The sequence below is a fragment of the Rhinolophus sinicus genome, linkage group LG01 (assembly GCF_036562045.2).
Source record: "Rhinolophus sinicus isolate RSC01 linkage group LG01, ASM3656204v1, whole genome shotgun sequence".
NCBI classification, from domain to species: Eukaryota; Metazoa; Chordata; class Mammalia; order Chiroptera; family Rhinolophidae; genus Rhinolophus; species Rhinolophus sinicus.
Genome location: NC_133751.1, coordinates 45,256,201 through 45,328,289, shown reverse-complemented (window position 1 = coordinate 45,328,289; position 72,089 = coordinate 45,256,201). Strand labels below are relative to the sequence as shown.

Below are 72,089 nucleotides of genomic sequence, written 5' to 3'. Positions count from 1 at the left end.
CTGGGAATTAGAAATTGTGGGTCTTAATTACATCTTGGTCACAGATTGGTTGTTTTCTTGGAAACACACAACCTCAAGAAATTCAAGTGCCTGTGAAATGAACATGAGAATCTTTGCCTTTTTCAACATTGGACTTTTATGTGGTTTAATGAAATATTACCTGTAAACACCTTTGAATTCCTAGGATTACTTTCCTGAGCCCTTAAATAAAGTGGTTATTTAGCATCATGAACAAATAAGTAAATCAAGGTCTTTGGTCCAGTGGAATGCAAAGTCTAGTTGTGTATAAAGGAGGCACAGAAATAGGGAAGGGAAGAAAGCCTAATACTCACCAATTGGATGTTGGGCCAGGCTCTTTATGTTTAATCCTTAGAAAATTTTTATGAGATAGACAGAACACATTTTATCCATAATGAAACTGAACCTCAGATACCTTAAGCAATTTTCTTCAAGGTCACACAAACAACAGCTGGATGATGGTCTGTGTGCTGGTCTTTGTAGAATTATGATGTAAAAAGACTATGCTTTTGGTTCTGGTAAACTAAGCCATTTACTTAAAACATTTAATAAAAACGAGGCACCATTTTGGTTATCTTTTCAAAAGTAGTGCTATATGTTTTCTTTTTATTAACTATTGTCAGCAATAGGGGAAACTTTCAACTTCAGAGTGTTTTTGCTCTATCAGAGTGGCTCATAAATTTAAATAGTTAGCCCTTGAGTTTGTCTCTAGATGTGACTACAGGAAATCTGTGGGAAGTCATTCTCAAACTACAGATTAGGCATCAGATTCACTTGTGAAGTTTGTTGAAAAAGTCAACCCTAGAACTATTTCATGTAGACTCTGAATCTGAAGGACGTGTGTGTGTGTGTGTGATTGTGTGGGGGGGTGTTTACACTCTCTTCTCTGAGATAGGAAGATAATGATCCAAGAATGACAGGTTTCCCTGGGAGAAGACTAAAGCCAGTCCTGTGGAGGTGCATGATTGTGAGAAACCCTATGAAATCTAGGTTCTCTTCAAGGCAACCGAAGTCCCTAAACTCACTCTACCATTGCACACATTTCTAAACTGGCTTCAGAATTGACCTGCTCTTTATGTAATCCATTTGGCAGAGACATCCCCTGGTCCTGATAAATTCTCGTCTCTCATCCTGAAGTAGGTTCGAGTCAAAACAGCTAACAGAGGTGAAGAGACAGCCCAGCCTCTGGGTGAATATGTGAAACAGCTAAAAGGAAAATCTTTTGGCAACAAGCCAAAAACCTTACCATTAAAGGAGGCTGCACCCCTTTCAACCACCAGATAAGACAGGATAATGCCTTCATGTCTCACTCTGCCAGTTCATAATGTGGCACTGGAAAGACAGCAGGTCTGTCAAGCTTGTATCTGCATTATCTGATTTTCCCCACACTGCCCTTGCTGTCCCCATTGTGTCAGAAGTGCATTCCTTGTTGGAGCAGTGAGGCTCAACCAACGTGCAGAGTGGGGTTGAGAGGATTATGGTGAAGAGCAGTGAGGCTCAACTAATGTGAGGAATCCAGGGAGAGGCAGGGAGACAAACAACAACACAAGCTCTGCTTTGACTCACATGACCAAATCTACTTGAAAAGCCAGTTCAGATTTTGGTTTAACAGCTCTATTGGCAAAAGACAGCAAGAGTTTTCCCAAAACTGTTTCTTTTGAATTCAGAGGAGACAGTGTTAGAAGGATGTGAATACCATTCTCATAACTGCTTTTCTTGGAAAAGATTTAAGCGTGTGTGTGTATGCACATGTGTGTGCAATCATTTATTGCTCCCTATACTGCTATGGAAACATGGAAGAAGCCTCTCTTGGAAAGAGTCATAGAGTGCTATGGGATAAAGTGATTTCACTGATATTTTTCTTGTCCATTATACACAGAATTTGACCTGATATTTCTTTCCCAAGGAAACCAGTAGTAGTTAAACAATATAGCATGGGTGTCATATGTGGATGAGGGTGTATGAAGGTCCATATCTTGATTTGAAACTGCAGCTGTATGCAAAAGCAAATAGTTTATGGCATAGTCAAACAATCAGTATACAGAGTGACTGTGGATTCTAGTTATGGATAATAGTTCATAAAATTATTATTAATTAGTATAGGTATAGTAATCACAATGATTATGAAAACTGGCCTTAGAAAACCACAGAAATCATTTAAAATATTAATACAGTTTAACCAGTTTAAATAGAGCTGATCCTAGGTGATGCCCTGCTTTTTCTCATCTTCCTATGAAAGAAAATTTTAAATTCCTCAGGTGAGAATACCACTTAGGAAGTATACGGCAACTTTTACTAGTGAACCTCAAATGTACTTTTAAAATGAATATTAAATTAATAAATAGTAATCATAAAAACAGCTGCCATTTACTGAGTAACTACTACATATCTGACACAGTGGTGTTTTACACACATTATTTAGAACAATTCTTTCAAAAGTACTGTATACTTAGTGCTATTAATATCCCCATTTTACTGATGAGGGAAATGACGCTTAGAGATTTCCAGGTCACACAGCTAGAATAAGGAAATGCAATTTATAGAGTCCTGATCTCTGGGATTTGGCTCTATCCTGGAATAACAAACACCTACAACATAACACAGAGATGTAGCAAAAGGAGTTAAAGTCTTTTCATATTGATGGATCTAGGGCAAGGTTTTCCAAATGCATAAATTGGGGATTGTTCACTAGAACATATAAAATCTTCATTAAGGCAAATTAAATTATCCTCCTTTTTTGCTAGCCTGATCTCAGTAAAGTATGAACCAGGGAGACCAGATTTCCAGTTAAAATTCGTACCAAGTAGAAACTTATGAAATGTAAACACTACCCACTGTCAAAAAGACCCCAGAGACACTCTATTACAATCTCTTTATGTTTCTTTTAAATCAATAATTTCTATTTACTAAAGAAATATAGCTTCATTTAAAAAAAGAAAGAAAAATAGAGATATATTCAAGAAAAAAAAAAAGTGAAGCTTAACATGATCAAGTAACTTTCCGAAAATAACATCACTACTGGGTAATGGAGCCAGATAAGGTGACCTTGACCATGCTAAACTTTACTTTCCTTTTCTGTAAAAGGGGAATGACAATAAATATCTACTTCACAGGATTGCTGTGAAGCTGAAATGATAGCAATAGAGTGCTTAGCTTAAGGCCTAGCATTGAAAAACAGATCAATAAATGCTAACTGTTAGTCTGTTTGTAGTCCCTTCATTTTAAAGATAAAAAAATTAGGTGCACAAAGTACAGCATACATGGCTGAAGCATTGAGGTTATAAGTCAAAATGACACAGGAAGTTCAGTAAGAAAAAGGAAATGTCTAGTCTTAGGTGATGCATTTTTTGTGCCTGGCTGATCAATATGGGTATCTTTTAAAAATATTTCCAGGTACCTTCCTGTGGCTAGTGCTCAGCATATATTAATTAATGACATGAACAGTGGGATAGGAAGTATGCTCATTAAATCTGCCAGTGCGAGGGAGGAAGTGAGTGCACTTCATCTTGAAAGAAAGAACCAAGAATATACAATTCTCAAGGAAAAGGGATAGTTGTCTATTTAAAGAGAAAAATCAGTTGCCCAAGTACCAGGTAGGGAATGAGTGATTATGTTCAAATCAGGCAGCAAAAGTTGTACCGTGTTTCCTTGAAAATAAGACCTAGCTGGATCATCAGCTCTAATGTGTCTTTTGGAGCAAAAAGTAATATAAGATTCGGTATTATATTACATTACATTATATTATATTATACTATTTTATATAAGACCCAGTCTTACATTATAGTAAAATAAGACCGGGTGTTATATTAATTTTTGCTCCAGAAGACACATTAGCGCTGATGGTCCGGTGAGGTCTTATTTTCGGGGAAACACAGTATTAGCCAATTTGTGCAAAAAAACTTACTATGACTGTAATTCTGCAGATTAAATTAACCTAGGAGACTTGAGTAGACTGAAAACTGGATGGTGTCCTGCTCTTTTGGGGACACCAATGGTCAGCTTTCTAGATAAATAACAAGGCAGGACTGGCTTCCTAATTGCCTTGCAGAATATAGGATGTCATCAGAGGAGACCTGCAATACCAATGGCTGGAAGGATTAGCAGCATTCACTTTGAGGAGTTTAAGTCAGACCGTTTTGTTATGTTTTTATTTTTTTAAGTATGGGTAAGACTCTTTTGAGAAGAAAGTGTACAATCATTTATTTCCACTGAGAATACAACTATAGGAAGTGAATTTCAAACTACAGCATGAAAGATTTAAGTTAGAATGATTGGAAAAACAAAACAAAACTATTACCAGTGTGAACTGTAAAACAGTACAAATAATTACCAAGGAAAGCTATGTGATCTCTCTTCAGAATTATTTAAAACAGGACTTTTTTGGATTGGTTCCAAATTATTTTAGTGGGTCTTAACTAAAGGCAGGAGAATAGGCTGGGTAGACTCTCAAGATTCCTTTCTATGATTTGATGATAAAAAAGACTTGATCCTATAAAGATTGCTTCTGGCTTCTTTTCTATTGCAGCTACCTAAGGAACAGCTGTTGCCTTGACAACAAGGGACATTCTTAGATTCCTCATATGCTAATAAGAAAACGGCCAATTTTCTTGTTCATAAAAGAAAACTGTTGGTTAATGCGTGTATCTCCCCCCCCCCACTACCACCATTATGGGCCACCCTTACAATAACCTCAGTGACAGAGTTAAAAGAAGATAAGAAAGCGAGTAGAATAGTTTTTGTTTTTGGAAATCCTCACTGAAATTTAAGAAACTCATTCATAAAGGAGTTTGGAGTAAGATACTGATATGGGAATAATAAGAAATTAGCATTCAACGTATAGAGAAGAAAAGCAATGCATAGCATAAAATTCTTAGTTCACAGTAGAATATGAACAGATACAGTGGACAGGCTCCAAAAGGAAAAACTCAACATACCTTCATGGATGTCTCAGCATGGATGACATCTGTCAGTTTTTCAAACAACCACTTCTAGCTATCCAGGTACTTGCATACATACACCATCCACTTTTGACTAAACTGAGTAGACTGTACGTATATAGATCTAGCTTTATACAGGAGTTACGTGAATAACACTACAGAACATAGCGGAACAACAATTACTTCCACACACAATTCACTAAAGTAATAGGCAACAATTAGCCCCCCACCCCGCAGCCAGGGCAAAAACCATGCAATAATCCCTGCTTTCTCCTTTGCTACCTGAAATGTAGCCAAATGCAGACTAAGAAACAGATTGACAGCTGATAAAGTGCTTTGAGTAAACTTACCCATGTATTAGGTAGAGAGCTGTAGCTCATAGAATAAAAGCAGGCCACCTCTCTGCAGTGTCTCTTAAAGTCCTAATTGTAAAAAAAAAAAGGCCACATTTCTTAACCTAGTGGAGTGGTGCTTTTTCCATTCAGTAGCATGGACTGTTCAAGCTGTAGCCCCATACTAGGCATGGTTTTTATGCTGGGCTCATATGGATGGTGTGTACAGTATCATGACAAACACGTTTTCTCGTATCTTTACCCTACATTTTTTAATATAATAGTTATTTGGTGGCTATGGTTTTGTTTTTACTGCTTCCCATTCGCCGCCACTGATTTGTTTGGGGGTATTATTATTCTTAAAAGATACTTTTCTTCAGATTATAAAAATAATTCATGAAGAATATGGAAAAAAGTTCAGAAAAGGAAAAAGAAGGAAATGAAAGAAACTTTGTATTATTTTAAAGAGCAATACTGAAAGCAAAGAAGGCCATTACCAATCTTTCTAACTGCTAGGACAACATAAAATAGGATACATATTTCCTGCCTGTTTTCTTCTCTTTCTGTGTTTACCAAAGACCCTGGAGCATAAGAATACTATGGCAGATACAAACATTCAGGTACTCGTAGGTGTTAATACATACTCTGATGACTTAAAGAGTGAGCATATGGGAAAATAAATAAGGTTTGAAAAGCTAGGTAAAAACACACTTACACTTTGACAAGATAATCTTAAGGAGGTTTTAAAAATTTTGCTATTTGTGGCACGATATTGCTAGCAGATTTTGGAGCTAGCTTTTTTCATCCCAAGGCCACACTGATCCCTGATACTTCCCACAGCATAAGAAGACCGTTCTCTTGGTTGGCCCCACTTCTAAACAGTCACAAATCTTATCTTCTGCCTCTTTTCTCTTTTCCTATTTCAAATCCTTATTACTAATCTCTTTTGCATTCACCTACCCCATTTAAACTTATCCAATGTATCCCTATTGTTACAAGAAAATATTTGTAACCTGGTACTTCTCAACTCTCCCTGCCTTATCTCACGTTACTCTCCTAGGCAAATGCTACACTACAAAAGTCACCCCATTGCCCATTCAGTGGTGTTGAATCATGGAATTCTCCACTTCCCTCCACATCTTAGGCTCAACATTTTCTATATTATTGCCTTTTGATTGTTGTTTCCTCTTCCTGGAATGCACTTGTGCCTCAACTTTTCACCAGACGCCTTTGTATCCTCATCTTTGAAGTTTCAGGTAAGACCCTATTTTAATGGGGTGACTCCTCTGCTCCTTATTCCCTCCCACCTGGAACAGACGTGCTTTCCCTGATGATTTCCGATATCTTTGCCATACTGTGTGCACTGGCTCTGCTTTAGTTAATTTAACAACAGTGCTAGAGGGCCGTATCCTAGTCTGTTTTGTTCACTGATACATGTCCCTATCACTTACTGTAGAGAGCATGTCACACATTAAGTGCTCAACAATTGTGGAATGAATGAATGAATGAATGAATGAATGTCTACTGTGTACCCAGTGCTGGGGAGCTAGTGTCACATAAGCTAGACACCGGCTGATGTTGCTTACGGTGTAATAGGGGACTCAGAGAAGTAAAATGTGTAAAAGCCACGACAGTAAACATATGATGCTAGGGGTAGCACATATGGGTCAGGGAAGGTTGACACTAGCTTGGGAAATATGGCAGAAGTACCCAAGCAGAGGGAACAGATGTCCTAAGGCTTGAAGTGAGAGAGAACTTGAGGAAAAGAAAAATTCATTTGGGCTAGAATTCCCGGTTCAAGGTGAAGGACAGAGAGATGACACAGCAGCAGGGCCAGTCCATGAAGCGTTAGGTATAAACCACGCGAGGGAGGCCTCCAGGAGCTGGAACGAGGTTTTTAATGGGAAGAGATAATGTGGTGGTTGAGATTTGTGGCTTAGAAAAATCATTTTGGCTGCAGTGTGGAGATGATATTAGAGAGGCCAATTATGGAGGCAGTTATCAGTTAGGAGGCAGCTTCTGCACTCAGTTGCTCCACTTGACAGTAAACTTCTTGAGGGAAAGGATAATCACTTTTTAAATTTTGTAACTTAAGGGCTTAGGTGGATGTTTTATCAAATGCAACGTTGAACGAAGAGTAGTTCTACATGTCAATTATCTTAGTCAAACAACAAATAAAAAAGCCACTTCCTTTAAGGAGTTGAATACCTTGTGGCTTATCTAGTCCATGGATCAAGTGTTATGGCCTCCAGGTTAGCTACTTACATAAAGGAGATTGGGCAGCACCCTGACCTTGATCGCCAACAGATAAGTAAATGATTTATATTACCTTACCTTGCCAGTATTACAACTGACCATTTGAATTGTATATATATATATGTCCTTTTCATCACGATGCCATTCCTGATTTAAGATGATGGCTTTTCCATGTTGTGTAACCTACTTAGGAACAACCAGTTCAATTCTGCCTCCTAGAGTTTGTTCAAGGACTGGTGAGTTAATGAAGATACAAATGAAGAAAAGCATAAATGACAAAACAGTTTTCTGAAAGGTTACTTCTGACTTCCTGTTTTTGTACTAGAACCTAGTTCTTAAAGTGATATAATTCACTGAATAAAGCCATTTTATTAAGTCTTTGGTCAGCAGATTATTAATACCTATATTATGTAGAGAACTCATCTAAAATTAGTGACTACAGCTCTCATTTTTCTTTTGATACAGTAAAAAGAGTAAAAGAATTTTCAAAGAATGTGAAAGGACTTTATGAAATTGCATCAAAATTTAAATCAAAATTTGACACAATGAACTAGTACAGTAATAAAAATGTTCTGATTTTTATATTATTAATACTAGTTGATGTCCCTTTATCTTTGATTTATAATACAATGACACTTTCCAAGCATTTTGAATTTGTGAGCTAATAACATATCACAAATCTGCAAGATAAAAGGAGACAAAAAATAGGTAACTTCTGATTCAGATTATATGTCAAGTTTAGTTGTGTAAATAATAAATAAGTAACATAAATTAATTGTTTGTAAACTGCTGGGTGATACGGATTATTTATGCTGATACCTAAATAGAGTTCCTACTTTTCTAAAGCTTTCAGTCCTTGATGATTCACAAATATACATTCATTTGTATGGCTATCTTAATCACTGATTCAACAACAAACTTGGTTAATAAAATTTCACGTACCTAAGATTTTTAGCATATGTTATCTTCTTAAATGGTTGATTTATATGTTGATCTATCCATTGCAATCCTAAATTTAAACTTTATTGTTAATTATTATCATTGTTATGGTTGAAACACAATAATAGCAACTAACAGTGCTTAGAAGAATAAGAGGGACTATGATTTTGCATCTGGATGTTTTTAATGGACTGACACAGAGTTCTGTGCGACACCAAAGATTTTGTCATTTTAGAGTGAGAATGGGCTGAGGAAAAAAAATAACTGTTAATAGATTGTTAGGTTGATATTTGGTCCACAATTATTTCTGGGGGGTTTTCTCCTTAAGTACATCTTTAATGCTGCACCCAGAGATTTGGCTCAGATATCGGAAATAATGAGCTTCATTATAATAGTAGACCTTGATGAGAGTTCTGGCTAAAAAAGAAAGAAAAGATTAAAAAAAAAAAAAAAAAAAGGCATTGTGGTACTTTACATATACAGACATGTAGCACCATCTACTGGATTAGAATAAACTAATAAAATCTGCAAACTAACTATATGTGTCCACTTTCCAAAGTATGAAAATAGGAATATCAAATCTTATAGTATTCATTTAGCTAAATATTTTGATTTTGACGTTTGTTCTACTGATAGATGAGAATACTTTGATATAAAGAATCTTCTTGTTCTTGTTGTCCTTGCATCTAGGAAATAAGTCACAGAAAATTGTTAGCTGTTTGTTAAAGTTGCCCGTCTACTGTAATTGATTTTATACACACATACAGACACACAAACACACAAACACACACACACACACACACACCACACACACACGCACATTCCACTGTACCCAATTCAATTATGTAATATTTTTTACAAGGTAGTGGTTGCCATGGGCAAATAAATTTTGTGAATGTGTATTTCCCAGAAGGATATTAGAAAGTCTATAATTATGGAGGTCTTTACTGTTTCTCTGCAGTAGAAAATGTTTTCTTTAAATATAGTTATGGTCCCCTGTTATCAGGAGAAATAAATCCTTAGGAATAATCCATTCATTAGTCCAGCAAGTATTAATCAAGGGATTACTATGTTTCAGCAACAATGATAAAAACATTAAAGAAAAGGAACTGTGATTTCAGATATATCGCACAATATTTGATTGTGAAGTACATGTTCCTTTGTAAAGACATATCCATTTCTTTCACTAACAGGGCCCAACAGAGCAACCAAATATCTGATATAGCCTTGTGAAAGTTTGCAAAATGTTATAGATACTAGTCAAGATATTCACCACTAAAAACATGTTTTGTATAGGTAAGAAAATTGTACAACAGGACAGTTATGAGACCCCTTTGACAGTCTTCCAAAAAGAATGCTGTATCATTATCTAAGTTATTATCTATTTGTAATAAAATGCATTTCCTCAGGAGGGAATGGATACACAAGCAGTAGAAGTGTAAAATCATTGCATGTTGCTGAAGTTCATGTTACAGCCAGGGGCAATCTTGGGAGTTTCTTCTAATTCTGAGGTTATATAAATGCTCTGAATCTAGTCATAAGCAACCTTATCAAGAACGAATTGCATAAAAGAAAATCTGATAAAATGGAGACTTTTACCATATTGCTGGGTCAAAAGACAATACAATACAAAGTTTCAGTTCTTCTTAAATTATTATGTATATTCAAGGAAATTTCAATAAAAATCTTTAACACCCTGGTTTTTTTTGTTTGTTTTGTTTTTTGGTTTTTTTTTGAACTTGACAACTTGATTTCAAGGAAGTGTTTGAGAATAGACAAGAATGGTTGTGATGGTGATGATAGATAGTATGTTTGAACATAAAATATTAAGTAGCTATGCTACTCAAAACAGAATGGTACTTTTGTAGAGATGGATAAATAAGTCAATGAAATACGAGATATACAGAAATATATGTTTGTGTATATGAGAATTTAGTACAAAAAGGACAGATTTCAAATCAAAGTAGCAAGATAGACTACCTAATAAGTGGTGCTGGAAAATTACTATTTGATTTGAAAAAGAACTGAGTCTACTTTCTCTCACACACATAAATTTTATGTACATTAAAATTTTAATGTAGAATATAAAATTATAAAAGTGCTAGAAAAATATTGAAGAGCATTTTAATAGTCTTCTGGGAAAGGCTTGCCCTAGTGTGGTGCGAAACAAAGTTATCAAGGAAAAGACTAACAGGTTTAACTACATAAAAAATTTAAACTCCTCTTTTCATTTGTATATATTATTCTCTCAGCAGATTTTTTCTTAACACTACCATGTACAGGTATTGTTCTAGTTTCTGAATATAGGGTGAACAAAATGCATATAGTTTCTACTGTCATGCATATTATAGTCTAGTGGCAAAGAGAAAATAAATAAATAAATAAGCCAACAAAAATGTAAGTACTAATTGTGGTGAGTTAAACCATCCTCATTGGATTCTTTTCTCTTTTTTTTCTGTTCTGATTTGGTGTTTTCTGTTACCTTATCTTCCAAAATGTTGATTGGTTTCTCTGCTTCCTCCAATCTGCTGTTGATGCCCTCTAACGTATTCGTATTCTTTATTTCAGTTATTGTAGTCTTTATGTCTGATTGGTTTTTTTTTAAGTTTTTTTTTTTAATCTCCATTTTTATGTTTCCTATCTCTTTGTTAAAGTTCTCACTGAGATCATTGAGCATACTTATAACCAGTGTTTTGAACTCTGCATTTGGTAGATTGCTTATTTCTATTTGGTTTAGATTTTTTTCTGGAGCTTTGTTCTGTTCTTTCATTTGGGATATGTTTCTTTGTCTCTTCATTTTGGCTGCCTCCCTGTGTTTGTTTTTATATATTAGAAGCTGCTATGTTGCCAGGTCTTCGTAGAATGGCATTATGTAGTAGGTGTCCTCTGGAGCCCAGTGGCACAGGCTCTCTGGTTACTTGAGCTGGGTGCTTCAGGTGTGTCCCTTGTGCGGGTGTGTGTGCCCTGTTGTAGTTGAGACTTCATTGCTGTTGGCACATCAATGGGAGGGACTAACCTGCAGGCTGATTGGTTGTGAGGACTGGCCGTGACTACAGTGAAGGAGCTGTTGTGCAGGAGCTGACCATACCAAATAGGATTTGCGTTAGTGGGTCTCTCATGCATGCCAAGACTACACTTTGGGTGTGTCATTTGTGAAGGTGGTTGCATGGTCCTCTGGTGTGATCTGATGCTGGCCACTGGGTGTGTTGGTTCTGGGGCCTCTTGGGGTGCTCTGGCGCAGGGCAAGGTCAACCTCTGCCTGTGCTCTTCCTGAGACCACTTGCTATGGTCTACAAAGTGATCTGCAGAGGGTTTCCACTTGTGCTGGGCTTGGAGATACCTGGGAGAGGCTAAGCTGAGAACTGAGGCCAGCTGCTGCTAATGCTGGGCTTGGGGCTGCTTAGCAATAGGTATGGGGCATGCCACAATCAGATGCTGCTTGTTTGGGGTTTGTGAACCTTTGAGAGATTTCAGGAAAGTCTGCAGCATTAGCCAAGACAGGCTGTTTGTATGGAAAAGCCACTAGAAGTGGTTTGGGTGGACCTGAAAGTTGGGTAGGGCAAATCTTAGGGAACCAGCAGGGTGGGGTGAATGGTGTTAACTAGGTTGATGGAGATTCAGATCTGGTGTCCACCTGCATGTAAAGGCTTGGTGGTGGGAGATCTCAACAAGGGAACAATAGCACCTTCCATCACTTCTGTCTGCGAGAAAGCTGCTCCTTCAGCCCTCATCCTGAAGCCAGACAATTCACTTCCTCCCTGTATGTCGCTGTTGCCTTTTGAGGTAAGTCCATGGGTGGGCCCTTTCAGAGGAATGCCTGGGACTCTGACTGCCCTCTGTCTCACTCAGCCACTCTTTCCACTGATTTTCACAGCTAGAAGTTATGGGGACTTCTCTCCCTGGCACTGGGACCTGGGTCTGGGGAGCCTGGGGTGGGCCTTGGACCCTTTGCTCCTCAGTGGGAAACTCCACAGCCAAGACATCCCTCCCAATTTTTAATGGCCACATTTGTGTGTGGGACCAGCATGTTCTGCGTCTCTGCCCCTCCTACCAGTTTTGAGGTGGCTTTTTTCGGTATATCCTTAGTTATAGGACTTCTGTTCAGCTAGACTTTAGGTGATTCTCAATGAGTCTGTAGTTTAGTTGTAATTTTGAGGGGATTGTGGGAGGAGGTGAGGACAGCATTTACCTATTCTGCCATCTTGACTGGAAGCTCCCAGGATTTAATTTTGTATTGCTGGATAGTAGTTCTACTGTGGTTGAGCAGACTTAGAAAGAGATTTGGAATATGCGTGGGATGAAATCAAGAATTCTGTCTTGAACCTGTGTATCAAATTTGAGCTCTTTAGGAGACATCTAAATGGAACTCTGAGGTGGGCAGTTGGGTATGTTTAGAGTGCCTAAGAGAGATTGGGCTAGAGAAATATTAATGGGAGTCCTTAAAAAAATACCAGCCACAGTATTTAAAGCCATGAAAATGGATATGTTCACCTAGGAAGTAAGTGTAACAAAAGTAGACGGACCAGCTTTGGGTGTTCAGCAATACCAATATTAAGAGGCCAAACAGGACAAGCTAAAGCAGCAAAGGAGATTTAGAATGTTAAAAGGAAACTGTCATGTGGGGTACTCTGCTTGCTATATTCTCACTGGCGGCATCCGCCTATCTGCAATCCGCGCTTGCCAGCTCAGCCACCATCTTCTTGCTAGCACCCCATTTTTTTTGTTAGTGTAGCCACAGCAGTTATATTAGTGGCCAATGGCTTGTTGGTTACAGCTGACGGCCAACTAGCCACAGCTGATGGCCATCCAATCACAGTTGATGGCCATTTACTACCTGAGCCAGCACCTTTCCACGAGAGGCCGAGGGCCTGGAAACTGCACTCCTGGCTCTATCCCCACAGAAACTGACAGAAAAAGAGTCATAAAAGGCAAGAGAAGAAAATATTTTAATAGGGAAGCAATAGCTGAGCTGAATGCAGCCCATAGACTGGATAAGTTGATGATGAATGTATCCATCGGAATATGGAGCATACTAATATCAGCAAACACAGTTCCTGAAGTGTGTATGGCAAAATGTACTACAAACAAAATAAAAAAAACCCAGATTTTGGAGAAAAGTATTACACACACACACACACACACACACAGAGACACACACATGCGCACTAAGAATACTATCTGTATCATACCAAGCACTATAATTAAATAAGAAAAGATGACCTAATAGGAAAATATTGCCAAAGGATATGATGAAGAAATTCTTAGCAGAAGAAATGTGATGCTCAGCCTCACTCATAATTGTTATTGTTAATAAACAAAAATAAGATACCATATTTTGGTTTTTAGGTTGTAAAATATTTAATACTTCATAATGTCCGGAGTATGCAAGGACAATGTCATACTCTGCTGGTATATAAAAATGTTTTAAAAGATAATTTAGTGTAATCTATAAAAATAAATTTGCTTATACCTGTTTTCCATTAATTTTACTTCTAAGCATGTCTTGCAGAAACAGAAAGGTGTGCAAGATGATATCTTATTCACCAGTTCCAAGACACCACTGATTGAAAAATGAATCCCAATTTCAGAGATAATAAAATGTGAAAATAGGTATACCCTAGAAATGATAGAATACAGTATTATAAAGATGTTCATTGTATCATTGTTTAAAAAGTTAAAATTGATTGCTAATAGTGAATTTTAAGCTGCCATTAAAAGACCAGAGATCTAATGTACTGATATGGAAACATGGCCATAATTGTTAAGTGAAAAATGAATTTGCAAAATAGTATTTTTAATATGATCTTACTTCTATAGGAAAAAAAGTATATTTACAGCTTCATTTAAAAAAATGCTGGTAGGATAAACTTCAAACAGTGGCAATCCCTTGGGAATAAGATTGGCCTGGGGGTAAAGGATATGTTTTCCTTTTGTATTACACATATGTGTATTTTTCTATTTTATTGCAAAGATGATGTTGTTTTTCTTTGAACAGAAAAACAGAACAAAAAAATCTCTTTACATTGGAGCCTGAACAACCTGCTTTGGATAAATTTGTCTACTTGTGATAGTAGTATATGAGTAATGAGATAGTATAAAGGTAATATCTACCTTAGCATCTTGGGATTAAATTGAATATCTCATGGTCAGCAACAAGACTTGTAAAACTTTGGGTTTTCTTTCCAAATCTATCTGAATGAATTGAAATAAAGTTATGATCCAGAAGTTGTAGAATTATAAAAATGGGAACTAGATGATATGGAATACTGTGGTGATGAGGTGGAGACGCAGGAATATTGTTTTAAGGCAGAAATGTAGAATTTGGAAATGTATGGACATTTTGCCCAAAATTCAACATTGTATAATTGTTATCCTGAAATTCAGGAACTAGAATCCTTGATATATGGGAAATGTGACTCTTTGTAGATATTTGGCTGCCAGATTTCTTATGTCCTTGGGATCTAGGGAAGTACTCAAAAAAGACAGCTGCTGTCATGCATTTGGCAGCTACAGCTGATACTGAGAGGGGTGGATCAACAGACTGGCACAGGCCAAGGTAGCTGCCTCAATATCCACATTAGGAACTGGGATGAGAAATTAGAAAGGGCATGTTTAAGACACATGGATAGTAACAACTCTAATAATTTTAAAAAGCAGCATTGCTATAACAAATCTCAAATATAAATAACTACTTGCCATCTTAATAGATGCTGGGTACTGACATTTTCTTTTTTTAATTTTATTAAAATTTATCGGGGTGACAATGGATAGTAAAATTACATAGGTTTGAAGTGTACAGTTCTGTAATACATCATCTATATATCACATTGTGTTCACCACCCAGAGTCAGTTCTTACATCACCATATATTTGACCCCTTTTACCCTCTTCTACTATCCCCCCTCCCTCCTTACCCTCTGGTAAAGTAACATTTTCATTAGTAGGAATGACTAAACTATTATAAAATAAAAGATGATCTATGCAGTTATTGAAGCTCTAAAATTCCATTATTCTATATATGTCAAAATTTCCTCTATGAACCAAGTCTTTCTCCCTTTCTCACCTTGGGAATTTAGGCATTGTAGAAGTGGGGAATAAAATGCCTTACTAACTCTAGTCTTTGAAGACACTATTTCTAAGTCCAGAAGATTAAACAGATAGAAAACCACATAAACACAGAGACAAAGCTACTACAAGAATAGTAACAAACCAATGGTAAAAAGACATTTTCAGGAAATGAAGGATATATAAATATGGTTATTAGATGATACTGAAGAGTTTTGATACTGTTAATTTTGTTAGGTATGATAATGATATTGTGTTTATGTTAAAAAAATTAAATGTTAAACATTAGTGATGTATGCCCAAGTAGTTAGGGTGAGATTTCATGATATCTGTGATTAAAACGCTTCAGCAAAAGATACAGATAAAGCTAATGTGGCAAAATATGAATGTTAAATCAAGGTGATGAGTATATGGTGGTTCATTATACACTGTTTTTTATTCTTATATGTAAACATTTCATTATAAAAAGTTTAACCCGGTACAGGTAAAATAAAATTAAAGAGAAGCAAAAAAACTACAGATATTTTATTGGATAAGCAAAATTGATTCACACGATAAAGTAGTAGAAGGTATTCCAGCCAAGAACACCCCTCATTGCAGAGAGCATAGTTGGGATTTGGAGACCTGTACTGTATCCTAATTTAGGTCCTGCCTGCTCTAATCTCTTCACCTTAGTTTATTTAGAAAATGAAAGGATTATGTTAGTTGATTGTTTTGTCTTTTCAGTTCTGAGATACTATACAACAGAATGTGGGCTCAGTGTTTCCTACGCTTTTTCGAAGTTAGAAAGAAATACAGATCTTTACGTGAAATTAAAGATTTGTAAATGTTAAATGAAAATGTAAACAAAGGTGAAGGAGTGGCGCGGGAGGGACCACCCCACTGCGCTGCGAGTTTGCCATCTCTGCGCAGTCCGCGTCTGCAGCTAGGACTCTACAAAGGGGGCCACGAACATTGCGAGGAAGATCGGAAGATTAAAACCGACCACGACCAAAACAGCCAGCAGTGATTCTAGGGAGTGAATTCTGCTTCAAAATACAAGTCTACTTCAGCCTAAGACAGTTCATCTACGGATGAAACTCAAACATCACTTGCAAAGAAAGCTCGAGTTATTATTTTCGTTAGCTCTCATCTTCCGCAGGCGACCCCGTGGCAGTAGCGTAGGGCAAAGCCATTCCCGTACCCTGTGGTGGTCCCTGGCGATGCAGGCGCCAACGATTTTACACTTTCCCGGGGCGCCTGGGGGACGACCCGAGCCGCACTTTGAGGGACAATCCTGCCGGGGCCTGACCAGCGAACCTCTGGAGGAGTAAGTTGCTTCGCTCCCCGGGGCGCTCACGAGGAAAAAGTTTGCTCCGAATCCTGGGAGCCAGTTCCCAACCGGAAGTTTCGCCTCTTGGCCTGAACTCTTCCTGTTTGGTAACTAAGGGCGCGGGGCGGTTACTAGGGCTCCAGAGGAAACTACCCTGGACTTTGGAAGTGCCCCGGGTTGCCTCGGATGCTGCTCATGAGCTAGACCGAAAGGCACCTATTTTCTCTGATCTCTGAGGTCCCGTTTGCCATCATGAGTAGCCAATTTCTGGCGGAGCTGCATTGGGAAAATGGGTTCGCCATTCCGGTGGCAAACGAGGAGAACAAGATACTGGAAGATCAGGTGAGGGTCAGGTGAAAAAGGCGGGGGAAGAAGGGGGTCGGTGAAGGCACTTTTTGTGGTTCGCAGGAATACTCCAATACTTTTATTTCTCCCTTTCCTTCCCTAATCCCATCTGTTGTCTAACGCTCCTCCGCACCATCTCATTTCTCCCTTACCTGCCCGCCCTTTTCGGTATTTGCTAAGCATTAAAATATAATAAAATAAAATAAAAATATGTATAGATATATAGAAGTGATCATTGATATTTAGGTCTATAAACCCGGAATCTTTACTCCCTGCGCCCCTCCCACTCTATGTACTGATACCCAGACTCCTGGGCGGGAGTGGAAAGGTTGGTTTCCGTGCCCAGTTTTTCCTTCCTCAGAATTACGCGTAAGTGCGTTTTGCAAAGGGGCTTCTGAGGTTTGTGTAACAACAGTTATTTGCTGATGTTTATAAACAAAAGAGGTTTTGGTTGACATTTTTCTTTGAGTTTTGCCTATGATATTCAAAGTTGAAAGTGACTCGAAGAAATGTTTTCAAGAGGGACATTCTAGTAAGAATGAGAAGTGTGCAATTTACAGCTTTTCAAAGCCAGGATTAAGTTGTCACAGAATATTATAAAATATTTTACCTTATAAGGGATATTTTACACTAGCTTGCAACCAAAGCATAGTAGTTGTTAAAAATAAAATTGCAACCAGCTGAGGAAGCTGTAAAAAACCTTTAGCAGTCTAAAGTTCCATCACATGGCAATGTGGTGTGTGGAAGAGGGCCCAAAAAGAACAGATGATGTTTACACTACTTTATAGAATGGAAGAGAAGGTTTTCCTCTGAAAATGAAAATCCTTTACTCTTTTTTGTTTTTGAAAATATTTTTTTCCCCAAAATATTCTGACCTATTTACTCATTCCTAATTTAGATGGCTGCAGTTTTTGTTTTCAATGAAGGGCAACATTACAGAATATAAGAAATCTAGCACTAAGTACTGAGGAATAATAAGAGGTATCCAGCCCTGAATTCAGATCCTACTTACCTGCAGCACTGAGCCTCTTTCTTCTGTAAACTGGAGATTATGATAAAAATGATCTCACAGGGTTGTTATACATCTCTAAGGACATTAATATAGGTTAAAGTTCCCTTCAAATGTTAGTTTGTGCCATAATATTTCTCTTATAGGATGTTATATACATATTACTTACATTAGCTATTTTAAAAATATTACAGAGCAATTAAAAGAAGAATGATGAGGACCATAATCACTTCACCTGAATAAACTCTGACATTAAAAAAGCATCTCTTGTAAATTTAAGATATTCAAACAGAAAAGAAGGGTGTAAAATAAGAAATATAAGATTCCCTCCCACAAGTACCCACTGTTGACCATAGAAGTGACTATCATGGCATAAACAAATATTCCAGACATCACAGTCTACAGATACATAGATAGAAAAGACCAACAGAAGTATTATAAAAATGGAATCCTACTATATGTGCTGTTTTTAACATAAAAATTTAAATTTAATTTTACTTGTATTTAAGAGAAGAAAAAGAAAGGAATTATTGAATTTCAGGTACGTATTACTTGATTACAAGAGATAGTGATTGCTAAAAACTTCCTTTAACATTAAGAAAAATGACGTAAGAAAAAAAGAAATGGTTAAATTATTGCTTTTTTAAAAAATCTTTGTTTTAATTGTAGACAGTATGAGTTGACTCCCTGCTTTTTCATCTTTTAAATGAAGAAATTAGCTGTTTTACTCTTCTTTCCACATTCTTTTATCCCATTTAAATAGTGGTTTTATTATTTTTCTATTATCAAGTTTTATTTATTCAATGCCCTTAATTTACTACAAGTGTTTAGTCTTAGTTTCATACTTGAAATGATTTAATGGTCCTTAATATAGTCACTTATACTCAAGGTATCTTTTCTTGAATTTTTCATTTGGATTCATCTTTTGACTGGTTGGGTTCTACCCTCAAAAGAGGGTAGACCCATCGTGCTGTGCTTTTAATTCCTTGCATCCTAAGTTGCCAGTGTGATTCCTTGCATTGTCTGCTTTAAGTTTATATTTCTTAAATCATAGTATCAGATTTTCAAGATACTTTCTCCTCCACTCCTTCCTTTTGGAGTTCTGTTTTCCAATATGGACATTTTTCCATATGCCTATTTCCTAAGTGTTAACTTTTTTTTTTGCTTAATGGGTTCTCTATTTTCTAGATCACATATTTTCTTTTTTCTTGGATTATTACCACCCCCCCGCCCTTTTGTTTTTTGATGTAATACTTTCTGAGTTTCTCTAAGGGTATATGGGATGTAAACATTCTGAATCAGAAAATGTTTTAATTTGCTCTCACATTTGATTGTAATTTGACTGGTTAGAACATTCTAGGTTAAAAATAATTTATCCACAGAATTTGGAAAATATCACCCTGTTATCTTACAGCACTGTTTTTGGTGTGTAAGCTAATATTAGAATGATTTCTATTTCTTTGTAGGTTACTGTTTTAATCTCTGGAAGCTTTTAGGGTTTCATTTCATCTTTACATTTTTATTTGGCAAATATATCAATCATATTTTTAATTTTCAGGTTATTTTCTTGTTGCTTTTTTTGTAGCACATGATCTTGTTTTAGGAGTAAAATATAATTTCCAATCTCTCTGAGTGTGTGTGTGTGTGTGTGTGTTTAATTCTTATCTTTTATGTCCTGAATTATCTCTTTCCTCTGGTATCTTTTTGTTTGTTTATCTTGATATCCCTCACATTATGTAAGTTTTCGATAAATAGCTGGTGGTCCTTGCATGTACTTTTATATTTAAGAAAGAGGTAATCGAACTCTACGGGGAAGGAATTACCGTCTTATGGAGAGTTAATTATTATGCTTTCATTTAAAAACAGATACTTTTATTTTGGGTTCATTATGCAAAGATTAAAGTCATAATTGATGAAGAAAATAAAAGCCATTAACCTGTATACACCAAACAACATGACAGCAAAGTACATCAAAGTAAAAGCTGTTATAAACTCAAGTAGACCTTGACAAAAATACAGTTATGGTAAGATACTTCAATATTGACCTCAGAATTAGGTAATTCTAATAGACAAAAACAAGGATATAAAGGATATAAATACTACAAGAAAAAATAAGAACAGAGAGAGCATATCCCTTAAATAGAGAATATATACATTAAAAAATGTGTCCATAAAATATTTACAAAGACAGTTCATGTGCTAGACCAAAAGGAAGATCTTAATGCATTAAAAGTGAACGGTAAACCTTAAAGACAGTATGCTAAGCTAAATAAACTAGACACAAAAGGATAACTAGTGTATCATTCCATTTATATGAGATACTTAGAATTATCAAATTCATAGAGACGCAAAATAGAATGGTGAATTCCAGGGGCTGGAAGGCAGGGGAATGGGGAGTTCCTGTTTAATAGTATGGACTTTCAGCTTGGGAAAATGAAAATTTTCTGGGGATGGATGGTGGTCATGGTTGCACAACAATGTGAATGTATTTAATGCCACTACTTAATGTTCTTCGAAAAATGGTTAAACTGGTGTATTTTATATTATGTATATTTTACCACAATTAAAACAATGAATGATAGACATTTTATAGGTCACATCTCTGATCATAAGCCAATAGAATTTACAATAATTTAAAAAATTACCCTCCATTGTTACAGACTGAATATTTGTGTCCTTCCCAGCTCTCATTTATGTTAAAGCACTAAATTTCAATATGATGGTATTTGCAGGCAGTGCCTTTGGGAGGTAATTAGGTTTAGATAAGGTCATGAGATTGGGGCCCATGATGGGATTAGTGTCTAGGAAGAGAGAACAACTCTCTCCTGGGTGTGAGTACAGACAGAGAAGGTGGCTGTCTGCAAGTTAGGAAGAGAGGTTTCACTAGAACCGGAGTGGCTGGCCCCTCGATCTTGGATTTCCCAGTCTCCAGAACTGTGAGAAATAAATTTCTGTTGTTTAAGCCAATGAGTCTCTGGTAGTTTGCTTTGGCAGCCTGAGCTAAGGAATCCATCTTAAATACTTAGGCAAGTTTCTCAGAAATATATTCCTGGGTTGCTCTTATAGCAGAGAGAAACTGAAAGGGAAAAGTCACTATTAGAAAACAATAAAATGAGACTGCTTTATACCCACATCCATGGGAAACAGCAAAAATCTTACTTAGTGAAAACTTTTAGCCTTAAATGCCTTCATTTTTAAATCAGTGTCTTAGTCAGCTCGGGTTGCTATAACAAAATACCATAGACTGAGTGATTTAAAAACATATTTATTTCTCTCAGTTCTGAAGGCTGCAAGTCGAGATCAGGGTGTCAGCATGGTTGGGTTCTGGTGAGAGTTCTCTTCGTGGCCTGTAGATTGCTACCTTCTTGCTGTGTTCTCATGTGGCAGAGAGAGAGCGTGCTCTGGTTTCTCTTCTTATTATAAGGACCCTAATCTCATCGTGAGGGTCCTACCCTCATGTCCTAATTTAAACCTTAACTCCCAAAGGCCCCACTTCCATTTACCATCACATTGGGGATTAATTAGGGCTTCAACATATGAATTTGGGGTGACACAGACATTCAGTCCATAACTATCAGACAAAAAGTAAAGAAACTAAGAACTTTTCATAAATTACAAAAAACAACAATAAAGTAAACAAAAGAGGGAATTAAAAACTGAAATTAATGAAATAAGCAAGAAATACATATTTACTGTTAGTAAGTTTAATAAAATGTAGGACATAACAAATGAGTAAATGAGTATTTTTTTTCTTTCTTCCATAGTTCACAATTCAAATATTTTCTTCTGTACCTCAGTGAATTGTGTTGTGCACCTCCTGGGTTGTAGCCCAACTTTGGGAACTGCAGCTCAAGACTAAAAGGAAGCATATTTTTGTTTTGTTGAACTTTTATATTGCTTTAAGGGATTTCTAATGATTTTGAGACTCTATCTTGTAATTTCCTAAATGTATTTCCTAAAAGTTTTGTTGTTATTGTTGTATATTTGTTATGCATTTATATTGTTTGGTTTTGTTCTAATTCAAAGACATGAAATGCGTTAAGAAACAGGTTCTAAGGATGTGAGAGTGAGTTCTGTTCTGTTAACCTTAGCCTAAATCTGTTGGTTTTGAATAGGAATTAAGGGGGAAGCTATTATGCCAGCTACTTTTCAAATTTATGGTTCATGATCTATGTATTTGTTAGGCCTTGTTACTATACTCTTGTTTGTTTTAGCGATCTTGTCATTTAATTATGGAATAGAATCTCCATTTTTCCCTTTAAAATGTATTTTAGCTGTGGACCCTGCCAATGCTGCAAATCTGAGAGAGATTTCTGTTCTATTTCCCCACAATAATCTCTAAATCGCAACAGTATTTTATAATATTTGAAAGGACAGTAGATTTTAAAAGTTCAAATGGATATTTAAAGAAGCAAAGTAAATGAAGATTTAATTTTCTTTTGATTTTACATCTTTTAATATGGTAAAAACTAAGGACTAATCATAGTACTTATTTACAGTTGTCAAAGCTGCAGAATGAAAGGTCAAGCTTGCAAGATCAGCTACGTGACTATGAAGGTCGAATTAATGCTATGACTTCTCACTTCAAAAATGTTAAACAAGAACTCTTATTTACACAGGTATATAATGTTGAAATTCAATTGATTATATCATGTGTAGTCATGGAAGATTTCGTGAAAAGTATAATACACTTTAGAAATATTACTACAAATAATAAAAATTAAAACCTATGGTGATTAATTAAATAAAAATCTGTTTTATGGGCAATCTATTCATGTGTAAAACCTCATTCCCTGATGATGCCCAGCAAAGCAGACATCTCAGCCAATCAGTGTTGGAGAGTTTATTAACTTCCACTCCACACTATTTTTTTTAAAAATTTATTTATCTTTCTTTGAAAAGTATATAATTCTTAAAAATGAAGAAAGTCATATTTTTAAAACCAATTTATAATTAATATAGATAAATAACTATTTCATGGTTTGACAAGTCTTATTAGAAAGTTAAAAATTTAATGAACTTTTAAAGACAATACTCAAGATTTTTTGAGTATTTATTGTTGAGTAATTAATAAACTGTTTGGAACAACAACTTTTCCTCAAGTTATTAAACTTGAGGAAGTCCCCACTGAGTTGGGGATTTGAGAGAGACTCTCTGTGGGTATATTTAATTATAGTCAAACCTCAACTAAGTAAGATAATAGAGACAAAAGGCAGTAAACTTCCTACAATACTAACAGCTTTAATAGTGTAAAAATAATACTGATGGTGATAACTTTAAAGCACTATAAGAGTAGTAGTCAGCAAATACTATTTTATTAGTAAAGCATAACACAAAGGCATGATTATATATTAATATATTCTAGGAAATATTTATAACCATCAGCGTTTACGTAAGTATTTTAAAATTATCTCAGTTAATTAGAATATGTGATCAATACATATAACTCATTTCCTAAGTATTTTTTAGCCAATTTTATTTCTTATTTTTAGGTAAGTAATATCTTTTTAAGTCTCACCATATAAACTTTGGTTTTCTTCAATTTCCCTAGACCAACATAATATCTGAAAACTGCTGACAACAATATTTTCTCCTAGCACATTCCATGAACTGACTTTCTTACAATTAGTAAGCAATACCGACTACACTGAATCACAAAGTCTAATGTGTTGTAAATTTAAGAGAAGTGGAATTAATAATACTTAATCTAAGCGTTTTGTGGGAATTTTGTTATGTTTTGTCTAACAGATTATTATACATACTTTTTAATATTAAATTCAAAAAGTCCTTCTATCTTGTATATTATTCTCTAGTCTCTTTGCAAAGCCAGGGAGCATGAGATTGAAAGCGAAGAACATTTTAAGATTATTGCTGAAAGAGAGCTGGCACGAGTGAAGGATGAAATCCAACGACTGGAAAATGAGATGGCTTCAATACGGGAAAAGAAAAGTGAAAAGGAAGTATGTGTTGAAATGTTATTTAAAATTTTGTGCTATTGTTCCTTCTTCCCTCACCAAACAAATAATGATATTTTTTCTGTATGGGAAAGGTGCTCATTAGTTTCATAACATGTACTTAGATTTTTTTTGGACAATGAAAGGCACATGGAACTGTGATTTGAATGAAACAATGGTACAATGTTACATTTATTTTCCCAATATTCATTTACCAAATACTCATTGACCCTTACTGTGTGCAAAGTACCATGCTAGTTGCCTATTATATGACACTGGGAATAATTTATTCATAAGTGCTACATTTTTAAAAGCCACATTAAAAGAAACACTTTTAATTTTGAATTTCATTTTATATTCAAAATTTTTGCCTTTTGTATTAATTTATCAGCTTGTGACTAATATTAAAACTACTGTACTCATTTTGCTTTTTTCCTTAGTTTTTAGTCACATGATGTGGGAGCTCTTTCCAAATTTGATTCTTCTTTTCACATATGCATATACAGATAGAAATGTACATGTATGTATGTGTACACATACATACATGTACATAGTTTATTATATTTGTATTTATATATTCATCTGTTTTCTTTTATGACTCTAGATTTGTTAAATGAAATGTTTTTAACTCCTTAACTGCTACCTTTATTTCAATTAGAAGTGCTTCCATAATTTCTTTATAAGAAGCCTCTTAGAGGCAGCAACCTGATTGGCAGTGGCGCTGACGGGGACTTGTCTTGGGTTTGACTTAGCATATCAAACACATCATATTCACCAAGATTGCACATTTACTTGGGTTGGTTTTGGTGGAGTGACTAATGAGATTGCTCTGGGGCAACTACCCTAAATCCTTTTTAAGCAACGTTTGGTTCAACTACTGTTCTCAACTTTGTATAATTATTTCCCCTCTATTTTACAACTAAAGATTTAAAATACAAGTATGATAGTCATATAATTAAATATGGTATGTTATACACAATCTGGAGGTCAGGGACAGGATTTCTTTTTTCCTTTTTAATATGTTCTGTAGTATGTAATGTTACGTTTTACTTTAGTTGGTATAGTAGATAATGTTTTATAATCTCTCCCTGTCCTCTGTCTTTGGATACTAGAATAGCATATTTAAATTTACTCAAAAACTGGATGGTCTGAAATGTCAAATGAACTGGGACCAGCAAGCATTGGAGGCCTGGTTAGAAGAATCAGCTCATAAAGACAGTGATGCCTTCACTCTTCAGAAGTATGCACAGCAAGATGATAATAAAATTAGGGTGAGAAATTAGAAATTGTAATGTTAGTATTTTTCTGAATCTGTAGTGTGTCAACCTTTTTCTCTCAATTGGCCTTAGAATTTTAAAGCAGCAGTTTTGGGTCAGAGCTTACCTTGAGAATCTAATAAAGCCAAGTATTCTCACTCTAGAAACATGACTATACTCAAATACCCACAAAATTTTGCTGAAAATTTTACAGATCCTCTGAAGCCCTTTGACCATTTAGGGATTCTTAGACTTCAAGTTAAGAATCCTGAATGAGAAGGGTTCTCAACAGTATTTCAGAAAAGTTTTGTACTAGAACTATATGTACGTATTTTAACTTCTTTTGTCTAAATAATAATTTGAATGTTACATATAGTTTTTGCTGATTTGAGAGTATAGTGCTATTGATTATTTAATATATTATTATAACCATTACTTAAAATCTACTTGTAATGAAATCTGGTGGTACTTTAGTATTATGAAACATGATATTTTATAATAGGCTTAATACCAAATGCATTATTTAAATGGAAAATTGTTTAATCTTTTTTCTAACATACTTTATTTTTTTCACTCTAAAATTATTTTGTTGTTGATGTTTTTTAAATTAAATTTATTGAGGTGACATTGGTTAGATTATCAGAGGGTAAGGGGGAGGTAGAAGAGGGTAAAGGGGGTCAAATATATGGTGACAGAAAATCTGAGTTTGGGTGGTGAACACACAATACAATATACAGATGATGTATTATAGAATTGTACACTTGAAATCAAACATACTTTAAAAAGTATTAAAGTCTTTTAAAAAACAATTGAATTTTCATTGCAGCCCTTTGGGGTTAAAATATGTATCTTTATTCTTTTGTAGTTATTTTAGATATCAAATAAATGTACATTTATAACAATAATACTTAATGTGAAATATGCTAACAGCTTTTAAGTTAATAAAATGATAATCATGAATATTTTTGTGTGTTAATACTTCATAGGCGCTGACCCTGCAATTAGAAAAACTGACTTTGGAATGTAATCGGAGAAGAAAGGTACTTGACAATGAACTTATGGAGACTCTAAGTGCGCAGGTTCGTTTAGTGAAGATTTTTATTTGTTCATTGTCAGTGATGTTTGCAAAAGCACTTAAATTCACAGAAATGTTATTTTCTCTCTATCTGACAGTTAGAATTGGATAAAGCGGCACAAGATTTTCGTAAGATTCATAATGAAAGACAAGAACTCATTAAACAGTGGGAGAATACAATAGAACAGATGCAGAAGAGAGATCGAGACATTGATAACTGTGCCTTGGTAAAGTAGTTGTTCCCTCCTTGCAATGTTCAGCTATACTTATCTCTTCAGTATTTAACTCATTCATTTCAAATATAAATCACATTGTTATTTGAAAGTCACTTCTGTAGGAGATTCAATCGTTTTGTTAAATGTTTTTCAGAGCTGACTGTATATCAACTTAGAAAAGTGATTTTATGAAAATTATTTATTTATGGTATTATTTGGAAGACTGGATCCTGCCATCTCTGACATGTAGAATAAGAGAAAGTCAACAGATAATGTTATTGAAGTGAAAGTCAACAGATAATGTTATTGAAGTGAACCTAATGCCTACTTACACATGATTGTTCAGGGTGTCTTGGATTTAACATGTGTGCTATCTGTCCACATAGTAATCACAGGTGTAGGGAAATAACCCTCGTGGACAGCCAAGAGACAGGAATGAGATTCAGGAAAGAAACTTAGATTGCAATAAAGTTTTACTTTCAAAGCTGAGGCACCAATAATGGGGTAGAAGTTCAGAAGGGGAGGAACACCAGGCCTACTGTTATCTATTACTACTTTCTGAGGTAATTTAGAAGAATTTTTTTTTTTAAAATCATTAAGGGGTACAATAGTGGTGAGTAAAAATGGGAAGATAGGGAATATTGGGAAGGAGAAGGAATTAAGGAGATAAGAAGACACATGAGAAGATACAACTTCCGTTCTGAATCTACTCCACGGAAAGGCATTGGGCAAGCAGCTCAGGTCACTGGGAGTTTGGAATTCTGATATCTGGATGTGGTTTACTTGTTATATGCAAATATGTTATTCTTTTATTTTAAATTTCTGTACGTGACCAACATTTTATCAACAAAATGGCCTATTCCTCCCTAGGTGGGACAGAGAGAACCCATCTTAACTATGAGTTCCTCTTAATTCTTAATGCTGATGTTGGTTTCTCTTTCTTGACTTCCTTACTGCTTTCCAACATCAATTCCTAACTGCTTCCTCTGTGTAAATCAAATGTGCCCAGTACAAGATTGCAGATCAACAATTGCATTCTTATGCAAGCCCATAGCTGAATTGACTCAGCCTGCTGATTTGGCAGAATACACAACTTGTAGCTCCTTGGTCATATTCACAGTGGTTCCTTATTTATAGGTTGACATCTCCTGGCTCTCTGTATTGTAAGAGACTAGGAACGGTGCTAAGAAGTGGCTCCCTAGGTAGAGGTATTCTTCTAAGTGTTCAACAACTGACTCCCAATTTGTAGCAATTCTGATTTCTGTGATGAAACTACTTCCATACTAACAGGACTCCATGGAACACAGAATTGAGAAGAAATGTGTGAGTTCTGGTGAGCCAATTCACATCACTAGAAAATGAAATCTGAGATTGGACCCTGTTGTTCCTTCTCAGTGTCTTCTTGACAGGAATCTGACCATATGATCGTGTAATTGACTTCTTTAAAGAAACGTATACATTATTTAGAAGAGAAAAAATGTTTTTCTATTATGCTTTTATTCCAGTGTAAAAATTTTGGGACATTACTTATAAGCATCATCTATATGAAAACTTAACTGAATAGATAGCTCTGTTAAAAAATGTGAACATTGAAGTAGATATTAAAGTATCTGATTAAGTGGTAGAAAAATCAATATAAGGCAGGAAATTCTAGAATGATCATTTGACATATAAACCTACGAAGTTTTGTCCTTTGGTTGAATGAACACAGTAAATATATAGAATGCTACAATTATAGAATGTTAATTGTTATAGAGAACATATAGGAATACTAGATTAAGCAAATTAAAAATGTTTTTTTAAATGCAGTGCATCTCAGATATATATTTAATATGCTCATATGTACAATATTACATGCAACATTTCTAAAACTTACTGATATCAGAACACATACCTCCCCCAACCATTTCCTGGCATTAGTTGTTTGTGGGACCCTATTTTGGAAAACTTGAAAGAAATGTATTTTAGGGTAATTTTTTTTCTCCCTCCAACCCAACATTTTACCATAACAATCATTTGTAAAAACCATCTAACATATTATCACAACATTCACTTTCAAAGCTAGGATCTTTTTATTCCCTAGCTCTAAAATCTTTTTTGTTCCACATTGCTTAAAAGTTGACTCTCTTTAAGGAGACAATTGAAAAATTGAATTTCTTCACAGTTCAACCCTAACCTCTACCTTTCCAGCCTTATTTCTTTCATCTGTACCTACCCCTTCTTAATCTATCCCCATTCCATCCCTGCCTTCCCACCCTGCACCTTGACCATGGAAATTTTATGCATTGCCATGTATCTTTTTAGATACATGGAATTTTTATGCATCGCCATGTATCTTTTTAGCCCTGTTTCAAATGAAGCCTCTTAGGTAAAGCCTTTTAATGATTCCTCTTGGGTAGGCTTCATCATCTCTTTGTTTCTATAGTACTTTGTATATTCTATTAATTTGTATCTCCATGACCAGCAAAAAGCTTGAGTGAAGGCATTCCTATTGAAGCAAATAACTAAAATTCTATTTCTCAAAAAATGAAAAAAAAAAAAAAAAAAAAAAAACCCAAAAACTGGTCCTGTGAAATATTTGGAAAATTTTATTGCAATCCAACTTTCTATGTGAATAATATTTAACACTGTTATATTTTTTAGATGTCATCTTTCATTTATAAAAGATTGACATTTTCCTCATCTCTTTAGCAAAGTACCAAGTAGATGAAAGAAAATACAGAGACCTTTAAAAATATAAGATTATTTTTGGTGTGTAGCATATTAATAATTTGTTTTATTCATATAAAAATATCTCTTAAAACATTCTGTTAGGAACTTTTGATAACGTAAATACTGAATATAATAATGGAAAAATAGACACCACAGAAATACAAAAAATTTTAAGAAAATACAACATGCAATTATATGCCAACAAATTGGACAATCTGGAAGAAATGAATAAATTACTAGACGCACACAATCTTCCAAGGCTGGATCAGGAAGAAACAGAAAATCTGAACTGACTGATTACTACTAATGAAATCGAATCAGTAATCAACAAGCTCTCAACCAACAAAAGTCCTGAACCAGATGGCTTCACAGGTGAATTCTACCAAATGTTCAAAAAAGAATTAACACCTATTCTTCACAAGCTGTTCCAAAAAATTCAAGAGGAGGGGTGGCTCCCAAGCTCATTCTGTGAGGCCAGCATTACACTAATTCCAAAACCAGACAAAAACATTACAAAAAAAGAAAATTACAGGCTGATATCTCTGATGAACATAGATGCAAAAATCCTCAATAAAATATTAGCAAACTGAATTTCAGCCATGAATTAAAAAAAAGCATACACCACGATCAAGTGGGATTTATTCCTGGTGTGCAAAGTTGGTTCAGTATCTGCAAATCAATTAACATGATACACCACATAAACAAAATAAAAAATAAAAATTATATGATCATATCAATTAGTGCAGAAAAAACTTGACAAAATCTAGCATCCATTTATGATTAAACACCTCAGCAGAGTGGGAATAGAGGGAACACTTCAATATAATAAAGACCGTATGTGACAAACCCACAGCTAACATCATACTCAATAGAGAAAAGCTGAAATCATTCCCACTTAACAACAGAAATAAGACAAGGATGCCCACTTTCACCACTTTCATTCAACATAGTGGAAGTCCTAGCCACAGCTATCAGGCAAGGAAAAGAAAAAAGCCATCCAAATTGGAAAAGTAAAACTGTTATTATTTGCAGATGACATGATGCTATATATATAGACAATCCCATTTACAATTGTATCAAAAAAAACCCCAAAAACCTAGGAATAAATTTAACCAAGGAAGTAAAAGACCTGTACTCAAAAAATTATAAGACATGGAAAGAAATTAAAGAAGATACATTAAATGGAAGCATATACTATGCTTATTGATAGGAAGAATTAATATAGTTAAAATGTCCATACTACCCAAAGCAATCTATAGATTCAGTGCAATCCCTATCAAAATACCAAACACATTTTACACAGAACTAGAACAAAGAATCTTAAACATAAAAAACCCTGAATACCATGGCAATATTGGAAGTATCATGCCACCTCATATCAAATTATACTACAAGCTATAGTAATCAAAACAGCATGGTATTAGCATAAAAACATACATAGATCAATGGAACAGGCTAGAGAGCCCAAAAATAAAGCCATGCCTATATGGTCACTTAATCTATGACAAAGGAAACAAGAATATATATTGGGGTAAAGACAATTTATTCAATAAATGGTTCTGGGAAAACTGGACAGATACATGCAAAAAAATGAAACTGGACCATCTTCTTACTCCATATACAAGAATAAACTCAAAATAGATTAATGACTTAAATGTAAGATAAAAAACCATGACACTCCTATAAGAAAACATAGGCAGTAAACCTTCAGACATTACCTTAGTAATATTTTTACTGATATATCTCCTTGGGCAAGAGAAACAAAAGAAAAAATAAATGGGATGACATCAAACAAAAAAGTTTTGCACATCAAATGAAACCAACAACAAAATGAAAAGACATCCTGTTGAATGGGAGAAGATATTTGCTAGTGATGCATCTGAGAAGGGGTTAATATGCAAAATTTATAATACAGCATAACACCAAGAAAAAACAAACAATCCAATTAAAAAATGGGCAGGGAACCTGAATAGACATTTTTCCAAAGAGGATATACAGATGACCAATAGACATACGAGAAAATGCTCAGCATCACTAATGATCAGGGAAATGCAAATTAAAACCACAATGAGATATTACCTCACACCTGTCAGAATGGCCATCATCAATAAATCAACAAACAACAAGTGTTGGCGAGGATGTGGAGAAAAGGGAACGCTCATGCTTTGTTGGTGGGACTGCAAATTGGTGCAGCCACTGTGGAAAACAGTATAGAGGTTCCTCAAAAAATAAAAAAAGTAGAGCTACCTTATGACCCAGTAATTCCACTTCTGGATATATATTCAAATAATTCGAAAACACTAATTCGAAAAAATATGTACAACCCTACGTTCACTGCAGTGCTATTTACGATAGCCAAGATGTGCAAACAACTGAAATGTCCATCAATAGAAAATTGGACAAAGAAATTGTGGTACATTTATACAATGGATATTGCTCTGCCATAAAAAAAGAATGAAATATTACCATTTGCGACAACATGGATGGACCTAGAGGGTATTATGTTAAGTGAAATAAGTCTGATTTCGGTTATATGTGGAATCTAAAGAACAAAATGGATGAGCAGACAGAACAGAAACAGACACTTAGATACAGAGACAAAGTGATGGTTGCTGGAGGGGAGGAGGGTTGTAGGCTGGGTGAGAAGGTGAAGGGATTAAGAAGTACAAATTGATAGTTGCGGGAGAGTCACGGGGCTGTGGAGTGCAGTATGGGGAGTGTAATCAGTGGTATAGTAGGAGCTGTGTGTGGTGTCAGATATGTGGTGGACTTATTGAGGGGATCACCTCATAAATTGTGTAGATGTCTGGCTACTATGCTGTACACCTGAAACTAATATAAAATAATATTGAATGTCAATTATAATTAAAAACACTAGTCCCAGGGATGTGTAGTGCAACATGAGGAATATAGTCAGTAATGTTCTAATAACTATGTACAGTGTCGGGTGGGTCATGGACTTGTTGGGGTCATCACTCTGAGTTATGTAAATGTCTAATCACTATGCTGTTCTGTATGCCTGAAACTAATAAAATATAATCAAAAAAGAAAACCAATTCTTTTTAGTTTTAGTTTTGTCCATTATATTAAACATATATTTAACATTTTCTTTCTTTTTTTTTTTTTTTAATCCTAGGCATTAGCAAGGACAAAGCAGGAAATGAGAGAAAAAGAAAGTTTGGTTAAGGAGAAGATCAAGTTTTTGGAAAGTGAGATTGGAAATAATGCAGAGTATGAGAAAAGAATTTCAGTTGCTGATCGTAAAGTTTTAAAATGTAGAACAGAATATCAGCAACATGAAACTAATAGGAATCAGCTGAAGGATGAGGTACGTCAACTAAAAAGACTGGTTTGTGTGTTTATGACAGATTACTATAAAAATAAGCATGTCTTTCAGAAATTGCCTTCTGGTTCTTTTTGTTTTGTCTCTCCTTGTTACGGAACTTTTAGGATTCTTTGATTGAGCCTCTGATTGGTGAAGGTAGCAAGGTGTGTGTGTGTGGGGTGCCATGCACATCACAGATGATTTGAAGGGCCTCTCATGGAGTTACACGGTGCCCAAGTTGCCTGTCATGCTTGGTATTTTGTAAGTGACCCAAGGCAAAAGGCTTTGAAGGGTCTAGACTGGAAATTATAACCTGCAAATGGGCAAATGTGAAGGTGAATACTGACATTAGTATTAACTAAGAGCATCTTTCTGGTGTTACATGTGTATGGTAGTTTTAACTCTCAAATTCTAGGTGGAACTACCTGTTTAAGTTCAGTTTCTCACCTTGTTAAAGGACAAATTTCAGTCTGGTAGTGGGACAAAGTATTGGTAAAATCCCTTGAAACAGACTGAGAGGACAAAACTTCTGCTTTGTTCTTTTCTGCTTTTGCAGGAATACACGCCCACTAGATTATTCCAGAGAGAGGAAGTGATCCCCTTAGTTAGCAGTAAAAGGATCTTTAAGAAATTTGTGCCTTGAGACCATATTATCTGAAATTACCACTGTTTAGTTGGGAAATTGGAATAATGTAGAACTTTTTATTCTATAAGTTATAATTTTTATTTCTGATAAAAAAGGAAAGATTTTTTTTCTGCCCAAAGAGAATAAATACAAAGATCCTGAAAAAGTAAAATAAATGAATTTCTTGCCTAAGTTAAATGTCACTGCTTAATAGCTCATTCTTAAATATTTTACAGTTTAAATCAATTGCAGAAAAGAATGCAGGAATTTATTTATTCATTCATAAATTGTTTATTGAGATATAATTCACATGCCATAATTCACTCTTTTAAAGTGTATAATTCAATGGTTTACAGAATTGTGCAACCATCACCACTATCTAACTGAATATTTTTGTCATTTTAAAAAGAAACTCCATACCTATTAGCAATCACTTTCCTTTACCTCCTTCCCCCCAGTCCCTATCTTAACCATTTTTAAGTGTACATACACTTCAGTGGTATTAAAGTTCAGTGGTATTAAATACATAATGATGTTTAACCATCACCACAGTCCATTTCCATAACTCTTTTCTTGTAAAACTGAAATTCCTTACTCATTAAACAATAGCTCCTCATTCCTCCCTCTTCCAAGCCCTTGGCAACTACCATTCTACTTTGTCTCTATGATTCTGACTACTCTAAGTACCTCATATAAGTAGAATCATATGGCATTTGTCTTTTTGTATGTGGCTTATTCACTTAGTATAATGTCCTCAAGGTGTATGCATGTTGTAGCATTTGTCAGAAATTCCTTCCTTTATAGGGGTGAATACTACTCTCTTGTATGTATGTACCGTGTTTCCCTGAAAATAAGACCTAGCTGGACAATCAGCTATAATGCATCTTTTGGAGCAAAAATTAATATAAGACGAGGTTTTATATTATAGTAAAATAAGACTGGGTCTTATATTAATTTTTGCTCCAAAAGACTCATTAGAGATGATTACCTTGGCTAGATCTTATTTTCAGGGAAACACAGTACCACATTTTGCTAATCCAGTCATCTGTTGATGGATACTTGGGTTGCTTCCATGTTCTAAGCTATCGTGAATAATACTGCTATGAATATTGGTATATAATCTCAAGAATTGCTAGATCATATGGTAATTCTATTTATAATATTTTGAGGAACTGCCATACTGTTTTGCACAGTGGCTGTACCATTTCACATTCCCACTAACAGTACACAAGAGTTCAAGTTTTTCCATATCCTTGTCAAGACTTTTATTTTATATATATGTATATATTTTTTCCCCCCTGATGGTAGCCATCCTAATGGGTGTAAGGTGGTATTTTATTGTAGTTTTGATTTGCATTTTCCTAATGATTAACGATGTTAGTATCTTTCCATGTGCTTATTGGCCATTTGTATATTTTCTTTGGAGAAATGTCTGTTCAAGTCTTTTGCCCATTGAAAAAAAAATTTTTGTTAAGTTTTATAAATTCTCTACATATATTGTGGATATTAATCCCTTAATAACATATATGATTTGCAGATATTTTCTCCTATTCTGTGGGTTGCCCTTTTACTCTGTTGATACTGTCTTTTGATATGCAAAAGCTTTTAATTTTGTTGAAGTCTAATTTGCCTATGTTTTCTTTTGTTCCCTGTGCCTTTGGTGTCATATCCAAGAACTCATTGCCAAATGCAATGTTCTGAAGCTTTGCTCTAATGTACTTTTAACACATATATGTAGGTCTTTATTATTTGCCAGTATTAATAGTACAAGTCATTAAAATTTAATGTCTGTTCAAGTCTTTTGGCCCATTGAAAAAGAAAACTGTTAATATGTATTACAGCAACATGGTTACTGTGTTTATGGGTGTGATGTAGGTTAGAGATTAAAGTGTTCAGAATAAAACTTCTTAGAAATGAAATTAATTTATAAAATATACAGTAAATATATAATTTCTGTTTGTTACTTAATAAATAGTTGGACTCTTTAAAAGCCACCGTGAATAGAAGTTCCAGTGATTTAGAAGCTCTGAGGAAAAATATTTCCAAAATAAAGAAGGATATTCATGCAGAAACAACAAGGTAAGAAAAAAGATACTTAAATATTTTTATAATTTTTTACTACTTATAGAAAAATTAATTTTTTTGATAAATAACTATAAAATATAGCTACTATATTATTAAATTAAAAGAAACTTTCCTGGGATTTTCATCACAAAGGCTCAGGAGCAATATTTTTATGGCTTAGTAAATATGAGGCCTGACAATTAAGTTTGCGAACTCATCCCAGAAAAAGTGCTACATCCCTCATTGCTGAATATCACTATGGTCATCTTCAAAGTACTCCCCTTGGGAGCCTATGCACCCACACCAGTGCCTAGTCCACCCTTCAAAGAAATGTTGGAACTCTTTTCCTGGAATGGCCATCAGAGCTGTCATCCATTGTATTACCCTGATGTCCTGAATGTCATCAAAATGTCTTCCTTTCAATATTTCCTTTATCTTCAGGTAAAGAAAGAAGTCATTGGGGGCCAGATCAGGTGAGTAGGCAGGGTGTTCCAATATAGTTATTTGTTTACTGGCTAAAAACTCCTTCACAGAAGGTGCCTTGTGAGCTGTTGCATTGTCGTGATGCAAGAGCCATGAATTGTTGGCGAAAAGTTCAGGTCGTTTAACTTTTTCATGCATTTCCAAATAGTAAACTTGGTTAACTGTCCAGTTGGTACAAATTCATAATGAATCATTCCTCTGATATCAAAAAAAGGTTAGCAACATCGTTGCAACAAGTTCACAAACTTAATTGTCAGACCTTGTGTATATTGGTAAGAAAAAGGTTTATGACGAAAAAACCTTCAAGACATATAAAGAAATCTTAGGATAAATTATTCCTTGTTTGTTGCATTAAATAATTTTTAGACATGTTTTCTGTTGTTTCCTCATAAACTCTCTCTAGGTTAGACAAAATTAAAAATCATAATCAGATTGCAAGAACAAAATTAAAGCAGGTTACTGAGAAAACCATGTCTGTTGAAGAGAAAGCTACCAATTTGGAAGATATGCTACGGGAGGAGGAAAGGGGTGTAAAGGTAAAGATTAGTTTCAATTAAAAAAAAAATCGCAACAAATTTAGCAATAATGCATTAATTAAACTTTTGAGATTGGAGGAGCAGACGGTCTTTTAAGAGGCTCTGCTTTCCAGTATGATCACATTTGTAATTAGAGTTGTTGGGCCTTTTTTTTATTGCCTCTGAGGATGTTTGTGACCTGCTGTCTTCTTAAGCTCTTATTCTGCATTTGCTCCACTTCTAGCATTGAACTCATTTAACTTTGATGTCTCCTTTTAAAGGGGAAATCTTCTACCTTAGATCCCATGCCTTACCAATTCCTACTGTGTCCATGTACTAGCTTGTCATCAATATATATGTTCTTATATTACAAAGGTACCTTGAAAAGTGCCCTTGTTTTACAACTGATTTCCACATGATTATCATCCTTTTTGTTTGTTTGTGATCCAATTCCCCCCAGTGGTCTACATTCATTACCTGTATTTCTTCATACTACTGCTATTTCTTTAATCTCTTATAGTCTGGCATCATCTATTGGTAAACGACAGGCACTTGAATGGTATTATTTTACTAACTCTACTGGCATCCACACTTCTTTCTTAATCTGTTTGGTATGTGGGTAGCATTAAAGCCAATTTTTGAGGAACTGGAAAAGGCTGGTTCACCATTTCCTATTTGAAAACTTCAAAGTGACTTGTGTGACCTGACACTGTAGGCACTACTTCTTGCTTTTAACTTTTTGAGGGGGGAAGAACAAGGGCAACTGAAGATGGTGGCAAAAACCCCTCATTTGCTGAGGCTTCTATGAAGTATGTTTCATTTATATTTGCTTCCCTGGTGTGCTGTTGTATGTTTAAAATTCTTGAGTAATGAAGTTATGCAGTAATCTTGACTTGAGTGGCATTTAAGTCCAAATCGTACAACATTATTTTCTTTGAAAGTTACTTTTTTCCCTTAAGAGCATGATTCCGTAGCACATGAGACGGGATAGTATTTGACGTTATCAGAAATCTGTAAAAACTGTGAAATTCATGTGAAATAGAACTTTTGGTGACAGAATGAAAAACTCGTGACATTTTTGAAGAAATTAGCTGAGTTAGAAAAAAAATAAGATTGTAGCATGTGTGGTGATTGTGCTTGAGCAGGGTTGTGTTCGTAATCTTGGTTTTTGTAGCGGTTCGATTTTGTTTGTTTGTTTGGAAATATCCCTGTATGTTTTGGAGGTATACTATGTTATTTAACGCCAAACACTGACTTTAGAACTCTGCTAGGCAATCTTTGAGAATGTATTAAACCCAATGAAAATTGTCTATTATATGAAAAATAATGCATTTTATATGTTTATATCAGATTATATTTCTTGATTTGTGAAAATTTAAATTTAAATTACAGAAAATTTAAATTACAGACATCTTTGGTTTTATATTGAAGTTCATTGGTTGCCAAAGGGAAATATGCTCATCTGGATATAAGGACACAGAGGGAAATTATTTCAACATTTTAAAATGATGACTTTCAATAGCTCTTGGCATGGTAGATCTGTTTGAAGCCTAGAATACATTGGGCGTGAAGCTTTGAGGTCAAGACAGATCTGCCTCCTGAGAAAGGAGCAGTGGGAGTGGGGGATTGTTTTTTATTTCCTAGGGGGCTGCATATATAGGGAGGCCAACTGGAAACAAAGTGTGAGTAAGGGATAGTGCCATTAGTGTGATGGGGCCAGCCCTACCAGCTCACAGGAGCTGTCAGTTAAATTTCCCAGAATTTTGAAAGTTGGCTGCTAAACATAGCTACTATTAAAATTAAATTAATAGACTTACAATTAAATAAATAATATTAAAAACAAATGTAACAAATACTCATCACTTCCAAATGATTTTACTGTTATCTGTGCTTTTAAGGTTACTTAAGATCGCTTCCATCTATTATATCTGTATATTGGAAATACTGCATAATGGTCTACTACTGTGTATCTCTTCCCAACTCTGCATTTAGTGCAATCATGTTAGTAGCTTGTAATTGACCATAGTGGGAGTATTTACACCATGGAAGTCAGCCACTTCTCCCTAACCTCTTGTCCACTGGAAAGCTGGTGGTTAAATATTTGGGGCACTGATTAATGCCCCAAAGAAGATGTGGGAATGTGTGATGTGATTTCTTTCCTGTAACATCCTCAAGACTTTAGTAAACTTTATGAACTTAGAAGCTGTATATTTTATTTTATAAGGAAACTAGTAGAATGGTCAAGTTCTACAGCCAGGGTGGGAAGGATAGAAGATGACATATTGAGACATATGATACAGGAATAGAAAACTACTATTCTAGTTTACTAGAATAGACTACAAGAAATGCTGGGGATTTGTTGAAATTGTGGGAAGGGCTTTATATTCTCAAGGGCTAAAATGTTAGCGTGGTCATTTATGAGTCCCTAAATTATAACATTCATATAATAATAATACATCTTAAGATATTATAATTTCATTAATCACTATTATTATTATCATCATCATCAGGAAGTGGAAGTTCAATTGAACATAGTGAAAGATGTGCTATTTAAGAAAGTTCAGGAATTACAGACTGAGACAATGAAAGAAAAAGCTATTATATCAGAAATTGAAGGAACTCGTTCCTCTCTAAAGCACCTCAACCATCAATTACACAAACTGGATTTTGAAACCTTGAAACAGCAAGAAATTATGTACAATCAGGTAAATATTACTCTTATGAATATCTGCCACATTGATTTATTATAGTTGTGATGGTCAAGATACCAAAGTGTTCTAAGAAAACAAAGCACAGATACTGAAGATAGGATACCATGTTGGGTCACTATTTTTTCCTGATATGAAGTAAACAGGTAAATGGATAGACAACTCTAGTGAGAGAGAACCATACTTTAAAGGAACCTGGGCAATTGGACCTGGAGTAAAACAAAACAAGGAGTTGGATATCTGCAATCTAGAAAAACCATGTTAATTCTTAGTTATGCAGACATAGGCTTTCCCACCCCAACCCATAGACCAATCAGTTAAAAGTATTTTTTCAGTTTTTCCTTATTTGTTCTACTTACATATTCTGTCGTCATGTTAATTTCTTAATGTCCTCCCTCTCTACATCTTAATTTCCCCATCTAATATATTCTTAGTTTCTCAAAATTACAAATGCTGGAGTATCATTTTAAAAAATAATTCATTAGAAGTTTTGAGCCTTTCATGGCTAACAGTTTATGACTGTATCAAATTTTGGCGTCCCTTAGAAAATGTACTCTTGAAAATTCATGTCTGTGTAGATCCAGTGGATTTACTCAGGTTCCGTCATGGTACTATGATAAATATCTCCCTATATGACTTTGTTATATTTTCAGAAGTTTACTTCTGTATCACTATCATGTTCCCTGGTTGTTGAAGGATAGGTTGCTGTTTCTCCCCTTAGGGTAAAAAAGATTTTATCCTATCAATTACTGAAGGGTTAAAGTGACTCCAGTAGATGATGACACCCAGCCCAACTCATAAGAATGTTGTCACTGTGTCTTTAAATTTATAGAAATGATTTTAACTGTTTGTTTCTCCTTACTAACTTATTTTTAAAAACTGTAACAGGATTTTTGCATTCAACAAATGGAACGCCGAATGTCACGGTTAAAGGGAGAAATTAATTCAGAAGAAAGACAAGCTCTTGAAGCAAAAGTTGTTGAACTTAAAAAGACATTGGAAGAGAAAAAATCTACACTTGTCATTTTGGAAACAGAGATCAAGAAGCTTAATGTAACTTATCCAAAATATATTTTATGCTTCAGATATTCTAGTCATTGGTCATTCTGTTTTAAGTCAACATGTTCCTAAGACTTGATTTTAGGCAGATGGCCCAGCTACCAACATATATAACAAATAAATGTATGAACTGATGCTCATGTTTCTATACTATGAAAATGTAACATTACCATTATGTATTTACTGTATGCTAAATACATTACCTGCCTCTAGTAATTTATTTCAATTAATCCTTATAAAGGTCTTGTGAGGAAGATATTACTTGTTTTACAGATTAAGTAACTTGTCCACAATTGTACAGCTAGTACATGGAAAGCTAGGATTTGATCCCTCATCCATGTGACTGCAAAATACTCTTAAATAGTACATGATTTAAAACATTGATAAATTCCAGTTTTATCTTTTGTATGTGCCATAATAACTTGATTGCCCTTCATGTATGAACTAACCTCTAAAAGAAGGTACTCTTTTATGGGTCATCTATTGTTGTTATTCAATTATTTACTTAGTTGTAATATTTCAAATAACTCAGTTTTGTTAAGATGAAAATGTTCTTAAGCATTAGGTATTTTAATATATTTATGATAATATGAAATCTATGTTAGGGGAAACTGTGTAATATAAAATCTGTGTTAAGCTTTAATTGGAGTGTGAGAGTGAAGGAGAGCTGGAAAGGCCGAGTGCTGAGTGTCCTCCAGTGGTTGTAAGAAGAATTGCTCTGAATTCCTCTAAGGCTACAAAGGAGAAAGGGAGCGATTAACTTTTTAAAATTAATATATACAGAAGGTGCCAAAAAAAGTATACACATTTTAAGAAAGGAAAAAACTGCGTTAAAATTACGCTATGATAACCACTTTGAGCACCTCTTGTATTTGCAGAAGTCAAATGTGACTTATATTCATCCTTTGTTATGGATATATATTATTACAATTTTAATACAGTTTTTTGCTTTCTTAAAATGTGTATACATTTTTTTTTGGCATCTTGTGTGTGTGTGTGTGTGTGTGTGTGTATTTTACGATAAAATTTTGGTTTGGAGTAGTTCGTAGCCTGATGAAATGGAAGACAGTACATGTTTTGGAATCAGAAAGAACTGGTTTTGAACGTCAAGGTTATACCACTATTGCTATTTTAACTTTTTTGAACTCTAGTTTACTCATCTATGAAATGGAAAAAAAATTAATATTAATTTAGGGCATTTGGAAGAATTAGAAACAACGCATATCTTAACACAGTGCTTTTAGTAGGTACTTACCGTGTTTCCCCCAAAATAAGACTTACCTGGACCATCAGCTCTAACGCGTCTTTTGGAGCAAAAATTAATGTAAGACCGGTCTTATTTTACTATAATATAAGACTGGGTCTTATCTAACATAATATAATATAGTCCGGCTAGGTCTTATATTTGGGGAAACTCAGTAATAAATGGTATTGTTTTAATTATATATAATATGAGAATGTTAATGCTACAGAAAAATAGGAAGGTGACCTGTGTATCTGAACATGTTTCTTGACTGTGGCCTGAATTGTCTGTTTTGCTGTAGAAGGATGATTCTAGTGTTCCTTTTTGAAACTACTCTGGGGCTCTGCCCGTTATGCAGTTGGCTAGTACTTATGCCTATCCTGACTCTGGTTTTAACAGAGAGATAAATACATTTATAGAAATGCAAGTGAATTTTTAAAGATATTAAAATTAAATAACCTCCTTATGAAGGTTTATTCTCTCTCAATAGTAGCATCAGTTTGTAAAGTCATTCTGCGTTCCCTCTCCCATCTCTGATTTTGCATAATAGAAACTAATTTCTCCTGATTAAAAATAGCCTTAAATTTTATCTTTTCATTCTAAAAGTTAATTTTATGAAATCACAGCTTTATGCAAAAAAAAAAAAATCTCTTCTTATTATCTTGCTGCAATCTTAGGTCCTGATACTTCAGAGAAATACAGGCAATGAGAAAGGCAGAAGAAGGAGGGAGGTGTGTAGAGAGAAGGAGAGAGAGAAAAGGACATGGAGAGAGGAAGACAGATAGATCTTGGAACTAGAATGTTTTTGCTTTAGGTACATACCCCGAGGGGACTAAGAGCACAGACCTTGTTCTGGGTTCAGGGTGCAAGGAGGGATACAAACTGGTATAAAGCTGGAAAACTGGTATCTGTGTATGCACAACCCGTTAATGCATCCGATGGAGTTAGATCTTATCTAGCATTTTTCTCTCTAGTGATAATTGATTATATATGTAATAATAAGAATAACAACAACCATAATAACAGACACATCTATGTATTAAACACTGTCGTACATACTCTTTGCCAGTAACATCTTTAATCCTCACAGCAATCCAGGGAGGTAGGTATTGTTATTATCTCCCTTTTAGAAATGAGGAAACTCAGGAAGAGTTGGTTGCCTACCAGGGTCAGATGACTAATATGTAATTACAACCATTTATTTCCAGAGCTTGTACTGTTAGCCAAGCCCCTATGCTTTCTCACACTGTTAATGTTTTCACCTTCTGGGACTTGGGTTGAATCAAATAATGAACTCCAGAAGGTAAACTATGTATTGAATCAAAGCTAGGGCTCCCTCCTTCCATTTCTTCCCCTAAATGGTGATCACTTAATAATTCAGGTTGGATTGTAACCATACATACTGAAACTAGACCCAAAACATCAATAGATGAGAAAAATGAAAAATGTTTAATGTGAATACCCACATATATTGTACTAGAGATGTCAGAGAATGAAGAGTAAGATTTTTAAAAATCTGAATATTATAAATATTTCATGGAGTGCATAATTTAATGTAAGATATGTTTAATAGTATGTATTTAATATTGTTATTTAACAGTATATTTATGTACCTTTTTTTCCTTTTTACAGAATGATCTTTACTTTATCAAGAAGTCAAACAGGAAAAACTGTGATGAAAAACAGTCCCTCATGACCAAAATAAATGAACTAAACCTTTTCACTGACAGAGCAGAGAAAGAACTTAATAAAGTTAAAGCTTTTAAACAGGTACATAAAATCATATGTGTATATAATATTAAAACTCACGTTTTCATGCTAGTTATAGAAAATTTAAATATAGCAAATTATAAAGAAGACAATAAGTCATTATAATCACTGTACATAAGATGAACAGTGTTAAAGTATATTATTAGGTTGGTGGAAAAGTAATTGTGGTTTTTGCAGTTACTTTTAACCTTTTAAACCACAATTACTTTTGCACCAACCTAATATTTCCTCCTAGTCTTTTGAAGAAAATTAGCTGTATATACTGTATTTAAATTTTTAAAATATATTGTACATGTTGCAAAAACATTAAATATTCTTTAAAAAATATTTTAAAAGTCTTCCTACGTCCATTGCATGAAGTTACCATATCCTATTTTTTGGTTTTTGTTTTTTTTCCCAATGTTGGGCTATTCTAAATAGTATTATGTTCTTTGCAGATATATCGTTGTACAATTGTTGTACAATGTACAACAAGATAGTTCCTTAGGATAAATTTCTAACTGTGTAATGAAGATTCAAAAAGAATGAATATTTTTGGTGTCTTGCAACTATTTTTAAGCAAAATTACTATCTAGAGGGTTCAGTTAATACTCCCAGCAGCAGTGTGGAAGCATTCTGTTTTACTCACCACCATCAAAACTGTATATAGGTTATAAAATTGTTGTCAATTTGATGGGTAAACATGGTACTTCATTGTTTTTAGCCTGCATCTTTTAAATTGGTGACACTTGAAATGTTTTATGTTTAACCATAAAATTTAAAATATTTATGTTTAAATAAAAATGTTTAAAACATTTATAATATATCCTCTAATTTTTCTTTTTGGATTCCTACTTTATTTTCTTGGCTCATATTTCCAGTTTTTTAATTGCTTTGCAAAAGATCTTCATATGTAAAAATATTGACTCTGTCATAAATATTGCTAATATTTTTCCCATTTGTCTTTACATGTTTATTCAGTTTTTGACATAAAAACTTTTTTTAACATCATATATTTAAGTATTTTTCCCTGTATAATTTTCATGCTTAGAAATGTCTTTGTCACACTAAAAATCAAATAAATGTTTACTATTTCCAGTAGCTGGATTATAGTAGTGTTATCTCTTACATTCTTTTATTCATCTGGAATTTGTTTTGGTACAAAGGAGATGTAGGGATCTAATCTTTTCTCCAACTGAAAAGCTGTATTTTGAAATCTTGTTTCAAAATCTTATGTTTTGAAGTGTTTGTTTCTGGGCTTTCTATTTTGAAAATTGATCTATTTGTGTACTCTTGTACAGTACTCTACTCATGACTGAATTGTTTTAAAATAAAAATTTATTTACACATTATTTTGTGAGATTTAGATTAGAATACAAAAATGCTCATCCATAGGACTTTATATATTTTCTGGCTATTCTAACTTTCAATTTTAGGAATAACTTTTTTATAGTAAAATTTTAAATTTAAAATTGAATTGAAAAGATTTGGAATAGCCATAAACTGTTTTCTTAAAAAAAGAAAAGAAAAACCAGTCATGATTCGGAGATACCTAAATTTAACCCTAGATAATATCTTGGTCAATGGTCAAAATAGAAAACATCATATTTTCAAGTTTGACTTTTGTAGCAATAAGAAAGAAAAATATTTTGGTTTTGGTATAAAAATAATTACTTCAACAGTAGATAATTTTGTTATGTTGATAGGATTTGATGATAGAAGACAATCTTTTAAAACTTGAAGTTAAACGTACTCGAGACATGCTTCACAGCAAAGCAGAAGAAGTTCTTTCTCTGGAAAAAAGAAAACAGCAGTTACACACAGCTATGGAAGAACGAACTGAAGAAATTAAGGTTCACAAAACAATGCTTGCATCACAAATAAGATATGTTGATCAAGAACGGCAAAACATAAGGTAACAATTAGTTTTAAAATGCTGCTAAAGAATTTTGAAAACATAAAGGTGATGTCAGAAGAACTGACTGCTCCTTCTATCATCCTAGATGCCCATCTCTTTCTTGTTCGTTTGAAAAGCCTTTTAATATAATATATGGGACATATTTTAGCCATAAATCTATGTTTTCCTCTCTCTTTCCTTTGGCTTACTCATCATTCTTTAGATTCTCCCTTTTACATTAAGATTGTCGATTCCCTTGGAATTGATTTTTGTATGGTTTGTGTAAGGATTCATTAACATGTTTTCCCTTATGGATATCTAATAACTGCATTTATTGAAGCAATTTTCCCCTAGAGATTTTGCATATCTTTTATAAGATTTATTCCTGGCTACATGTTATTTTTTTAAATGTTACTTTCAATGTTAGTTCCTTTTAAAACGTTTAATTCCTAGTTTGTTGCTGGTATATAGAAATAGTTGATTTCTGTATATTAAGTATTCAGCAACCTTGCTTAGTAATTAATTTTCAGCTTTCAGGGCTATATCCCACACAATTTTCTATAAGGCCAGATACTAAATATTATGCGTTTTGCAGGCCATATTTTATTTATTTTATTTAACATGTGACAGAATTAAGGTTCATTCATGTAGCATGTGACAGAATTTCCTTTTTAAGGACGAATAATGTTCCATTTGTGTATATATAACATTTTGTTTATCCATTCATCTGTCCATAGACTTTGGATTGCTTCCACCTGTTGTAAATAATGCTGCTATGAACATTGGTATTCAGATATCTCTTTGAGAATCTGCTTTCAATTCTTTTGACTTTATACCCAGAAGTGCAATTGCTGGCTCATATCCTAGTTCTATTTTTAATTTTTTGAGAAAGCCATATTGTTTTCTGTAGCAATTGCACCATTTTGCAGTCCCACCAGCATTGCATAGGTGTTCCAATTTCTCCACATCCTTGCCAATACTTTTTTTGGTTTTTTTTATAGTAGCCATCGTAATAGATTGAGGGGATATCTCATTGTGGTTTTGACTAACATTAGACTATCTTTTAAAAGATGTTTGGATAGTGAACAGCCTCAGAAAGCTAGAGGTGGTATCTCCCTCTGGAGCAAAGGTTAGGCATGTTTGCTTATTTCCTATTATAAAATATTTAGATTAAGCTTGAGGTTCTTCATCTGTGATGTAAACCTACTGTGTGCAGCATTCATTTGAGCCCTCCTCACCCACATCGTACTTCAGGAGCAAGGGGACCCCAGTGCAAACAGGAAGCTCATGCCATAAGTGATAAAGTGCTTTTTCTATAACTCAGGAATCTTGTGTCTTCTGTGGCAGGCTAACTAGTCACCTATCAAATAGGGTGAAATTTGAGAACCTTCACAGTGAATTATAAAATTGAAAAGTAAGAACATATTTAATCTGTTTGAGTTCAGTAGTAACAAATATACAAATGTCTTCTATAAGTACACTATAGTTCTTTTAAAAACTATTTGTTTTTCAGTGTTTTTCTTTTTCTTTCCTTATTAGTGCTGAGCTTCATGAGCGGCTAAGTAAAATCGATAAGCTGAAGAACAGATATGAAATTCTTACTGTTGTTATGATGCCTCCTGAAGGAGAAGAGGAGAAAACACAGACCTATTATGTAATAAAGGTAATCTTAATCGATATACAGTTGTTATAGGATGAAATATCCTTTCTTTGTTAGCTCTTTAACAGCCAAAATGGCCAAATAGCAAATTTTTTTTTTTTTTTGCTGTGAAACTTGAAATTTCACAGCACTCTAGGTAACTATTGCACTTAATTAGGGCCATAAAACATGAGTTGCTAATGGAGGTTCTGAAGCTCTGTTAGTTTTACACACCTCCAGTCCTGAGGACAAAGAGAGGTCTGGACTACTCTTTGACATTTTCTTTTTTTTGCCATCTTTGTGTCATGTCATTTTCCCTCATGTATTCAAGATTTATAATCTCTTTTACCCTAAGACCTACTGTCACTCTGGATGCCTTTAGTATGCCTGTGACAACCTGTACAACACCTCAGGCTCAAAGCTTTACTTCACCACAGCCACTCACGCATATGGCCAGCCCCCTCGACCTTATCACCAGCTGCTATACTGCTTCTGAAACCTTACAGTCCAACTTACCACGGTAGTCCCTGTAGGGCAGCTATCCAGAGGAAGACAGCTGTCCCTTTGCCTTCGTATTAGATGGGAGACAAACTGATCAGGTGAATCTGCTCTGTTCTTTCTGATGTTTCAGAGTTGTCTGCCATCATGGTTATCTTTACAATGGAAAATCCAGAAACGCTCAGGAACTGGATGTAATTCCCTTCCTGAGCACTACTATATTCCACTTCCCCATGTAGAAAATACCCTGAACAGGTGTGATTTCTTTTACAGAGAGGTCTAGGAAGTTCCTCAAAGAACCAAAAGAAGGAATGGAAATTGTAACTTTAACTCATTTTTCCTGTATCATACACGGATAGGAGTGGGAAGGAGATCTCCCAAGTCACACCGTTAGAGAATGGCCCCGTGGATGCTCCCTCCCCTAGACTTCTCCTTAATCTTCCAAGTTTTCTGCTGTAGTCCTTTGAGGTTGCCCCTCACACATACACTAGTGTGATATGCCTACCACTTTGTCTCAGGAAAAGTCTACCCAATCTATATGAGAAACGAGTTTTGGCTCTCAAAACCTTTTTAATAACGCCTCAGGCTTCTTCTGCGCAATATTAATGGGACTTTCCTCCTCTCAGGTTTTGAAGGTTTCCAAGGGGTGAGAGGTGGATTCTAGTCTGTTAAGTGCTGGAAGAAGGTAGATGTTGCAATTGTAGTTAAGTTTCTGTAGCAACAAGGGCTGTGATGATTTACCTAAAAGCACTGGTGTTAGCATCCCTTTGACCATATCTTGGTTCTATCACTGACTAGGTAAGTGACCTCGAATGTTAGGTAACCGCTTGGGGCCTTAGTTTCCTCACTTGCAAAGCGAGGATAATACTATTACTTTTGTTGTGAGAAGTGAGAAAATGTATGTAAAGCCCTAAGACAGTGCCTGGAACAAAATGAGCCCTCTATAAATGTTAGCTATCGTCATTGCTCTTATAATAAAATAGTATCATCATCATCCACTTCTCAGGAAAACGGCAAATTTTATGAGGAAAAGTAAGAGTATTCCTTCTATTCACAGTGAGGGTGCTGAATAAATGCCAATATGTGTTAAATGAATCAAGGCTATCTTATTTTCTCAATTTCCTGATGCCATAGTTCATTTTTCACCTTCTCCAGGGTCTACAGCTTACCAGTTAATATTCCCATGTTTTGTTGTGTGGCATAAACATTTTACTCATAACACTTCACGTGCCAGATGTGCAAAAATGACACTTTATTTCTTTAAAACTAAACTCATTGTGTCTTATGTTGTGAACAACTATCCAGTGCCTAAAAATGGGCAAAAGCAATCAGTGGGTGTGCAATGATGCCACTGCATGGTGACACCACACAGCATTTTCTGGTGGGCCCTCCAGGGGTTACCTGATTTGGTAGTAGTGTACAGCTTTGGCTGATTTTCTACTGACTAGTCTATTTTATAACTCTGTAAGGATACATTGTTAACTTACAGAAAACTTGATTGTAAAAAGCATATGATTCTTGTCCATAACAATGCAAATGAATTTTGGCTAGTAGAAATACAGCTGACTTATACTCTGTAGGAAAGACAACCCAAGCATTATATTTCCTAAAAGATATTCAAGTTTCCTATCTGTAAGCAAATTTATTTCAGCATTTGACTGTATATTAAACTAATTCCAATTCTCCTTTTGAACTTGTCTAAACATTTTACTAATTCCTTCATTAATGAGTTGAGTAAAATCTTTGACACATGTTCATTTTATATTTGAGAACAATTTTTAACTTTTTGAAAATACTTTAGCAGTTGCACTGCTGGAAAAGATGTAAACTTGCCAACTAGAAGTTAACAGTCACTTTTGTTTTTGAATGTGGTAGGTAGATTTAGGATGTAAATTTAGTCAGTTCAAGATTCTTTCCCCTCCTTATATATTCTTTACATTCCCTTCAAGGTGACCTTTCCTGATGGGCACATGTTTATAGCATTGGAGAAGAGGAATTTGGTTACAGTGCCAACTACTGTTCTGTTTCCTGTGTTTTTTTCAGGGGTATGCAAACTACAGACCCTGGGCCAAATGCTGCCCAGCGCTAGTTATCAATAAGCACGGGAACACACAATACATCACCTCATTCATTTACGTAGTCTATGGCTGCTTTCATGCTACAATAGCAGTGGTATTAAGTATGAGTAGTTTTGACAGAGATGGAATGGCCCATAAAGCCTAAAATATGTACTATCTTGCTCTTTAAATAGTTTGCTGGCTCCTTGTATTTGATAGAGCTGCTGTAACAATGTACTTACAAGCTAGGCAGTTTAACTTACAGAAGTTTATTGTGTGACAGTTCCAGAGGCTAAAGTCAGAGATGCACGTGTTGGCAGGGTTGGTTCCGAGGGCTGAGGGAGAATCTGTTCTACACTTCTAGCTTCTGGTGGCTTGCTGGTAGTCTTTGGTGTTCCTTGGTTTATGGAAGCATTACCATGGTCTCTGCCTTAATTTTCACATGGTGCCCTCCTGTGTCTCTTCAGTCTTCCCCCTGTGAATGTCTGTGTGTGTCCAAATTTCCCATTTGTTATAAGGACACATCAGACGATATTAGAGCACACCCTAATGACCTCATGGTAACTTGACTACATTTGCAAAGACCCTATTTCTAAAACAGGTCACATTCTGAGGTACTGGGGGTTAGGACTTTAACATCTTTTTTGGGGGAAATCATTCAATCCATAACTTGTTTTTGGTCTTGTCTATGGACACACATGGTTTGGTTTTTCCTTTTATCCACCCTAGTACTTTTTAATATTTGACGTCTTTCAAAAAATTATTTTATTTTACAGTTGACACTCAATATTATATTAGTTTCAGGTGTACAGCATAGCGGTTAGACATTTATATAGTCTACTATTTGACTGTTAAGAGCCAGACTGAAAAATATGATCAGTAACCAATGAAGAACTGGCATCTTTCAAATCTTGTTTCCAGGTTCCTCTTAGACTTTGTAAGGAAAACAGTTCAATTTTGATAATTTAATGAAACTTTCCAGTGAAATTACTAGAAAATGTTTTAAAATATTGATATAAATGTATACATAAAAATTTCTTCCAAATACCAGCTTTTTCTAATCCAGGATAAAAAGTATATATTATTTAAGGTCTGATTTAGAAGCAAATGGGATCAAAGTTTTAGAAGTTTGAGGTGTTTATGTGGAATTAGATCAGAAATTTGTATAAATGAGCAAATTCAACCCCTTCATTTGACAAATAAAGAAACTGAACTCAGAAAAGGGAAGTGATTTAATGTTACTCAACTCACTAGTAGGAAATCTGCAACTAAAATCTAGTGGTTTGATTTATTCTAGCTCTCTCACTATACCATATTTTAAATGAAATCACTGCTAATTCTAGACTCAAAGGAATTAGGTATAATTTATCTAAAAACTTTACTTTTTTGCGAAGCTTTAGTTTTATTATGTACTGTTTGCTACAAAGATATGTGTAACATATTTTGAAGCATAATAAAACAGTGAAAATATTAAGAATTGAAACATCACCAAGAAAACTTCCAATGACCACATTCTGGTTTAAATACACACACCTAGGGAAAGAATACATTAACAAATGAAATTATTAGGTGTTTGACTAAAAATGGGTTTGGGGCACTTTTAAATACATATGCATTTCACTTTATGATGATCCCTGTTAATCCTTAATTGGAGAAGTTCTTTGGAACTTTTGGGTACAATTCTAGACAGCATAGCTCAATGACAGGTAAGACGGAAGTCACTGAGTATGTCCACTCAGGAATTTTTGGTTTGCAGCAATTTATAGACTTCATTTTTTCTAGCCACATTTCCACTATTATCTTTCTCTAATTAAAAAAAGAAAAAAAAGAAATGTGGTAAAATATATATAACATTTGCCATTTTAACAATTTTTAAGTGTACAGTTCAGTAGTATTAAGTATATTCATACTGTTGTGCAACTAATACCATTACTTTTATTTAATCAGTTCTATTCTGTAATTTATAGGCTGCTCAAGAAAAAGAAGAACTTCAAAGGGAAGGTGACTGTTTGGATGCTAAGATCAACAAAGCTGAAAAAGAAATCTACGCTCTAGAAAACACCTTGCAAGTGCTGAACAGCTGCAACAACAATTATAAACAATCTTTTAAAATAGTGACTCCGTCTAGTATGTAGGAGTTAACATTTTTTTATGAATACATGCAATGAAAGCTGTAGTCATTTATTTTTTAAAAGGGGACACTGTGAGACATGGAAAACAAAAAACGTACCATGTTTGATTAAGAAACACTACTCCTCCTTCCCCTTAAAATAAGTGCTAAGGCGTTATTTCCATTATTAGTTCTAGTGATATGGCATATCACTTCTCTAGGGGATTAATTTCAAATCTGCAGAAACCAGCACTATTAATGGTTTTCTGTTGACATAGCTACTACATATGCCCATACTGTTTTTCAGTAAGTAGACATACGGATTTTAACCTTTCGTAAGAAAAATTACAACTTTAAATATATGTAAGACTTTAAGATTGCTTTCTACACAGTATGTTAAAAATTTTAACTAAAAATTCTCTAAATTGTAGGTGATGAGTATGTACTAAAAATCCAACTAGAAGAACAAAAAAGAGCTATTGATGAAAAATACAGATACAAACAAAGACAAATCAGAGAGCTACAGGAAGATATCAAGGTAAATTCTACAGGCTTTAGTACTAGGCCTTCAGTAGAAGTTAACTATCATTATTATATCTTTCTTGTTTACTGTGTGCAAAGACGACAATTTTTTAGAGAAGTACGTAGATAGTAAAAGTCTCATGTTTAAACGAGAAAAAATAAGTGACCAAAGCATTAAATTAGTTAAAATCCCAGTGTGAAGCACAGGATGGACTTCTGATCATCACTCGTTAGTGGATCAATCATGGCTACTTAATTATGATCTATGATCTATCCACTAACCTTTATTTAATGTACTTTTATTTCATTTAATTCCTTAAAGATCACCTTAAAGATTGCTCCTTAGAACAACAAAAAAAATTTGAAAGATAAAAATAATCTAGTAGAAAGTTACTAAAGCAGCACATCACCGAAAGAGAAAACAAGCAGGCTCACATCAAATTTAGATTTCTTTTTTCCTAATAAAAGTTGAAGGAACAGATGATATGAATTGTGAATCTCTGAAAAATTGCATGCTTTTAATAATTATTGGTTTATTTTTCCCCCAAATACCATAAAAATACTTTCCAGTGGAATTATATATAACTTAATCCATAAAAGCATTATATTTATCTTCCAGTAGAATGTAAATATACAAAAATAAATGAATTGAAATTAAATGAATATTTGACAAATGGCAAGTTATAAAAGTCATTTTTGATTCTAATATGTTAACATTTTATTTTCTGTAGAGCATGGAAAATACTTCAAAAGTTATAGAACATTTTACAAATAACGTCAAAGAAACATTACTACAGAAGCAGGCTTATTCGCTTCAACTAAGTAAAGAAACAGAGGAGCAAAAACCCAAGTTAGAGAGAGTAACTAAACAGGTATTGATTATTTACATTTTTTGAAGTTCCAAATGGTAAAACCAAATCCTCCTTCATCATTAAAAAATATTAAGTTCTGGAAAATAGTTATATAATTGACTACTGTTGTCCAACAGTGTGCAAAACTCACCAAGGAAATCCGTCTTTTGAAAAACACAAAAGATGAAACACTGGAAGAACAAGACATCAAACTTCGTGAATTGAAACAGTTTCACAAGATCATTGATGGAATGTTAGTTGATGTCACAGAAGAAAATGCTGAGATCCGCATCATCCTTCAAACATGCTTCCAACAGGTAGTAACACTACTTTCTAGTTAAATATTTCTCAAATACTTCATGAAAGTAATTTTTGGCATTCATCATAAAGTGAAATCGAAAAATATTCTTCTAAAATGCAGTGGTACTAATGATTGCTACTGATTATTCTTCCAGAATGGTTTAGAACTACCTACAGCTGGTATTAAAGGCAGTCGTCAGAGTTCTAAATCTCCTTCACAGACTTCACTATTATCAGCAAGGTAAGTGGAAGGTTAGAAAAATCATGTGCTTAACTATCACAGCTGCTACACTAAGTGAACCCAGCCACTTCCCCATCGCCACACCTGTTGGATCTGCCAATACACTGCTGTAGCTCTCCTCATCCTTCCTACCCCGTATCAGTGTCAGATGCAGACAGCAGAGCACCTTCCTTTCAAACCTGTCTGGTGTCACCATTTCCATAATGGCATGAGTGTTTTGTGACTACCAGCTATTTCAATAGGATGAAGCAGAGTGAAATTTTGGAGGTTACATCCAGCATGGTCAACCCTGAGTAGGGGGAGAATTTTTTAACCGTAAAAGGGCAACAACTTACATGCAGAGAGACGTGGAGTATGATTTTTATGATTAAAACCACACTATAACATTTTAAATAGGATCTGATTTTATTTATGCTGTTTTAATTTGCTGAAAAGGAAATTATTCTTTACTCCTGTAGTTTAGTGTTATACAGAATTCTATCATCAGGGATGTTAAAACTCTTGTGCTTTGCTGACAAAATAAAAATTATTATGATCTTAATTTTAAATTTCCAATTTCCTATATTCAGTAGCCACTTATTTTTCATTAGTCCATGTAGATTTCACAAAGAAAAAGGGATGTCCTAAAACACAGGGTTTAAGTTAAAACTTTCTACATAAACATGGTAGGCAACCACTTGAACATAGGGTTTCCAGGCAGAAATTCCCGCCCATTCTCAGGAATTTTTTTTGCTTTCCTGTTCGTGAATCCCAAGATATAAACTGTTTTCTGTTCTCCACGATGAATCGTTTTCACAAAGTGATGGCTGATACTACCAACCACCTGAGTTCAAGGAACCGATTTTCTGACCAAATTTTTTTGGGATTTAGGAACAGAAAAGCAAAAAAAGGCCCCAAGAATGGGCGGTAATTCCCGCCTGGAAACCCTAATAATAAATAGGAAAAATGTCTATAAGATACATTGTGAGTAGTATGTTGATTTCCCATTGTGGGTATTAATGGGTTCAAGGAGCCGATTTTCCCCGATTTCCTGACCAACTTTTCTCGGGATTTGGGAACAGGAAAGTGAAAAAAATTCCTGAGAACAGGTGGGAATTCCTGCCTGGAAACCCTACTTGAACATCCTTGTACTTTCATAAAACATATATTTTTAAAACTTAGTATTTCAAAATGGTATGGCTAGTTATGATTTTTCAAATGATCCCATCATTTTTTCCTGTCAACAAGTCTGTCAGTTTCTTCTCATGTAAAATCTATTAATTATTTTGCCAGCACCCGAATTCCCATATCCCTCATTTGTGTTACCTTTATGCTTAACTTTTGTGGGTCTTTAATGCTTAATGATTCCATCTCTAAATTTATTAGTTGAAAACGTTTTTCTCATACAAAAACATTTGTTGAACATTTTACTGATTTGAAACTCTTATATTCATTCACTTTTCCTTTTAAAAATACTAATTACTTCTTATTGTCATACTTTTATAATTAATTATTAAAATTATGTACTTTGTGATCTCTTTAATTACTTGTGGGATTATGTTATCTTTTGCCATTAATTTTTATGGGGTCTCTATTAAAATATAGATTTTAAAGTGAATTTACAATAATTCTGCTTTTTCTTCTAGGTCATCTAGGAGTACCACAAGTACTTCACCTTCTCAGACTTCAATTAAAGTGTTAGAGATGACCTTCCCAGACTCGTTATCAACTGGCAGCTCCTCAAGGTCAACTAGTGGTAGCAGTAGCTCCAGTAATGGTAAAAGCAAAAAAACCAGCAAGTAAACATTTTATCTCTTTTGAACAAGTTATACACACAAAAACAAAAATTTCAGTTTTAAAATAGTAAATTCCACTCTATGCTCTTGGATGCTGTAAATGATATACAGTACTACTGAAACAGTGTTACAAAATGAAATGATCAAAAATTTTATCCAGTGGAAAAATGTGAAAACTGATAGTTAAAAAAACGTCAAGCAATTTGGGTCCAGATAAGCCAAAGAAATGTTTAATTATTTTATCCGTTTTCCTACTATCTTCTTCACATAGAGGGAAAGCAGTGATAGCAGATTTTAACAAGGCTACAGGTTACATAAGCATAGGGAAAATGTTTTCCACTGTCAATTTTGATGTTCGTTGTATCAGAAAATAGTTTGCTTCATTATTTCACACTAGCTATGAAACTATACACTTTTGAAACTACTCATTCTTTTTTTTCCTGAAAGATATCACAGAATCTTTAAGGAAGAAATTTCTACAGATTCATTGTACTATACTTTACAACAGTATTCCAATCCTCATTTACCCTAGAAGATCCTGAAATTAGGTTTTCTTTACTGAAACATATTTCCCAGACTTTTGGGGGAGAAATCTGTTAGTTTCTTCTTTTGGTATAATTAAAAAATTTTTAACTAAAATATAGCATTACCCTCACCCCTCATCAAAAAAACAAGTGATAGGAAAGAGAAACACTAAATCAATAAAAATGCAGCTTAAAATTTTTAGGAATTAGTCTACTCTGATCTTCAACAAGTCAAACACGTTAAAGATTCTGCTCTCAAGATACAACCAAGCATAAAGAATGTATTTTCAAAACTTTCTTGATTTAACAATTTAAAGGAAGTTAGGTGTGATTTGATTTATAATAGGAATTCCATACATTTATAATGGAGGTGGACCATAATTTATAATGGAGGTGAATTAGTTGTTCTAGTTAATATTTCATCATAACGTGCCCAATACTTTTAACTCTTGGAAGAGTGTGGAATATGAGTATAATGTTATTAAACTAGTTTTCAAATAAATGTATTAGAATCTAAGTACTTAAATGATTATTGTCTCTTTCAAACCCTGGAAAAAAATATAATTGTCATTGTTTAGAACTGTCATTTGCAGTTCCTTCTAAAAGGCAGTAACTGTAGTAATGTGTTTTTCTGATTATTTGAAAGTATTACTGTATTTAGAAACAATCAGCAAAAGGCATAGCCAAGTCCGATGAATAAAATGGGTAAAAAAGCTGGAAAGCAATTTTTTGGCTGAAACATCTAATATGTGAGATTTATCAGCTCTAAAAACTGATTGTTATTAATCTTATACTTCACCAAAATTCTTATTTTCTGCCTATTACTTTGTAAATTACTTGGAACTTGAAATATTACATACTGTTCCATGAAGACAGGGTAGCTGTGACCTTGGGAGTTACTTCTCTATGCTTTTTTCCTCATCTGTAACAGACAGTAAGTTACCTGCAAGTTTACTGAAATAATCAGGTAATACATATAAATTGCACATGGCCTGACACATAGGAACTGCACAATAACTTCTGCCTATTACTGAGTCACCGACCAAGCCTAACGCAGTATTTATGGAATAGTTAGGTTCTCCAGCCAGCATACTAGTCTATGATTAACTCTTAAATAAAGTTAACAGTTCCAACTTCAGTATAATAATGCTAAATGGTCAGACAAGGGAGTAATCCCATCATCTCAATTGGGAGTTACAGTAACACCCACCTGTTAGAAAGTCATCTACTTAAGGAAACCAAGACACAGCCTGGGTATGTATAAACTACAGACATAATGATTTTAAGGGAAAAAAATGCTGAAGGTATCACTAGGGATTCTTGACAAGTATATCCCTAGTATATTTGTTTGCTGTGATAGGTTTCCTGAACACATCCTTAGAGATTGGCTTGTGTACGCTGATTAAATTTATGTCCCAGGAAAGAGCGCTGGGGAAGATGGACTTTCTAAATCCGGGCAGGCTGTTGTATAAGGTACTATCCTGCCTTTTTTGGGTACCTAAATATAACAGTAAGCCACAAAGATATTTGGGAAATCAGTGCTGGCTGATAGCAATGCTCAGAGATTTTATTAAACAAAAATGGTATAAAATTCTGAAGCTGTACAAGGAATTCCCAAAGGTCAAGCAAGGGCTTTGCCAAGTGAGTTTTCACTCCTTAAATACACCACTATGTAGGATTATGTAGAGATGACACCAGAGCTACTAATACACAGAAAGAACTGGGGACTCCTGGGTTTCTTGGTGGAAAGACCAGTGCTCGAGTGACTGACCAATTCCTCCTATTACCTTTTGTTTTGGACCAGTTTCTTTCTCTGCTCCATTGCAAAACAAATTTTAGCTATATCATAAGGCTCCCTCACTAAAGTCTGATGGTCACAAGTAGTATACACCCAGTTGTAATTAAAGTTTTGATATTTTACTGTTGGCAAGAATGGTGAGACAGAACAAGGACTGAAAGTGTCTTCCTTTATCATTCTCTTAGACCTCTGTAGATGGATACTCCCGTTCCCCAATCCATTCATCCAGTGTCACCATGAATGATCGTACTAAATGCCAATTATCATTTACAGTGTCTAGAATCTTAAACTGAAAAGAGTATCTAAAGACCATTATAAAGTCAGCACCTATGACTCTTTATCTCTGTCTCCCAAATAATATACTATACTGTTTTCAATAATTTGGGAAGGATCCTTACAATCCAAGCCCCTTCCTTTTTCAGCTCTAGTTGCTGGAATTTACTCTTGAGTAAAAGCAGGTTCTGTTGGCCTGGTCATTTATTCAGATCCTGAGAAAGGAGGCATCAGGGGAAGCATCAAGGGAAGAGGAAGTGTCAAGGAACAAAAACAGAAACCCAGGACAGCCCTAGACTATTTAACACATGCCCAGTGTGTTCCCAACTGGACATTTGCAATACTAGGACAGTTTCCTAATTTTCTTTCCATTAGAGAAAACCAGATTTATAGTGCTGTCCTTGCCACTGCTGTTTCTGCTAAAAGGATTTTCTATACTGATCTATTCTTGCCTGGAATATAGTTTATCTCTTGCCAATATTAAAGTTAAAAATTTTCTTAGGACTATACTGCTAGTGATAAGGTAAAAATAATAAATAAATAGAAATGAAAAATGGGCCCCTAGTCATTTTTCATGGCTTTACTCCTAAGGTACTTGTTAAGCTGGTACACAAACCATTTTTAATTGAATCAGGCTTTAGAGGCCAATTAGATCAGAAAGATAATCTGTCTACCATTTTAAAATAAAAGTTTTGTAAAAAACTTAATATTTAAACAAATGATGACTATAAAATGGTGCTTGAGTAACATTCAAATGTATTTCGTTCAAAAGCTGAGAACTTTTAACAGAAGAGAATGAAATAATTTTTGAGGAAAATGACCCAAGTGTTCAGATCACAAATTTAATATTTTTCAAGCAGAAGGATAAGATAGATCCAAGGAATTCTCATACACCATAACACAATGAAGAAACAATACTTTCAGAATTATCTTTAAGTGAAGTTTAAATCATCAAAGAAATATTGTACATAAACATATATATATATGTGCATATATATATATATATGCACATATATATACACGTATATACACGTATATATATGAAAAGCGTAAAAATCAAGCTGTGAAAGGGGACCTACACCTGAACAAATAAACTTTGAGAATAGCTAAAAAGCATTTGCTTTCTGCAATCTGTACAGATAAAATAACTTTAGGAGCAGAGATTTCTGCGTTGGACTGTTATGACTAAAAGGCCCCAAACTTTTAAGAGCCTTTAGTATAATGGTGCTGAATCCCTTTAATTTTTTTGCTTATTTCCTTTTTCTTTCTCAAATGCAGCTATCTGATTAAATATATTGAGTAAATTTTGAGGTAAATTTTTTTTAACTTCACTTTCTGAATGGCCTTTGCTATTTAGTCCATCATCTTCTGGAACCTCTGTTTTAACATCCTCCTCATAATTACTCTCTCTTTCATATGCTCCTTGATTTTTACTTAACTGATATCTTTGCTCATGTCTACTGGAATCACGTGATCCAGAATAAGTATATTTTTTATATCTTTCTACTGACTTCGAAGAATAGTCAGAGCTTGCTGGGGAAGTGGAATACCTCCCGCAGCCTGGCTCCCACCTCCTGTAGTGCTCTTTTCTTCCCTCCATGTCTTTTTCGACTTTTCTATAACCACACATTTTAATCTTGTCCTCTGAATTCCTAGAGAAGGAATCTGAGGAATCTCTTTTACTGGAAACATGTCTTTCTGCTTTATATGGCTTTTCTGTTTTGCTACTACTTGCCTGAGTTTTATAACTATTATAAAAGTCTCTTGGCTCTTCAGACCTACCTCCAAAATCATCCGGAATTTCAACTGAAGATGAAGAGAGAGGGCATCTATCTTTCTCTTTTACCTGTTTCTTTTGATGCGGTACCCTATCCTGCTTTTCCAGTAGTTTTTCCACTTCGTGTCTTTGGTTAAGAAAAGATGCTGATGTATTGGCTGGAACTGGGAACCAGTCATCTTTCCTATTCTGATCTATCTGATCTGAGGATGTCTTAGCTGAATGCCTTTTGGAACTTCGAGAAGACTCCGAACGATTTCTCTTATGTTTCTTATGCCTTTTGTGACCAGAAGAGGAAGAGGATGATGAAGAAGAAACTGATTCATCAGCAGAAGAAACACTTGAAGAGGAAGAAGTTGATTTTCTTCTTTTCTTCTTTAGCCTAAAGAGGTAAGTTAACTCATCAGTGTTTAATTATCCATAAAGATTTTAGTTCTATTTTGTTTTCTTTAAAGATTTCATAAAAGTTGTGACTTAGATAAGCAATTATAATTTTAGTTACTGTAAGATCCAATTTTACCATCAAGCACTACTTCTGGGAAAAAATACTTGTGTACATGACAGGTATCACTGTAAGCAAGTCCATTTCTGAAAGACAGTGACATTTCCAACATTACCTTAAAAACAAGACAACCTGAACACATAAAGGAAAGAACTGAAGTTTTATATCTGGCTACCTCTCTTGCATAGTTTCTCCACCTCAGCACTACTGGAATTTTGCTGGGAGGGTAGGTGGCAGTGTGGGAGTGGAGGGGGTCCTACAATATCACCGTAGGATGTTTAGCAGCACCCCTGACCTCTGCCCACTAGGTGCCAGTAGCACTCCACCAGTGTGACAATGGAAAATGTCCCTGGGGCATAAAAACGCCCCCAGTGGAGACCCACTGCTCTATTTCTAAAACATTTTCTCCCTAAAACACAGAAAATTAAAATAACATTATATATCTTAATTTTAAGGTATTTGTTTTTTTTACATTTTCAGCCTTAGATTTCCATGTTCTTTAATCTCTTGCAGAAAAAACTGTGGTATACATAATTGCTAAGAACAGTTCCTGATGACTTGAAATACTTTTATATTTTTACTTACTTTACCTCCATATGGAGCTTTGGTTCAACTCAGTAGTTGCTTTAAGTCAAAAATACTGAATATTATAGTTTACCTTTTCTCCTCTTTTAAGAGCTTACGCAACTTTTCTGCACTTGTTTCTATTTTCTTTGTTTTCTGCTTTTCTTCCTTTTCAGCTTGTTTTTCTCTTAATTCCAAAGATTTCTTTTAGAACCCAGATATCGGAAAAAACCACAAGTTTATACTATGCATTTTATTGTTTCAGGTCTTATGTTTAGATCTTTGATCCATTTTGAGTTCATTTTGGTGTATGGTGACAAGTAGCAGCCTAGTTTCCATCTTTTGCATGTGGCTTTCCAATTTTCCCAGAAACATTTATTGAAGAGGTTTTCTTTTCTCCAGTGTATGTTTTTGGCTCCTTAGTTGAAAATTATTTGTCCCATAAATGTGAGTTTACTTCTGGGTTCTCAATTCTGCTTCACTGATCTGTGTGTCTGTTTTTCTGCTAATACCATGCTGTTTTGATTATCGTCACTTTGTAGTGTAATTTAAAGTCAGTGAGTATGGTACCTCTGGCCTTGTTCTTTTTTCTCAGGATTGTTTTGCTACTCACGGTCTTTTGTGATTCCATACACATCTGATGATTTTTTATTTTTTTGTTCTATTTCTTGAAAAAGTGCCATTGAGATTTTTATGGGTATTACAGTAAATCTGTATATTGCTTTGGGTAATACAGCCATTTTATCTATGTTGAGTCTTCCAGTCCATGAACATGGAATAGCATTCCATTTCTTTGTGTCTTCTTCAATTTCTTTTAATGATGTCTTGTAGGTTTTAGTGTATAGTTCCTTCACATCTTTGTTAAGTTTATTCCTAGGTATTTCATTCTTTTAGTTGCAATTGCAAAGTGATTTTTAAAAATTTCTTTTTCTGAAATTTTATTGCTAGTAAATAGGAACACAATGGATTTTTGTACATGGATTTTGTATCACACAGCTTTACTGTATTTGTTTATTGTTTCTGATAGGGATTTTTTTTTTTTTTGGGGGGGGCTGGGGAGTCTATAGGGCTTTCTATATAAACAATCATATTATCTGCAAAAAATGATGATTTGACTTCTTCATTACCAATTTTGATGTCTTTTATTTCTTTCTTTTGTCTGATTGCTCTGGCTAGGACTTCCATTATTATGTTGAATAACTGTATTTAGAGGGGACATCCCTGTCTTGTTCCTTATCACAGAGGGAAAACTTTCAGTTTTTCACCATTGAGTATTGTATTAGCTGAGGGTTTGTCATATATTGCCTTTATTATGTTGAGGTACTTTTCTTCTATATCCATTTTATTAAGTGTTTTAATCAAATGGATTTTGTATCTTGTTGTATGCTTTTTTCTTGCATCTATTGATATTATCATGTGATTTTTATCCTTTATTTTGTTTATGTGGTGTATCACATTGATCGATTTGCATATGTTGAACCATCTTTGTGACCCTGGAATGAATCCCACTTGATCATGATGTGTAATCTTTTTAATGTATTGTTGTATTTGATTTGCTAGTATTCTGTTTAGGATTTTTGCATCTGTATTCATCAGAAATATTGGTCTGTAATTTTATTCTTTTGTGTTAGCCATATCAGGTTTTGGTATCAGGGTAGTGTTGGCCTCATAAAATGAGTTAGGATATATTGCCTCTTCTTCAGTTCTTTGGAAGAGTTTGAGAAGCACAGATATTAAATCATCTTTGAATGTTTGATGGAATATTCTGGTGAAGCCATCTGGCCCTTGATTTTTGCTTTTGGGAGGATTTTGATGGCTGTTGACCAGTCTATTTAGATTTTCCGGTTCTTTGTGATTCAGTCTAGGCAGTCTAGGCAATTTCTAAGAACTTGTCCATTTTTTCTAGATTGTTGAATTTGGTGGCATATCATCTCTTATGGTATTTTTGTATGATCCTTTTTTTCCCTGTGGTCTCCATAGTAACTTTTGTTTGTTTGTCTGTTTATTTGTGCCTTTTCTCTTTTTTTTTCATTAGTGAGTCTAACCAGGGGTTTGCCAATTTATTAATCTTTTCAAAGAATGAGCTCTTTGTTGTGTTTAGTTTTTTCTATTGTCTTTTTGTTCTCTATTTCACTTAATTCTGCTCTAATTAAAAAAAAATATTTCTTTTTTAGTTACAGTTGACATTCAATATTATTTTATATTAGTTTTAGGTGTACCACATAGTATTTAGACCTTTATATAATTTCATGATTCTCCCATTAATCTAGTACTCATTTGGCACTATACATAGTCGTTGCAACATTATTGGGTATTTTCTCTATGCTCTACTTTACATCCCCATCACTGTTTTGTAACTACCAATTTGTATTTTTAATCCCTTCATCTTTGCACCCAGTTTCCCAACCTTGCTCCTCTTTGGCAACCATCAGTTTTTTTCTCTGTATCTATGAATATGTTTCTATTTTGTTTATTTATTTTGTTCTTTAGATTCTACATACAAGGGAGCTCAATTTTTATTTCCTTTAACCTTTATGTTACATTTTAATTGTATAGTACCCTATTCTGAATAAGGGCTGCAATTTCCAGCTTCTATCTCTCTGTTAGTCATCTTACTCATAGTTTTGTATCCTTTTGTCTTTTTGTTCCAGGTAAAATAAGCCCTTTCATTGTTTCCTGTAATGCAGGCATTGTAGTAGAAAATTCCCTCAGCTTCTGTATGCTTGGAAAGGTCTTTATTTCTCCTTCATACCTAAAGGATAACTTTGCTGGATATCTTATTTTTGGCTGGTAATTTCTCTCTTTTAATAATTTGAATATTTGATTCTACTCCTAGCTTGTAGAGTTTCTGCTGAAAAATCTGATGATAATTTAATGGACTTCCCTTTATAGGTTACTGTATTTTTTTCCCTGGCTGCCTTCAGAAATTTTTCATTATCATTAATTTTTGACCATTTTAATATAATATGCCTTGGAGAAAGCCTTTTTGGATTGAGGTAATTAGGTGTTCTGGTTGCTTCTCCGATTTGAGGATCCAATTCTTTTCATAAGTTTGGGACGTTCTCATTGACTATTTGCTTGAATAGACTCTCTGTTTCCCCTCTCTCTTCTCCTTCTGGTATACCCATTGTTCTTATATTTCTCTTTCTTATGGAGTCATATAATTCTTGGAGAATTCTTTCATTTTTTCTTTTACTCTCAAGTCTTTCTCTTCTTCCGTCTACATCGTTTTCAGATTTCTCTCTTCAATATCACTAATTCTTTCCTTCATTTTGTCAGCTCTATTTCCTAAGCTTGCTATTTTCATTCTTCATCCCTTTTATTGAGTTCTTCAGCTCTAAAATTTCTATTTGGTTCTTCTTTTAAAGTTTCAGTCTTTTTATTAGAGTATTTCTTTTGTTTATTGATTTTATTTCTGAGTTCATTAAACTGCCTATATGAGTTTTCTTGCATCATGTTGATTTTTTCAGAACTGCAATCTTGAATTCTCTGTCATTTAAATCATGTATTTCCATGTTTTTAAGTTTATTTTCTGGAGATTTTTTAATTTTCTTTTTGAGCTGCCTTGTTACCTTGGTTGTTCGTGGTATTTAATGGATTATTTCTCTACCTAGGCATTTATGGGAATGAACTCTGCTTTTTTGCCCTTTTTAAAAGACCTCTTTAACAGGTTGATGAGAGGTCTTTCTTTCCTTTTCTAGTAGGTAGCGCTGGAATACCAGCGTTTTATTTTCTCTTGCACTGTTCTTGCTTCTGGTATCTCTAAGGAGGGAGAGGGAGGTAGTGGAAAATGGCTTGCATTCCCTGAGAAGATGGGTCTCTCCTCTTTGACCAGGTTGCCTCATTCTTAGGGCACCACCCCTGTGGGAGAATGTGGTGGCTGTCAGGGTTTTGAGCCTGTGAAATCCCTGTGCTACCCCTGCAGACAGACACAGTGCGGCAGTGCCCGAGGTGTCCCAGGTGCCCTCACTGGGATCTGGTCAAGGCTGCTGGTATGTTTGTGGTTTTGTTCTGTCAATAATAGTGACTACCAGACCACAGTATCTCCACCCCTGTCACTGGGATTAGCCAACATGTACATCTACCACTCAGGAATTGTTTCTCCAGTTCTCAGGGCTATAGCTATTCTGCTGTGTATCCCAACACTCTCTGCTATGTTATCTTCTGGGGTTAGCTGTGGGAGGGTGGAAGGAGGAGACCAGGCTCCGTGGCTTTGTTTTCTGCCTGGCATTGCTGGCTGCTAGGCCACAGCTGCTGCACTTCTGTGTTCTGTCTCTGCCCTATCACTGGGTTCAGCTGCACTATGTGCAGATCACTCGGGCAGGAATGCTCAGGGCCTCAGAGAGGCCCTGCACCCTGATTCCTCCCCTCTCCTGGTACCTACAGTGAATTCTGGGCTCAGTCTGCATCACTGGTCTCTGCTCTTTTCCCTTCCCTCCTCCCATGTTCACTTGGATTTGCCCACCTTCAGATGTTTTGATTCTCAGATTTCTCAGACATGTTTGTGTGTTGAGCAGGGAATCCTTTGTTGAATTATAGCTGTTCAACTTGTTGTAACTTCAAGGGAAGAGATCAGGGGGACCTCTCATGCCACTATGCCCCTGAGGTCACTCCCCAGTTTTACTTCTTATAACTACATTTAAGGAGTGCTTAATATATCATTTAGTAGGTTACTAGCAAGTAACCTCACATGTGCATAACAATAAATCTATGGCATTTCATGTCATTTATCCAGCCCATACAACCCAAGAAGGAACTCACAATTTTGAATCAGATATCATCAGGAGCTACATTGCAGTTTCCAAGGTACCAAAGACCATAGTTTAAGAATTATCAGCCTAGACCAAGGATTAGTAAATTCCGACATTTTTTAATGGCTAGTGAGTTAAGGAATTTTTAAAAACATTTTTAAATGGTTGAAGAATAAACAAAAAGAGAAATAATTTTTTGTGATATATGAAAATTATATAAAATTCAAATTCCAGTGTCCATAAATTAAGGTTAATTGAGACACAACCACACTCTTTCATTTATGTATTGTGTATGGCTGCTTTTGTGCTACAAAGACAATTCAGTAGTTGTAATAGAGGCCTTACACTCTAAATCTTTATAGAAAGTTAGCTGACCCCTGACCTATGCTATCACAATTTAAATGACTTATTAGGAGCATTTCCAGTTTTTAATGTTATAACTTTTCTTAAGAGGTCTTAGAAATAAGACCCTCAGAATAATGACCAAAACTCTTTGTGATAGTTAATTTTATGTGTCAACTTGACTGGATCATGGGGTGTCCAGGCATTTGACTAAACATTATTTCTGGGTGTGTCCATGAGGATGTTTCTAGAAGAGATTAGCATTTGAACAGTAGACTGAGTAAATCAGATTGTACTTCCAATATGGGTTGGTATCTTCCAATCCACTGAGGGCCTGAATAAAACAAAAAGACAGAGGAAGGAAGAACTTGCCCTTTCTGCTGACTTGCTGAGCTGGGACATCAGTTTTTTTCTGCCCTCCAACTGAGACTTCCACCATGGGTTCCCCTAGTTCTTAGGCCTTTGGACTGGGACTGAACTACACAAGTTCTCTTAGATCTCCAGCTTGCAGACGGTAGGTCATGGCACTTCAGCCTCCGTAAACCTTGAGCCAATTCTTCATAATAAATCAGTAAATTAATCTCTCTTTCTCTCTACGCACATCACACATACTATCGGTTCTACTTCTCTGAAACACCTGCTTGACTAAGACATTCTTGTTTATAACTGCCTAGTAATGAGCTGGTGCATACAGTAAAGCCAATACTTATCAATTGGGCCAAAGTAATTAAGGAAGATTTAAAAGAATCGATGTGCTGATGATTCATGAATGGTCATTCATTGACTGCATGGATGTATAATCAGTTAGTTGCAGGAAAAACATACAAGTATGTTTATGAACCAAGCAAAGATTTTGGCAGAGGCATTATCTCAGTGATCTAAATTTCCGTAGAGTTTCTCTGTCGGAAGCAAAGGAGACAAGATGAAAATGGACTGTACCTACCCTCAGGCTTTGTTCAGTTAACTGACCCTAGGACCTGCTGCTGCCTTCTCGTAAACATCCTCAGACCTATGATCTTTGGCTCTGTGAGCTTGTATAACGGGGACCTGTCTGAGTTCCTAGGCTTCCTCTGAGAGTTGGCCTTTAAGGGGCTTCCAATCTTCCCTAACTAGAGAGCCTGGCTTTAGAGTATCCCTTTGTTCTTACCACTCCATGGGCCATTGTCTCAGGGCATCCCCCGCCTCATTTGAGCCTTAAACACCACAAATTGAGACTTGGAAGTCTTCTACTACAAAAGGAGCAATAATAATTAGCTTTGCCCCAAAGCCTGTCTCTGGAATTTACTTTTCAGGTTCTCTCTCAGCAGCCCCAGTTCCTACACTTTTGTCTGCTTCTTCCGAGCCCTTTCTTAAGTGATTGCTCCAAACTGAGAGTGTCTTTAGCCCTGTGGATATTTCAGGCCCTACTCTACTTATCCTTCAGTTTCAAGCCTGCTCCCCCGAAAGGCCCAATCCTACCCTCCAACTCTCTAGATCTAAAATTATTTTGTTCTGTTTCATCAGAAAGTTAAGGAACATTTAGTCAGGATTCGTCAGAGAAATGGGATGTGTGTGCGTATGTCACTGTATCATTTCACTGAGTAAAAATCCTTAAGCTCTGTGAGGTTAAAAACATCACTCAAGATCAGACAGCATGCAAATGGGAGGCCCAGGATTATGAACTCCGGCGTGTTGGATTCCAAAGTCTACGTTCTTTCTATTGTGCCACAGTACCTGAGAGATCAGTTTCAGCTTTTGAGTTCCTTGGTTAGATGATGCCTCATAGGACTGGTAAGTACGGTTTACTGATATCCAAAGACACAATCTATATAACGTTGTCAGCTGTATTTTTTTTTGTACTTAGAGTGGAATATGGCAGATGTCAGGAAGCAACAGACATCTGCAGTGGCCAGAAATGTGCACCCACATACACATCAGTTGCCTAAATGTTTTCTCTCATCTATCCTGATATTTCTCAGAAGTACACCATCTGCTCATTGAGTAGATAACCAGAACATGTCTGCAGCAGTTTTCTTGTCAAGTTATCTCTCCTCTTAAAATGCATTACTTTTGTTTTTATGCATACTTAATCCAATCCTGAACAGAAGCAAAAAATATCTGCCAGCTCATCTACCCCAAAGGAAGGGGGCATATGTAAAATGGATTAAACATGGAGAAGCAGAACATGTAAAGAAGAAGAATTAAGCCTCTGGTGTTTGACAGGCCTGGCTTCAAGTGTCTGGGCTACCATTTACTAGCTCTGGAATTTTAGCATTTTACTTTATTCCTTTAAGCCTTAGTTTTCTCATTTACACAATGAGGACAATAAAAGCAGTGCTTACTTCATAGGGTTTTGGGAAAATTAAATAAGGTAGCATTTGTAACACTTAGCACAGAGAATATCTTATAGTAAGAACACAATCAGTGTTAGGTATTTTTATCATTATCTCTTTTTTTTTCCCTTGCACGACTTCCTTCCTTACTGTGAGTAGACTATGACTAATTGCTCTTTCATTTTGTCTTATATAGTATGTAGCATTTTAAAATTGAACTAATCTTTGTTTATTCAAAAATTATTCAATGTACATCAAGTATTTTTCTAGTTGCTGGGAAGAAAATGGTGAGCCAAAAGACAAAGCCTGAGACCCCCTTGGGGCTTAGAGTCTAATGTGAGAAGGAGACATTGAGCCAATACCCATACACATACATATATAATCACAGTGACGGGAGAATGAGAACATGGAGGGTGGCGGATTTGTGTTGGGAGTGAGGAATTTGACTTCATAAGTGACATTTGAATTTAATTCTGAGGGATGAGTAGCATCTCACAAAGGGAAGAGAAATAGCAAGTTAAAAAGTATTTTAAAGGGAGGAATGTTCATTGCTCCTCCTTTCCCTTCCTTTCTCCCTTCTTTAGTTACTCAAAGCTCCTGGTAGTGTGAAGGGTAGTGTTCAATCGCCATGCATTGTATGGTCCTTCTAGGAGTTAAATACACTGAAATACTTTTTTACTGGTTGGTAAAGAGCTTCTATTCCAGGCTCTTTGAGTGGCCCCACCTTCATCCCCCACTGCCTTGGCCCCAAATCTTCCCCTAGAACCCACTAGACCTCCCCCATATCATCAACTAAGTGGCCCTTCAATACCCTACTTCTTCACTCTGGAAGACTGAGTCTATTCTGCTAGGTCAGTGCTGGTACCATATTGGTTGTAAAATATTTTTAATGTCACTCCTGATTAGGATATTAACACTTCTGTCTTTATTTTATCTTCGATATAAAGACATGATAAAAAGACCTATATCAGTGTCAAGAGTTAAATTGTTCTTTCCCTTTGTTTCAATTTGGTTGTAGTTTTTAATTTATTATCTACAACCTTTGAAGCTAACAGCAGGGAAGCTAACTTGATCTTGGAATGAATTAGTGAGTATCTCACCTTAATTCCTTGGTTCATTGTGACTATATTTTACTTTGGGGTAGTTTATTTTAATGACAGGCTCACAGAAACTGTAATCTCTCCTTTAAATAGAGTTTAAAATGTGTAGATCTAATCTTAGCAGCAGGTTAGCAGAGGGCACAACTTCAAATCTGATTTTAGAGAATTAGATTCACAGTCCCAGTTAGTACAGAAAAAAGACTGTTGCTTTTAGTACTATTTTGGAAATTGAGAGCTAACTTGTTTCAACTCCTATGGCTGAGCTGAGAAATCAGCCAGTTTAGAAACTTTTGGTTTTATTGTTGCCTGTACGTATGGAGGTCAAATCCTAGGTGTTGCAGTGGGATATTTAATGAAAATAAATGGATTATACCCGTTTTATGGTTTTTTTAAATCACTAGATAGTGGTTACTTCCATAGATGTTGAAGTGAGGAATTAATGCATTTAGAACATGTGAACAGACTCTGCCAGGGGACTTTCCTGATCTACCACTAGAAACAAGGGCTTCTTTTTTAACTTTCATGTACTAGGAATGTTGGACCTACTTGACCTTCCATCATGATGTGGGAATCAGGTTCTGGGAAGCAGCAGCTTTTCCTTCCATATATTATGTATGCATGCCACCTGACTTGCTGCAAGTTTTAAAAATAAACGATATCATTAATTATTCCAAACTTTCCATCTCAGCGGACAAACATCAGTCTCAGCCAGCAACTTATCATTTCTAACGATGAATAGATAATACCTAGAGAATAAAAGACAGCTGAGCAGGTAGCCTTTGTTACTTTAAAAAAAAAAAAAAAGAATTCTCACGGCAGTCTAGAAAGTTTCCAGAGACTGTGAAGAGAGAAGGAAGCAGGGGGCAGCTTTAATTTCTACATCTCCACATGGCATGGGATTTTAATGCAGTAATTATCTAGGTGTTTAATGCTAATGAGTTAGCTCTCATCCAGAAAATACATAGCAGTTATATTTTGGTAGGAAAAAAACACAGAACATTGCAGCAGAAGTTTAAGACTTCAGGAAGTTTTAGTCAGATAGCAAAATCTGTTCCAGAAAAAGAAAATGGATAGTAGGTCCAAAAGGGAGGGAGTGTGTCCATCTCAAAGGGAACAGAGCAGTGAAAGCCTTCTCTGACCGTCACTGGAGAAAGAGGATGCAGGAGAGGAGCAGCACCAAAGAAGGGTGTGCAGCATCAACCTGCTTGTGGGAAGCAAGGTGCTACATGGGCCGCCGGTGCAGTCAGTCTGCCCCAAGACGGACAGGTGGTGCAGTTACCGGCCTCTTCAGAATCTGACAGTCAGCATATCAGCCTCCTCCACTGATCCTGTGAGTCTTGTAACATCACAAAATGATGGCGCTTGGAGGAATTAATTAACTTGGTTTCATATTTATTGAACATTTACTATTATAGCTGGTGCTGTCTAGGCACTAAAGATAAAGCAGTTAACAAGACACCCTAAGTCTCTGCCCTCAGAAAGGTTATCATCCAATAAATTACGACTGTGATTTTGGGCAATGGCAAATACTCTGAAGAGAAATGAAGAGCAAGGTCAGGGTTAGTGAATAAGGGATGAGCTGTTTTAGGTTGGGTGGCCAGGGATTGCTCGTTGTGGAACAGACATTTAGTCAGGCACTGCCACTTAGTCAGGCACTTCACAGATATGAAGCTGCCAACCATACAAATGTTTCTGGGAAGAGCATTCCAGGCAAAAGGAAATGCCAGTGATCAGGGCCTGATGTGAGAATGCATTTGCGTATTTGAGGAACAACCAGAAAGTTAGTGGAGTACGTTAGGAAGGGTGGGTGAAGATGTGATGGGAGAGGTAGTGGGGCCACATCATGTAGAGTCAGGTCTTAGTAAGCAGTTTGGATTTTATTCTAAATATGACGGGAAGCCAGCCATAGGAGGATTTTTGAGTAGGGGAATGATGTGATCTTTTTTGTGTTTTAAAAATGATTACTCCGTATGCTGTGTGGAGATTCGACTATAGAAAGGTAAGTGTGAAAGCCAGGAGGCTGATGAGGAGATAATCACAATATTTCAGGTAAAGATGAAGAAGACGCACCGAGTAATAACAGTAGAGTAGTTGGATTCTGGATTTGTTTGGTAGACCTCAGAGGACTTGCTAATGGGTTTTAGGCAGAAGGAAAAGAAAAAATCAAGAATTATCCTTTGATTTTTAACCTGAGCAACTGGATGAATATTGGTGCCTCCTTGTTATAAATTGTCTTAAGAAAACGATCACCGGAAGGCTGCTACAATTAGCAGTTGTTGTCCATTTTACCTTAAAAGACCATCCAAAATCTCTTAATCTCTCTCGTTATCAGCCACCCAAACCTGCCAGGTCACCCATCATCAGAGGGGCAGTACAACAGTATTTTAATTCCATGGCTCTGGAGCCAGACTGGATTCAAACCCTGGTTCTACTCCTTACTATGTGTGTGACGTTAGCAAGTTACTTAATCTCTGTGCCTCAGTCTCCTCATCTAGAAAATGGAGATGAAAATAATGCTGCTTATCTTACCAAGTTTCTGTGACAATGTTCCATGAGTACACACACACACACAGATTAAATGCCTGATTTATTTAACAAAGAACACAGACACTTAGCTGAATCAAGGTAGCCATGTAAAGCAGGGGCAGAACCAGCATATCTCAAAATAGCTTTTCTTGGATTTCCCAAGTTTCCCAAAATAACATGTACAGCTGCTAATGACACTATATGCAAAAGATAGTCTATCTGGAGCTCAGAAACGTGTGTGTTACCACTTGGGAAGGATTTACACAAATAATCTATGACTATATAAAAAATATTTGTAGACAGGATCTTTCTGGTTCTTGACTCTAATGTGAACAATTTCAACAAAGCCTCATCCTCATATGGGGTTTAAGGATGGGATGTGTGTATCAGGAAGGGGTGGATTAGAACTGATTAAAACCCCAAGGGTATGTTAATACTCCTCCCTTTAATTTTTCAGCATTTTTTTTCCTCCCCCTTTTTTTCTTAAAAAAAATCCCTTTTTGTTGCTTAAGCTAGCTTGAGTAAATTTATGGTT

General features: G+C 35.1%; 2 protein-coding genes across 2 annotated transcripts; one reads left to right on the top strand and one right to left on the bottom strand.

Annotated features, from left to right (window-relative positions):
• The first annotated feature begins 16,995 nt into the window (after positions 1–16,995).
• CCDC39 (coiled-coil domain 39 molecular ruler complex subunit) lies at positions 16,996–56,126 on the top strand. The gene is made up of 20 exons (XM_019737347.2): positions 16,996–17,200; positions 22,712–22,831; positions 24,026–24,172; positions 25,279–25,437; positions 26,409–26,501; positions 26,596–26,724; positions 32,561–32,752; positions 35,350–35,453; positions 36,325–36,457; positions 38,947–39,141; positions 40,033–40,197; positions 43,079–43,216; positions 44,902–45,110; positions 46,632–46,755; positions 51,254–51,413; positions 51,828–51,934; positions 52,650–52,790; positions 52,907–53,086; positions 53,225–53,310; positions 54,936–56,126. The coding sequence occupies exons 1-20, from the start codon at positions 17,111–17,113 to the stop codon at positions 55,090–55,092; spliced, it is 2,829 nt and encodes a 942-aa protein (XP_019592906.2). The 5' UTR covers positions 16,996–17,110; the 3' UTR covers positions 55,093–56,126.
• A 2,646-nt stretch (positions 56,127–58,772) lies between these two features.
• TTC14 (tetratricopeptide repeat domain 14) lies at positions 58,773–60,730 on the bottom strand (the record flags this gene model as incomplete). Its single annotated transcript, XM_074333481.1, has 2 exons — positions 58,773–59,839; positions 60,618–60,730. Coding segments are annotated over 2 exons (1,035 nt in total), but the record flags the coding sequence as incomplete, so codon positions are not given.
• Positions 60,731–72,089: the final 11,359 nt, after the last annotated feature.

What these genes read in the sequence shown, in the direction of transcription:
- CCDC39 (XM_019737347.2), top strand. Translation starts at nt 17,111, where the DNA reads ATGAGTAGCCAATTTCTGGCGGAGCTGCATTGGGAAAATGGGTTCGCC. An exon ending in ACAAGATACTGGAAGATCAG is followed by an intron (nt 17,201 to 22,711) that starts GTGAGGGTCAGG and finishes ACTTATTTACAG; the next exon opens with TTGTCAAAGCTGCAGAATGA. An exon ending in TGGAGACTCTAAGTGCGCAG is followed by an intron (nt 26,502 to 26,595) that starts GTTCGTTTAGTG and finishes TCTATCTGACAG; the next exon opens with TTAGAATTGGATAAAGCGGC.